This window comes from Miscanthus floridulus, chromosome 2 (assembly GCF_019320115.1).
Source record: "Miscanthus floridulus cultivar M001 chromosome 2, ASM1932011v1, whole genome shotgun sequence".
Lineage (NCBI taxonomy): Eukaryota > Viridiplantae > Streptophyta > Magnoliopsida > Poales > Poaceae > Miscanthus > Miscanthus floridulus.
Window position 1 is genome coordinate 45,957,109 of NC_089581.1, and position 72,089 is coordinate 46,029,197.

At 45.8% G+C, this 72,089-nt stretch overlaps 2 protein-coding genes across 2 annotated transcripts; both read right to left on the reverse strand.

The window, feature by feature from the left end:
* Positions 1 to 25,872: 25,872 nt before the first annotated feature.
* Positions 25,873 to 28,940, reverse strand: LOC136538667 (uncharacterized). Its single transcript, XM_066530630.1, has one exon. The coding sequence runs from the start codon at positions 27,363 to 27,365 to the stop codon at positions 26,133 to 26,135; it is 1,233 nt and encodes a 410-aa protein (XP_066386727.1). The 5' UTR covers positions 27,366 to 28,940; the 3' UTR covers positions 25,873 to 26,132.
* LOC136536467 (dolabradiene monooxygenase-like) lies at positions 28,889 to 31,209 on the reverse strand. Its single transcript, XM_066528751.1, has 2 exons — positions 30,724 to 31,209; positions 28,889 to 29,080 (listed from the first exon to the last, which is right to left on the reverse strand). Exons 1-2 carry the CDS (start codon positions 31,207 to 31,209, stop codon positions 28,889 to 28,891), a joined length of 678 nt encoding a protein of 225 aa, XP_066384848.1.
* Between the last annotated feature and the right edge of the window lie 40,880 nt (positions 31,210 to 72,089).

Sequence of the window (72,089 nt, forward strand, 5' to 3'; positions counted from 1 at the left end):
TAGAAATAATATGTGATTGATCAATTGACCCATGTGATGAACTCTCATTATTTTTAAGTTTCTTGATAAACATTTTAATGAGAGAAGCATGTTGTTTTAATAATTCATCATGAGATGCAAGTAGTGTCTCATGATTCAATTTAAGCTCATCACGTGAAGATTTATAAGCATCAAGTAAGTCTTTATGTTCTTCACAAGAGTTCTTTAGAAATGAGTTTTCATTTTCTAGTTTCAATGTTTTAGCTTTCTCATTTTCTAAAGACATGGTCATGCTAGCAAGTCTACTAACAAGCTCATCATATGAATCAACATGATCAACCACATTATCATTTGATACCTTGGTGTCACCTTGTGACATGAAGCAATGTGGTGATGTAGTTGGAGAGCTTGTAGTAGCATTTTCATCATGGCTTGAGCATGAACCATCATCACCATCAAGTGTGCATGGGGTAGCATCATCACTTGCAACACTTGTGGCATCATCATCAACCTTGTCAAGTGAACTTGTAGTTGATCGATCGTCATCATCATCACTTGACCATGAGGTGGAGCAATCTTCCACAATCACCAAATTGTGGTTATGCTCAACACACTCATGCGCCTCCTTCTTTGGTTCATCCTCCTTCTTGAATTTACCATCATCCCATGTGGAGGAGTCACCGTAAAAGGCTTAGAGTGCTAGCCACATATCATGAGCACTCTCTAAGTCCCACACACGTCTAAAAATATCATCATGTATAGCACACGTTAGATAATAAAGAGCACGATGATCAAGTTGTAAGCAGTCCTCTTGCGCTTGGGTGAGGTTATCCTTATCCAAGGCATCATGAGAAAAACCAACAACAATGATCCACCATGCCTTGGGACCCAATTCACGAAAATGATCAAGCATATGACGTTTCCACCGTGCATAGTGTGTGCCATAAAAAATGTGTGTGTCACAAATAACTTCTAGCCCAAAGTTTGCCATCCTCTTGGGTCGGTGAAGACCACAAATGAGAGACCTTGCTCTGATACCACTTGTAAGGGTCGAGATGGCAGACTAGAGGGGGGGTGAATAGTCTTTTCTAAAATTAATCGCGTCGGCTAACTAAAATAAGTGCGGAATTAAAACGATCGGTCTAGCCAAGACTACACCCCTCTATCTATGTTTACTAGCACCTTCCAAAGATACTAATCAAGCAACAAAGGTGCCAGGCTAGCTAGAGCTCACCTAACCAATTATAGGAGCAAGGTCACACAAACCTATGCCACTAGTACTTTAAGCAACAAGAGAGCTCCTACACATGCTAGTAAGCAAAAGCACAAAGCCACCTAATGCTCACTAGCGATGCTCAATAACAAGGCAACCAATGCCAAATTAGAGAGCGCAAATACTTAGCTACACAAACTAAGCAAAGTGACTAACAAGGTTACACAAACCAAATTAGCCACGCAAGGGAGCTACTTCTATGCTACACAAGCAAGAAGGTAACTAGTAAGCTACACAAGCTAACTAATTACAAAAGCAACTACACAAGCACAATGTATATGAAAGTAATTACAAGCTTGTGTAATGGGGATGCAAACCAACGGAAAGAACAAGGTTGACACGATGATTTTTCTCCCAAGGTTCACGTGTTTGCCAACACGCTAGTCCCCGTTGTGTCGACTGCTCACTTGGTGGTTCAGTGTCTAATTGGCATCACCCGCCAAGCCCGCACATCGGGCACCGCAAGAACCTACCCCGAAAGTGAGGGTAGCTCAATGACACGCTTTACTAAAGTTGCTCTTCGCGGCTCCTGCGGGGCGAGCACAATGCCCCTCACAAGCTCTTCTCTGGAGCGCCGCACAAACTTCTTACGGGCTTCGACGGAGACCACCACCAAGCCATCTAGGAGGTGGCAACCTCCAAGAGTAACAAGCACCACCGGCTTGCAACTCGATCACCTAGTGTCACTCGATGCAACCTCACAATGCAATCGCACTAGAATCGCTCACTCACACAATCGGATGATCACTATCAAGTATGTGTGAGATGGAGGGCTCCTAAGCACTCTCAAGCGTGGACACAAAGTCCCCCAAGGTGCTCAGCTCTAGCCATGGCCGCAGGCCACTTCTATTTATAGCCCCAAGGGCTAAACTAGCTGTTACCCCTTCACTGGGCATTTTTCGGGTCGACCGGACGCAGCATTGGACGCTGCATCGGACGCACCGATCATGAATACCGGACGTGTCCGATCGCTATACCGGACGTGTCCGGTAGCTGTCTGATAGCCACGTGTCCTACCATTGCCTCCAACGGCTCTCTAACAAGATGACTAGATGCTCAGCATGAAACGACTGGACGCTCAGCCGTTGTGTCCGATTGAGTCCAGTAAGCCTCCAGGGCCGACCGGACGCTGAGCCTCAGCGTCCGGTCGAGTACAGTAAGCACCCACTGACGACCAGGCGTGTCTGGTCATACCGGACCAGATGCTGCTAGCGTCCAATCAACAGATCTACCAAACACCATTTTTGCTGATTCACACCAGACACATCCGGTGTGGCGACCGGACGCATCTGGTCACTGAGTATGTTGCCAAATACCGGACATGTCCGGTCACCATACCAGACATGTCCGGTCACTCTGTAACCAGCGCGACTAACTCGTTTTCAACTCTATCTTCTTCACCCTTGCTCAAATGTGCCAACCACTAAGTGTATCACCTTATGCACATGTGTTAGCATATTTTCACAAACATTTTCAAGGGTGTTAGCCACTCAACTTGCCACGCCACTCGATCCTAGCGACGATGCAAAGTTAGATCACTCGAGTGGCACTGGATGACCGATATGCAAACAAGTTTGCCCCTCTTGATAGTACGGCCATCTATCCTAAACCTGGTCATAAACTTCTCTACACACCTATGACCGGTGAAATGAAATGCCCTAGGTGATACCTTTGCCTTGCGCATTCCATTCCATCTCTTCCAATGTCGATGCAACACATGCACCAACACGATCAACAATGATATGTTCCACTTCATATAATCACGTGATCATATTGGTTCATCGATCTTGACTTCACTTGCTTTTCACCATTGCATTTGTCCATCGGCGCCAAGTCTTGCTCAAGCTTCACCGCCATGCGGTCCATTGCTCCAAAGCCTCCGACTTGCCCTTCACGCTTGCAACCGGTCCATCAAGCCAAGTCTTGTCTTGATCTTCTCAACCTTTGATCACATGACTCAATGTCATGTCTCATGTGCAATGAGCTCCTTCATCATCACATGTGTGAGCTTTGCAACATCTCCAAGCCATTTTCACCTTCATGGCATATGTTGCTCACACACATGTACCTGTGGACTAATTACCTATGTATCTTAGATAAACACAATTAGTCCACCTAAGTTGTCACTCAATTACCAAAACCACACAAGGACCTTTCACTGTGTCATGCCATGGCATCAACGAGACAAGCCTCACATGTCCTCCCGTGTCTCCATTGTCGCCATGGCTGACGGACCCGCTCCCTTCAACTCACCATGGTGGAGGCACCGCAATCAAATTAACCACGTCCTTGGCTCTGCTGAGTAGCTAGTCACCCACCCGACCCCACCTTACAACAAGTCTCGCCACACCATGCCCTAATTTGGAGCTGCTGCTCCACCGGGTCAATAAGACCGTGTTGGCATGCACCAACAACAAGCCACTTATCTAGAGCAGCTCGTGGCAATTCCTTGCACCTATAGCCTTGCCTCCATTTGCTAATCACCCTATGCACCTCTGCCGAAGCGCTACCGTCACATGGCCTCCCCTGACGCAGTCGAGCCACCGCCGTGCGCCACTGCACCGTCCATGCGCACGTGGCCAGCTCGGCTCGGGCCGTCTCTGGTCGAACCACTACCGTGATTGGTTCCATGGTTAGGTCCTTCTGCTCACTAGCTACCCCCTTTCGCTTCGGCTTTGCTATCACTCACCGGAACACCACTGCCATGGCTGCAGGATCTCCACCACAGTGGTCCGACCTCGCTGCAACGTCCTGGCTCATGCTTCCTTCGCTCAGGGCTTTGCGTTCACTCCTAGGTAAGTGTCGGTCCCATAGTTAGGGCGGGGAAGGGCTGGGCTCGCCGACGTAGCCGCCCGGTGCCAGCGACGCTGTGCCGGTGCACGCACGGGTGCCGGGGGACTTGGCCATCGTAAAGAAGGAAAAGGGGAGGCTAATATTCATAAGATAACTGTCTATAGAAATAGTACCATGGGCCTCAACGTAGTTCGTCAGTAGGTCAGAGGCGTTCTCATAAAACAGCCATCGCGCGCGGGCCGTCCCGTCATGGGCCGTGTCGCTGCATGGGATTGGTGATAGCTATAGCTATGAAAAGTTTATAGTAGGCCCACTAGAGAGCTTAGTATTATGTAAACTAATATTTGTAGGAATTTTTATGGTAAATTGGTGATAGCTATAGCTATGAAAAGTTTATAGTAGGCCCACTAGATTATTATGTACTTGCTGTAAATTTTGTAGCCCTAGAGTAGGTTGATAAATAGAGTAGCTATTATCCTTGCTTTATCATATATAGAGTAAATCGGTATTAGGAGTAAGAATACCTTTAGTTGCTAAGATAATATATAGCATGCTTCATACTCGTTAGTGGTAGCAGTGGGTAACTTGCTACCTTAGTCGGTAGGACTCACTTAGTAGCTTGATAGATGTGTTTTATTTTAAGAGCTGTCGTTGTCGTATTACTAAGTGTTGCATCATCATTTCATGCATATAGATCACAAGTTGGTAGAGTTCATGCCTATGGATGAATAGGAATACGAAGAGGTCACTGAGGAGTACGAGGAGGAGATCCTCATGTAGGAGGGAGCCTCGGAGCCTTTTGGTGCTGACTTTGCTGACCCACCGCCTACCCAAGGCAAGCCCTAGTGCATAACCCATATTTTTACTAATCACTGAATATATATATGATGTGCATTTATGTTACATGCATTTTATGGAAACTACATGCATAAATATATCTACCTATGAGTCCTACTAGTACAGGTCGAGTAGCTGCTATGCTCAGTATTTTGGTAGCGCGAGTAACCTGCTATTACTCGTAATAGGTGATACTTATGATCACTCATGATAAAATGGTGGAAAGGAAAATGGTGACTGGGTAGGGATATGGTTGGGTACTGGTGGGTGTAAGAGGTTGTGTCCTGTGGCCAACAGGGCATAGCTTGGTTACACTTTTTCCCTGTTTGTGTCGGTTAAGGACCAATCATTACAATGAACGCTAGGCAAGTCACAGATCTATTATCCCAAGCACATACTTGGGTATGGGCGTAGGAAAGACTCATTGCTCTCTTGTCGTGGATCCGGCTCTTTCTGGACCGATTGATTGGAGGCAGGAATGGTGGAGGTCCTTGCACCGCACTGAGTCTGGGACTTAGGAGTGGGGGCTTGGAGTCCAAGTTTGGATGGGGACCTAGACACCTAGGACAGGAGGGTGATGGGTTAGTCCTGCTTGTGCCTGGGGTATAAGTGGGGCATGTGTTTTTTGGGTACCTAGCTGGGGACATTGATTCGCGAATCACCGCCAAGTCGGTATGGCTTGTCTTAACTCTAGCATCATAGTAAGAATCGAAAGTTGAAAGGTGATGAAATGGAACTGATTGCTCAACCTCTGCTTGAAAGTAGAACATGTGCTTACATAGAATGGATAGATAAGAAATTAATTCGGCTATTAATAAGAACATAAATAAGGACTCACTATTAGTATTGCTTTCTACAAAAAGGAACCCAGCAAACCATAAAGCCTTGCATATCCCTTGGAGTCGGGAAGCTATTCCCACTAGTCAGATAAGTCTTGCGAGTACATTGTGTACTCAGGGTTTATTTACTCCTAATGTAGGTAATGTTTAAGGAGTTCTGTTGTGTGAAGGATTCTTCTAGTGGGCACAGACGGATCCTCGTAGCTAGATGTTTATTGTATTCCGCTGTGTAATATTTCGCACTCTGACATTTGGCAATGTAATAATGAATTTCTAAGAACGCTGGATGTATGAAATGTATTAAGTATTGTAACTCGTTCTCATTATTGGATCCTTGGGGGAAAATGTGGATCTTTCGGGTTCTCCCTTGGGGCGTGCCCGACGGATACCGCCCGCTGTAGCTTGCTTTTGGGGTGCTTAGTGTCTGGTGGAAGACAAGCGCCTCCGTTAGTGTGATATTTCGAGCGGTTCTACCACAGTAGGTACCAGAGTCAATAATGGGTTACGAGTTCATCACTCTTTACAAAAACTTAAAAATTTGACCAATAAAATTTTGCAAAAAATAGGATGCGCTAAGTATAAGCCCTATAGTATGGTCTATCTAGGATAGCGGCACTGGTTTATCTAATCAGTTTTATGCAGGTACACTGACTTACATTGTGTAAGAAATCGCTTAGCATACGGAAAGTGAGTGTGCGATGTACCGAAATTTTATGAATGCCACTATTTCTGCTTGAGTGAGCATATAGGCCGATACATGCATCATGATAGTAGAATTTTGCTAAAAACTAAATCCCCCCTACACGTATAATTGGATTAGTAAATTGATAGGACAACTAAAAGAATGCTATAATAGATGTCTCGTCATTCCTCTCATCCCTTGTTCAGATCTAGAAGGTGGTCCTAAGTGGTTGGTTTTGATCTCCTGTAGATGAATCTGAGATCTGTACGTGGGAGCACTAGTGCCGGTGTGGGCCATGGTCTTGGCATGGGCCAAGGTGAAAGTGGTCGGGCCAATGAGCATAATAGGGAGAGCCATCAGGCTCCACTTCTGTCTCCTCCTCCTCCACCACCGCCACCTCCAATGACCCACACAGATATGATGGTGGAACTGATGGCTGCTCATCGCTAGTTAGCCTGTGCCATGGAGCTAATGGCACAAGCTATCGCTGGCTTTGCCCATGGAGGACATGGGGGCAATGGTGGGAACGGGGGTGGTGCCTACGGTCCTAAGGGACCCTCCTCTTACTAGGAGTTCCTCAAGACCCACCCGCCCACTTTCACACCGACAGCTGAGCCCCTAGATGCGGAGCACTGGCTTCGTATTCTAGAGCAGAAGTTTTTGTTGCTCAACATGGCCAATGAGCAGAAGGTGCGCTTTGCAGCGTAGTAGCTATTGGGGTCCATGAGTGCATGGTGGGATACCTTCCATGCCATGTAGTAGCTAGATCATAAGGTGACCTAGCAGGAGTTCACCACAACATTCCGGGAGTTTTATATTCCTGCTGGTGTCCTCAACCGAAAGCTGACTGAGTTCCTGGAACTGCAACAAGTGAGTATGACAGTAATGGACTACATTAATAAGTTCAATCACTTGTGCCAGTATGCTAGAATTCATGTGGACACCGACGAGAAGAAGGACCGCTTCTATCATGGCCTCTCTTACATCCTTTAGGAGAAACTGTACATTGGGAACTATCAGACCTTTAGGGCAATGATGAATGCTGCCATCACCATGGAGGGCTTACAGCAGGATTCCCAGGTATAGGGGAAGAGAAAGCAGGTGGCCATGAGGTCTTCTAGCCACCCTCATACTCAGAAGGTACAGGTTGTCCGACGAGTGCCCTATCAATCATCTGGCAGGCATTTGTTTCAGTAGCCCCAGTATACTTCTTAGACTTCTTCCACACAGTACCATGCACCCACTCAGTAGGTGCAGCCCCAACAGCCTTAGGGATAGCAGGTCCCACCTCGCCAAGGATTTGGAAACAAGCCTGGTGCTTGCTTCAAATGTGGCAAGGATGGCCATTATGCCCGTGAGTGTCCCTAGAACCAGCCTGCCCAGTCTGCTCAACCATTGGTGAATTCTAGGTTAGTCAAGCGGACAGTGATCAAGAGGAAAGTGCTAGCTAGCTGATCTGGACAGGTGAATTTCACGGATGCTGAGCAGATATTGCAGCAGGAACCAATGATGGCTAGTATGTTTACCATTGATTCCCATCCAACTTATGTGTTGTTCGATTCTGGTGCATCGCATTCATTTATGAGAATGGGATTTGTAGACCAGCACAATATACCACTTATGGCTATACCATATGCCTATAGGATCTGTACTGTAGGGTCACAGATGTGCATCAATACCTGAATGGACACAGTAAACTTGGTATTAGCCACACATACTTACCGTCTCTAGTTCATGGTACTACCTGGGCAAGGCATTAATGCTATTATGGGAATGAACTGGTTATGTGTATATGGGGTAGTCCTGGATTTGAAGCAGAGAAGTGTGGAGTTATGGCTTCTATCTTCTAAGGATAGGATGTCTCTTCTTGTACCCTCAGATCCAGTCTTACCTATTGTTGCCCATGCTGAAGCCTCTCCTGATCTTACCTCTATTCTGGTAGTATGTGAGTTCTCGGATGTATTTCCTGAAGATCTACCTAGGTTGCCACTGGACGTAGAGGTGGAGTTCTCTATTGAGCTAGAGCCTGGTACGGCTCCTATCTCCCGACGCTCATATCGCATGGCTCCAAAGGAGTTGGCTGAGATGAAGAAGCAGTTAGAAGAATTGATGGAAAAAGGCTTCATCCATCCTAGCTCTTCACCATGGGGTTGTCTAGTCATTTTTGTGAAGAAGAAGGATGGTACTATGTGGATGTGTTTGGATTACCACCCTCTTAATGCGGTAACAATTAAGAACAAGTATCCTTTGCCCTGCATAGATACTTTGTTCGATCAGCTAGCTGGTGCCAAGGTGTTCTCAAAGATTGACCTCCGTTCAGGCTATCATCAGATCAAGATCAGACCACATGATATAGCAAAGATAACTTTTTCTACTAGGTATGGGTTGTATGAGTACCTAGTGATGTCTTTTGGTCTCACCAACGCTCCTGCATTCTTCATGTACCTGATGAATTCAATCTTTATGCCGGAGCTGAACAAGTTTGTTGTGGTATTCATTGATGATATCCTAACATATTCCAAGAATGATGAAGAGCATGCCCAATATCTTTGGATAGTACTGGCTCGATTGAGGGAACACAAGTTGTATGTTAAATTCAGCAAGTGTGAATTCTGGTTAGATCGAGTGCAGTTTTTGGGGCATGTGTTGACACTTAACAACATTTCTATAGATCCTAGCAAGGTGCAAGATGTAATGAATTGGAAGTCTCCCAAGTCTGTGCACCAGATTCACCAATTCCTTGGTCTAGCTAGGTACTATCGGCATTTCATTCTAGATTTTTCCAAGATAGCCTAGCCAATGACCGCTCTAAAAAGAAGCGAAGTTTGACTAGAGCACAGCCTGTGAAGAAGCCTTCCAAGCACTAAAGATGTTTCTAACCACTGCTCCTATGTTGGTCCAACCAGATATTGATAGACCCTTTGATGTATACTATGATGCCTCAAAGATAGGGTTGGGATGTGTGCTTATGCAAGATAGGCGTGTGATAGCTTATGCTTCGAGCCAACTAAAAAAGCATGAAGTAAATTACCCCACCCATGATTTAGAGCTGGATGTTGTGGTCCACGCTCTAAAGATTTGGAGACACTATCTATTGGGCAACAAAGTGCACATCTTTACATATCACAAGAGTCTCAAGTATATTTTTACTCAGTCTGAGTTGAATATGAGGCAAAGGAGATGGTTAGAATTGATAAAGGATTATAACTTGGAAGTACATTATCACCCAGGAAAGGCCAATGTTGTAGCTAATGCTTTGAGCCAAAAGTCACATCAGGTTGAGGAAACACCTTTGTCTCTCAACCATGCGGAAGTGTTGGCTCACATTGCCTTGACCTCAGAGTTGCTTGAGTAGATTGTTTAGGAGCAAAGATAAGACCCTAAAGAAGTTCCTCACATTAGGAAATTGATTGCCAAAGGATGTGGTCCTCACTTTAGTATTGATGAGCATGGTGTAGTGATGTACAAGGATAGACTAGTGGTTCCATTCAATGAGGAGCTGAGAAGGAAGATTTTGAGTGAAGCCCATCATTCGAAGCTGTCTATTCATCCTGGCAGCAACAAGATGTACCATGATCTATGACATTTGTATTGGTGGTCTAACATGAAGTAGGACATCACTCAGCATGTCGTGGTGTGCAACACTTGTGGGAGAGTTAAAGCATATCATATGCGTACCCTAAGATATCTGTAGCCCTTGCCCATTCCTGTTTGGAAATGGAAGGATATTTCCATGGACTTCATTGTGGGTTTATCCCACACATCAAAGGGCTATAACTCTATCTAGGTCATTGTGGATCATCTTACCAAGTCAGCTCATTTTATCCTAGTGAATTCCACATATTATGCCAGAAAGTATGCTAAGTTGTACTTGGACCGGATTGTGACCCTACACGGAGTTCCCCTTACTATCATCTCTGATAGGGGATCAGTTTTTGTCTCTCGCTTCTAGGAGCAACTCCAGGAGTGTCTTGGAACTAGTCTCCTCTGTAGTTTAGCCTATCACCCCTAGACTGATGGCCAAACAAAAAGGGTGAACCAGGTGCTCGAGGATATGTTAAGAGCGTGTGCCATTTCTTTTCCTGAGAAGTGGGATGAATGCCTGAAGTTAGCTGAATTTTCTTATAATAATAGCTACCAAGCAAGCATCCGCATGGCACCATTTGAAGTTTTATATGGAAGAAAGTGTAGGACACCACTTAATTGGGTTGAAGTAGGAGACCATGGATACTTTGGGCCAGAATTCATCAAGGAGGCTCGAGAGCAAGTCATCATTATTCAGAGTCATTTGAAGGCAGCTCAGTGCCGATAGAAAGCCTATACGGACAAGCGAAGAAGGCCCTTGGAGTTTGAAGTTGGGGATTATGTGTACCTTAAGGTGTCTCCTATGAGAGGGGTACATCGTTTGGTATCCATGGCAAACTAGCTCCCCAATATGTGGGTCCTTACAAAGTTTTGAAGCGGTGTGGCCCCGTTGCTTACCATCTATAGCTTCCCTATATTTTATCGGTAGTACATGATGTGTTTCATGTATCACAATTGAAGAGATGTTTGCAGGTTCCTAATGAAGCTGTGGAAATTGAAGGGCTTCCCCTCCAGCCTAATTTGACTTATGTTGAGCACCCTGTCAAAATTCTGGATGAAAAAGAAAGAGTGACCAGAAATAGTGTGGTAAAGTTCTACAAGGTACAGTGGCAAAACCATTCAGAGGATGAATCCACATGGGAACAAGAGAGCTACATATTGAAACATTACCCCCACCTATCTCCTTTCCCACACTAGGCACATAAAATCTTGGTGTTACACTGTACAACATTTTGCTAAAACACTGCATAAGCACCCTACTTGTGTGTAAATGAGTGAAGTATAGAGTGTAAAGCAACGTACATCACTTGAAACGTTAGTCGGAAACACGAAACAAATGTTACATTTCATGTCGCGTTGTATCGCTTAGGGTTCTAAGTGAATTTTTATTGAACGAAAATGCTATAGAATGCATATGCAAAACTTTGATAAAGTTCGTAGTACAAACTTTGTAGGTGACGGTGAAATACTCACGGTCGAGAATGGGAGTCACTAGCTTGCTTAATTGGTAGCTTGGAAATCGAAGTTGACGCAAAAACTGATCAAATAACTTAGTCGTTTCTTCCGTCGGAAAGTGTGTCGATGAAACAAAGTTTAGGCATTTTTTAGGAAGATCGGGTTAGGTAGTGGCACGGTTTAAGGGTTTGTTCTAGTCGCTTGATATACCATCTCGAGCGTAAAATAGTTGGGTTAGCAACTGGATCGTCGAGTTGGGTTTTTGGGTAGCTTTAAAAAGCGTGCAAGTCACTTTCCCAGCCGATTGCAGCGTCTGGGCGTGATCACCGTGCCGGCACTCATTGTCGCCGCATCTGCTACACATTGTGTGTGCCACACGTGGGCCCCCATGCTGGTTGGTCCTACCTCTAGCCCCACGCTGAAGGCCACACCGTCGTTGCTACGCCTGGCACGCCACACACACACGCACGCGTCTCACGCGCCGCTGCCCGGGCCTACCTCTGGCCACCATCACCCGCACCACTGTGGCCATGCTCTACCAAGCGTCTCACGCCGCATGCACTCGTCATGCCTGGCGGGCCCAGCCCTCAGGCACTGTCATGTTGCGCTGCGGTCCGGTCACACTATGCTCCGGCCACCACGGCCGTGCGGCTACTGCTGTGGTTGACTTTCATAGCTGCACATGTGAGCTTGCCCGTCTACCTCTGCCATCACGTCTGAGCTTGATGTGATGCTACATGGAAGCCTCTCTGGGGCGGCGCTATCCACTGCAGCGCAAAGGACCGAGCGGCCGTCGGCTTGTGTGTTAGGCAGTGTGGCTAGCCGTCTAGAGTACGCTTCGCTGTTCCCACCGCCCTATAGCCCATGTAGGGTTGATCATAGTGTGGATGGCCGTGTCATGCCATGACAGCAATGAGACAAGCCTCACCTATCCTCCCCTATCTCTGCTGTTGCCTTGGCCGACGAACCCGCTCCATTCAATTCGCCGTGGTGGAGGCACCACAATCAAATTAACCACGTCCTTGGCTCCACTAAGTAGACAGTCACCCACCCGACCCCACCTTGCTGCAAGTGTCATCGCACCATGCCCCAATTTTGAGCTGCCGCTCCACCGGGTCAATAAGACCATGTTGGCATGCACCGACGGCAAGCCACTTATCTAGAGTAGCTCGTGGCAATTCCTTGCACCTATAGCCTTACCTCCATCTGCTAATCACCCTACGCACCTCTACCAGAGCACTACCGCTGCCTAGCCTCCCCTGATGCAGCCGAGCCACCGCCGTGCACCACCACAACCATCTATGCGCACGTGGCCAGCTTGGCTTGGGCCATTTTCGGTCGAACCACCGCTTCAATTGGTTCCGTGGTTAGTTCCTTGAGCTCACTAGCTACCCCCTTTTGCTTCGGCTTTGCTGTCACTCACCGGCATGCCACCGCCGTGACTACAGGATCTCCGCCACCGTGGTCCAACCTCGCTGCAGCATCCTGGCTCACGCTTCCTTCGCCCAGCGCTTCGTGTTCACTCCTAGGTAAGTGTCGGCCCTATAGTTAGGGCGGGGAAATGCTAGGCTCACCGGCGTAGCCGATCAGGGCCAGCGCCGCCATGTCGGTGCGCGCGTGGGTGCCAGGGGACTTGGCCATGGTAAAGAAGGAAAGGGGGATATTCGTAAGATAACTATCTGTAGAAATAGTACCATGGGCCTCAGCATAGTTCGTCGATAGGTCAAGGGCGTTCTCGCAAAACGGCCATCGCGCGCCGGCCGTTCCGTCGTGGGCCAGCATCGTTCGGCTAGGTTGCACCGGTGGTGCGCACGTCGCGCGATTGTGGGCCGCGCCACGGTTAGTGGGCCACGGTTTGAAGTTTGGTTTTCTATTTTCTAGTACATTAACAAATGCTTATTCAATTTAGTTTTGAGCTGAACTTTGATAAATTGTAGTAAATCTTGTAGATATCCAAAAATAGTGAAACCAAGTTTGTTAGGTTCACAAAAATGCCATCTATGTGTATGTGATAGTGATAGGTTCATAAATCCAAACTAGAGAGCTTAGTATTATGTAAATTAATATTTGTAGGAATTTTTATGGTAAATTGGTGATAGCTACAGCTATGAAAAGTTTACAGTAGGCCCACTAGATTATTATGTACTTGCTATAAATTTTGTAGCCCTAGAGTAGGTTGATAAATAGAGTATCTATTATCCTTATTTTATCATTTATAGAGTAAATAGGTATTAGGAGTAAGAATACCTTTAGTTGCTAAGATAATATATAGCATGCTTCATACTCATTAGTGGTAGAAGTGGGCAACTTGGTACCTTAGTCGGTAGGACTCACTTAGTAGCTTGATAGATGTGTTTTATTTTAAGAGCTGCCGTTGTCGTATTACTATGTGTTGCATCATCATTTCATGCATATAGATCATGAGTTGGTAGAGTTCATGCCCATGGACGAATAGGAATACAAAGAGGTCATTGAGGAGTATGAGGATGAGATCCTCTTGCAGGAGGGAGCCCCAGAGCCTTTTGGTGCTGACTTTGCTGACCCATCGCCTGCCCAAGGCAAGCCCCGATGCATAACCCATATTTTTACTGATCACTAAATATATATGATGTGCATTTATGTTACAGGCATTTTATGGAAACTATATGCATAAATATATCTACCTATGAGTCCTACTAGTACAGGTCAAGTAGCAGCTATGCTCAGGATTTAGGTAGCGCGAGTAACTTGCCGTTACTCTCAATAGGTGATACTTATGATCACTCATGATAAAATGGTGGAAAGGAAAATGGTGACTGGGTAGGGATATGGTTGGGTATTGGTGGGTGTAAGAGGTTGTGTCCTACGGCCAACAGGGCATAGCTTGGTTACACTTTTTCCCTATCTGTGTCGGTAAAGGACCGATCGTTGCAATGGACGCTAGGCAAGTCACAGATCTATTATCCCAAGCACATACTTGGGTATGGGCGTAGGGAAGGCTCGTTGCTCTCTTGTTGTGGATCCGGCTCTTTTTGGACCGACTAATTGGAGGCGGGGATGGTGGAGGTCCTTGCACCGCACTGAGTCTAGGACTCAGGAGTGGGGGCTTGGAGTCCAAGTTTGGACAGGGACCTAGACACCTAGGACAAGAGGGTGATGGGTTAGTCCGGCTTATACCTAGGGTACAAGCAGGGCATGTGTTTTTGGGGTACCCAGTTGGGGACATTGATTCACGAATCGCCACTGAGTCGGTATGGCTTGTCTTAACTCTAGCATCATAGTAAGAATTGAAAGTTGAAAGGTGATGAAATGGAACTGATTGCTCAACCCCTGCTTGAAAGTAGAATAGGTGCTTACATAGAATGGGTAGATAAGAAATTAATACGGCTATTATTAATACATTAAATAAGGACTCACTATTAGTATTGCTTTCTACAAAAAGGAACCCAGCAAACCATAAAACCTTGCATATCCCTTGGAGTCAGGAAGCTATTCCCACTAGTCGGATAAGTCTTGCGAGTACATTGTGTACTCAGGGTTTATTTACCCCTGTTGCAGGTAATGTTTAAGGAGTTCCATTGTGTGAAGGATTCTTCTGGTGGGCACAGACGGATCCTCATAGCTAGATGTTTATTGTATTCCGCTGTGTAATTTTCCACCCTCTAACATTTCACAATATAATAATGAATTTCTAAGAACGCTGGATGTATGAAATGTATTAAGTACTATAACTCGTTCTCATTATTAGATCCTTAGGGAAAAATGTGGATCTTTTGGGTTCTCCCTTAGGTTGTGCCCGACGGATACTGCCCGCTGTAGCTCGCTTTCGAGGTGCTTAGTGTTTGGTGAAAGATGAGCGCCTCCGTAAGTGTGATATTTCAGGTGGTTCTGCCACACGGATCCTGGCGTTGGGTGCACGCGTTGAGCGCAGCCTAGGTAGTTTAGGGATCGGGCGAGACGGAGCTCATGGATCCTGGCGTCGGGCACAACCGAGGCAGTTTAGGGATCAGGAGAGATGGAGCTCATGGATCCTAGCGTTGGGCGCACACGTCGGGCACAGCCGAGGCAGTTTAGGGATCAGGCGAGATGGAGCTCGCGGACCCTAGCATTGGGCACACACGTCGGGCGCAGCCGAGGTAGTTTTTAGGTGTCTTGAGCCCCTATGCCCTGTTGGGTTTGGTAGAGGTTGGTTGAGTTTTGTGCATTACCCCATCCATGGTTTCTCACAACCAGAGGGGCTGAGCTAACATTGCTTTCCTCGATGGCTTGGGCTCAAGTGACACACTCGATGAGCTCGCTAACGGGTATGATCGAGTGAAATCTAGGTCCGTCGTTCATGACGGGGTCGACATAGCCCTCATGTGAAATTCCACTGCGCCTTAACCTGCAACACGGTAGATGCCTAGGTCGTTCCAGAGACCGACCCGGGTGGCCCGTTGGCCTCCCCTCGATGGAGATTCTATGGGTTTGGTAGAGGTTTAGGATCGAATGAGAAGGTTGAGATGACCTGATCTACTTTGGGGCAGACTAGGCGAGGGCCGCTCGGGGCTCATCTACATTTTCTCCCCTGGCTCTGTTTGACATGAGGTGGCCTCAACCCCTTTATGGGCTGGCCTTTGAACCGTAGTCGGTTGTTGCTTATGTTGAATGAGGCAACTGCCGCTTAGTGATGCAACACGAAGCGTTGCGATGCATTTGACTGCATATGCAATGCTTTGGATATATGGAATGAATGAATGCGGGTATAGATGTATGAATGATTCTATAAAGAAATAGTGGGGGTTTGGTAATGTTATCTTAATGACTCGAGTGATGGGGTTTGAGGAGCTCCAATTGGAAATATCCGACCAGGATCCATGCTCGTCGTTCATGACGGAGTCGGCATGGCTCACATGGGGCATCCCTCTGCTCCTTACCTATCTCTCGGCGTTTGCGTGAGCCATTCGATCTGACTTAGGAAGCCCGAGGGTCTCTCCAGGTGGAGATCCCGTCGCTTGGATCTTTCCAAGTCCCACCTAGAAAGACAGAGGGCCACCTACGCGCAGTGGTGCCTTATTTCTTATGCCTGGCATGTGGTAGTGGTGGGCCATAGCCAGGCCACATCCTGTCTGACCAGGCGCTGTTCCATCGGGTAAGGTGTGTCCCATCGGTCAGGGCGCATCCCATCGTATCCCATCCGCATTGAATGGGGGAAGGGAGAGGGTTTTTCACCCCCATTGTTTCGCCTTTCCTCGATCGTGCGCCTTTCCTAACCGTTGTGCCTCTTTTTTTAAGTAGGGGAAGGGAGAGGCTTTTCGCCCCATTCTTTCACCCATTCCTCATCTGCCATCTCTTCTCTTTCTTCCTTCTCGCTAAGAGTGTCTGAGTGCTGCGGTGGTTCCTAGGAGAGAAAAGGGGAGAGCGAGGGAGAGGAGAAAACTCATAGATCCATTTGTGAACCCGGAGTGAAATGTCAGGCTGGAGGTCATCCATCGTGAGGGAGTCAGTGTTGGATGCCTTCACCAAGAAGGGGCTGGTTCCGCCGAAGGAGGTGGTGCATTGGAGGGTGCCATGCATCGTCGGCTTTGTCACTGTCTATGAGGCTTTTGTCGGGATGGAGCCACACGTGGACTCCTTTCAGCGAGTCTTCTCCAAGCGAGCCTTGTCGAAGAGGAAGATGCTCGGTACTACACCGGTGGGAGGTTTCGCCCTTGAAGCTACTTAGGTTGTCCAGTTCATAAAGTTTGATGAGATATCTTCCAGCCATGGTGGCCATACCTTGGCGGGCAGTGTCCCTACCCAGGAGCTGTCTCAACTGCATGAGAAGGTCAGGAGCTCCATGCTCTTCTGCTGAGCATCTATGGGTGCAATGCCCTTGAGGTACCCATTGTGCTTGTCAAAGTCGAGGGAGCAGAATCAGGCAGGGTCCTTGAGGTACCCGTTGCGCTCACTGAAGTCTAGGGAGCAGAACCGGGCGGGGCCCTTGTGACGGTGGTTATGTCTGGCGGCATGTGCCATGGCCTCTCCTTTAGCATCAGCTGATGCCGTCAAGCAGCCACAGTAGTATTTGGAGTAAAAGTAGTCAGCAAATGTAATCGTTAAGTTCACAGGGGAGCCCTCATGTGAATAGTTTTTGTATCAATGAATACATCAGTTCTGTTTTGTGATAGAATCACTATCTATTCCTAGTTTTTTTATCCTAGCATAGCTTTGTTTTTATCCTTTTTTTTGCACCTACCTGTTTGTTCCGTAGGCTGCAACTTTTAAGAACCTTGGCATGGCCCGCGAGGCTCGGCTGCTCGTAACCGTAGGTCATGGCGGGGTGCGCTTGGTTGGGAGTAAGAACAAAGTCACGTAGAGAAATGGAATGCGCTTTCGTTCGGGAAAAAGTTTTTACCATGTGATAGTAAAAAAGAGAGGTAGTATTTGGTATTGTACCTCATGGAGCCCCCGAGCGACCCGGGCTGAAAGTGTTCTGGCTAGGGTGCTTTACAGGAGCAAGTGTTGAATAAAGAGGTAAGACCAAATTTAGGGAAAAACGACGTAGTTGTTTAATGTTCCAAGTGTTGGTGAGAACGTTGCTGTTGTCGTCCTTCAGTCGGTAGGCACCCGGTCGGATCACCTCGGTCACCGTATAGGGTCCTTCCAATGATGGAGAGAGTTTGTGTTTCTCCTTCGTTGACTGGGTCCTCCGGAGTACGAGATCACCGATTTTAAGGATCCTCCCCCTGATCTTCCTTTCGTGGTACCTGCAGAGAGTTTGCTGGTAGCGAGCAGAGTGGATGATGGTTGTCTTGTAGGCCTCCTTGAGGAGGTCGACTATGTCTTACTGAGCCTCCACAGCTCGGTTGCGGTCGAAAGCCTTCACTCTTGGGGCGCCGTGGTCGAGGTTGGAGGGTAGCACTGCTTTAGCTCCGTAGGCCAGGAAGGAGGGTGTGAACCCTATGGATTGGTTTGGGGTCGTTCTTAGGCTCCATAGGATCATTGGGACCTCTGTGACCCATCGCCCGACATACTTGTTGAGTCGGTCGAAGATGCATGGCTTAAGTCCTTGGAGGACCATGCCATTGGCACGCTCAACCTGACCGTTAGTACGTGGATGTCCGACCAAGGCCTAGTTGATCCTGATGCCATATCCATCACTGAAGTCCAGGAACTTCTTCCCGGTGAAGTTAGTCCTGTGGTCAGTGATGATGTAGTTAGGAACGCTGAATCGGTAGATGATGTCGAGGAAGAATTTGACCGCCTCTTCTGAGCAGATGTTGGTGATGGGCTTGGCCTCTATCCACTTGGTGAACTTGTCAACCGCTATGAGTAGGTGAGTGAAGCCGCCCAGGCCCTTTTTGAGGGGTCCTACCATGTCGAGGCCCCAGACCACAAACGGCCAGGTGATGGGGATGGTTTGAAGCTCTTATGCTGGCAAATGAGTTTGCCGGGCGTAGAATTGACATCCCTCACACCTACAGACAACCTCCTCTGCATCTCGTAGTGCGGTAGGCCAGTAAAAACCTTGGTGAAAGGCTTTTCTGACCAGTGACCTTAGGGCCACATGAGATCCATAGATCCCAGCATGGACCTCAAGGAGGAGCTACTTCCCCTAGTTGGTAGGGATGCACCTCATGAGCACCCCCGATTGTAGAGTTCATCATCGAGCGCGACGAAGGTCTTGGCGCATTGAGCGATTCATCGGGCTTTAGTCCTTTCGGGTGGGAGAACCTCCTCGAGGAGGTAGGCGAGTAGCGGCGCTCGTTAGTCGGTTGATCGAGTGCAAACATGGCGACATCAGCGATTGACATCATCATGGAGGCACTAGGGTCGGAGCCCCCGAGCGCCGGCTTCGCGTTGGGGTCGGAGCCCCGGGTGCCATCTTGGCGTCAGGGTGTGTCTGGATCAGACCTTCCAGGATGCGGGTGGATGGCTCATGGAGATCGTTGATGAAGATCTCGCTCAGAGATGGATCCCGTCTGGCAGCCAATTTTGCGAGGAAATCGGTGGCATAGTTGTCCTTTCAGGGGACGTGATGCAGCCCGATCCCCTAGAATTTGTTCTCGAGCTTGCACACCTCCTTGCAGTATGCTTCCATGAGGGGGATTTTGTAGGAGGACTCCTTCATGACTTGGTCAATGACCAACTCTGAGTCACCACGGACGTAGAGTCACGTAGCGTCGAGCTCGATGGCGATGCACAACCTGTTGATGAGGGCCTCATATTCTGCAGTGTTGTTTGAGGCTAAGAAATGGAGGTGAATGACGTAGCGGAGCCTACTCAAATCCAGGGAGATCAGAACCACTCCAGCCCCCAAGCCGGGTGCCATTACAGACCCGTCAAAGTACATTATTTAGTACTTGTGGGTGACGTCCGGGGTCGGTACCTACACCTCCGTCCATTCGGCGACAAAATCCATGAGAGCCTGAGATTTAATAGCGGTATGGGGGATATACCCGATGTCGTCGCCCATGAGTTTGAGTGCCCACTTGGAGATCTGTCCCACGATGTTGTAGTTGTGGATGATGTCCCCGAGCGGGTATGAAGTGACGACCGTGACTTCGTGGTCGGTGAAGTAGTGCAGGAGCTTCTGGGTTGCCATTAACACAGCATATAGGAGTTTCTGCACCTAGGGGTACTGGACCTTAGGGTTGGTGAGTACCTCCCCGATGAAGTATACGGGCCATTGGACCTTAAGGTGGTGTCCTAGCTCCTCCCTTTTGATGACCAGGGTGGCGCTCACCACATGGTTACTTGCCACGACATAGAGGAGGAGGGGTTCTCCCCGTTCGGGAGCGACGAGGATTGGGGCCAACGTCAATGATGCTTTGAGGCTCCCCAGAGCCTACTGAGCTTCCTCAGTCCAGACGAAGGCATCTGTCTTTTTGAGGAGCTTGTAGAGTGGCATCCCCCATTCGCTGAGCCAGGAGATGAATCAGCTCAGGGCAGCCAGATAGCTGGTGAGCTTTTGTATGCTCTTGACATTGTGTATAGGGCCCATGTTGGAGATGGCCATGATCTTTTTCGGGGTTGGCCTTAATGCCATGCTCGGACATGATGTATCCAAGCAGCTTCCCCTTTGGAACCCCAAAAACACATTTCTTGGGATTCAATCTGATGTTGAACCTTTGAGGTTTGTGAACATTGCGGCCAAGTTTGCGATCAGGTCGCAAGCTTGAGCCATTTTGACCACTATGTCATCAACATAGATGGTGATTGTTGGTTTCAGTCGCTCGACTTGATCAGGCTGATCGAGCGGGTCGATTTGGTCGGTGAAGCACTATTGCATCCACCTTTGGTAGGTGGCGCCAGCGTTCTTGAAGCTGAAAGATATGGTTACATAGCAGTACGAACCATACGGGGTGATGAATGAGGTTGTGAGCTCATTGGACTCTTTCATCGCGATCTGGTGATAGCCCAAGTAGGCATCTAGAAAGGAGAGGATCTCGCAACCCGAGGTGGAGTCGACTATCTGGTCTATACGCGGCAAAGGAGAGTGATCCTTTGGACATGCTTTGTTGAGGCCAGTATAATCAATGCACATTCTCCATTTCCCAATCTTCTTTTTAACAAGAACAGGAATGGCAAGCCAGTCAGAGTGGAATACCTCTCTGATGAATTCGGCTGCCAGGAGTTTGGCGATTTCTTCACCTATGGCCTTGCGCCTCTCGTCATTGAAGCGACGTAGGCGTTGCTTAGCGGGCTTGGAGCCCAGGATGAGGCACAATGCATGCTTGGCAATGTCCCACGGTATGCCCGGCATGTCAGATGGCTTCCATGTGAAGACATCGCGATTGGCACGCAGGAAGTCGACGAGCTCACATTCCTATTTGGCTAGGAGCTAGGTCCCGATCCACATCGTCTTGGTTGGGTCAGTGGGGTCGATCCCCATCACCTTGTTTTCCTCGAGTGGGAGGAAGGCTGTCAAGGAGATTGGTTTGTTGCAGTCTGAGACTGCTGGGGTCGATGACTCCTCGAGCTGTGGGAGCTCGGACGAGTTGATGACCGTGGTGGTGAGCTCAAAATGCTCGCGGTCACACATGGAGGCGTGCGAGAAGGTGCTGCTCACTGTGATGACGCCATTTGGTCCTAGCATCTTTAGCTTGAGGTAGGCATAGTTGGGGATTGCCATGAATTTGGCGTAGCATGGCCGCCCCAAGATGGCATGGTAGGACCCTAGGAAGTCCACTTTGAAGGTGAGGACCTCCAAGCGGAAGTTGGCTCGGTTGCCAAATGTGACGGGCAAGTCGATCTGCCCGAGTGGGTATGCCTGCGCTCCTGGGATCACCCCATGGAAGGGAGAGCCCGCTGGGCGGAGTTCCATCCGGGGGATGCGCATGGCGTCGAGGGTGTCGATGTAGAGGATGTTGAGGCCGCTGCCTCTGTCCATTAGCAACTTGGTGAGGCGCTTCTTGTGGACGATGGGGTCAACGATGAGCGGGTAGCGTCCTGGTCTCACGATGTGGGAGGGATAGTCCCTCTGGTCGAAGGTGATTGAAGATTCCCACCAGCTAAGGAAGGAGGGGACGGTCGTCTCAGCAGCGCATGCCTCCCTGTAGCGCACCTTGTGCTAGCGCTTGGAGCAGATGGCGTCGGATCCACCGAAGATCATGATGCATTCCTTGGGGTCGAGGAAGCCATCCTCGTCCTTGCCCACCATGCCTCCTTTCTTGGCTACCGCCTCTTTGCCATCTCCTTCTTTTGGCCCGTCGGCCTATCGCAGGAAACGTTTGAGGAGCTCGCAGTCCTTGTAGAGGTGTTTGATAGGGTAAGCGTGGTTGATGCATGGGCTATCCATGAGCTTGTTGAAGAGGTCAGGTAGGCCCTGCTAGGGCTGCTTGCCCGCGTGATTAGCTATGGCGACCAACGCGGCGTTGTCCAGTTGGCACCGATCTTTTTTGTTCTTCTTGCCCCTTTGTGTGGAGGGGCCCTTGTCTTGGTCCACGCGCTTGGCCTTGCCTTTGTCCTAGCCTCCGTTGAAGACATGTCCAAACTGCCTCCTCACCGGAGGCGTGGTTAGTGGCAACATCAAGCGGGTCACAGGTGGTACGGGGCTTTAGACAGCCAAGCTTGTGGATCAGGGACTCATAGGTCGTCCTAGGGAGGAATGCACTGATGATGTCTACGTCGACGACATCAGGGAGGGAGTTGCATTGTAGGAAGAACATGCAGATGTAATCCCGCAGGGACTCGCTAGGCTCTTGCTGGCAGCTCTTGAGGTCCCAGGAGTTACCAGGGTAGACATACGTCCCCTGAAAATTTCCAATGAAGACCCTCTTGAGGTCCACCCAGTCACGGATGTTGTTGTATGGGAGGAATTCAAGCCATGCCCGAACATGTTCCCCCACGCAGATGGGGAGATATTGAATGATGAAATGGTCATCATTCGCCCCTCCGGCTCGGTAGGCGAGCCGGAAATCTTTGAGCCAAATACCAGGGTTCGTCTCCCTAGTGTACTTGGTGATGTTGGTGGGCGGTCAAAAGCGCTATGGGAATGGCACTCTCCGAATACGCTGGCCAAAGGCCCATGGTCTCAGGCCATCTAGGCTAGGACTCCGGTCATCTGTCCAGCGACCATGCATGGGGCGCGTTTTACCGCTCCCCTCGATGGTCTAGCCAAGGCCCATGTCACCTGCCCTCATCGCCGCCTGAAGGATGTCATCATCATACCAGGCCTGATGTCGGTTGCTGATGACGCTGCGAGCGTCTTGGTGCAAACTGAGCCGTTCGCATATCGATGGTCGGTGTGGAGCAGGTGCTAGGTCGGACCGTAGCGCAGCCACGGCCTCCCGAGCCACGCTTGGTGACTGTAGCGGTGAGCGGATGGAGTGATCCATTTGGTGCGTCCCCACTCCCCTAGTGGGGAGAGAGGGCATGAGTCGGAGTCGTGATGCAGAGCTTTCCTCCTGTTGAACGGCGGTGGCTTCCACCAGGGCCCAGAGGTTCCGGTAGACCGCCCGCTCCTAGGGGTCGATGGGCTCGGGAACGCCACGTAGAAGCATTGCCGTAGCGATGATGTTTTGGCTACCCCAAGTGAACTATGGGGGGTCATTCCCCTCATTCATGATGTCACGCTGGACCTGGCGGGTGCGACCTTGGGCGCCACTCACCAGGTCACGTGCATGGGGCGCAACATGCTGCACCGAGCGCGCCGGCATAGGCGACGACTGGTTCTGCCACTGTTGTCGTAGCTTCTTGGCATGCTCTTGTGCGAGTGCGAGGGCCCCCGCATGCGGGTCCGGAGGGATGTGAGTTTGCACAGACTTCGCTACCACCGACGGCTATCCTGGAGCATTCCTCATAGCGCACTCCTAGGATGGATGATGGCTAGGCACCATGTCGCCGATGCTAGATCCGTCGCTCTCAACCTCATCATCTAGGAGTTCGTGGAAAGTGGTGGGAGCGTAGCTCGCCATTCCCACAAATTCAGATGTGGGAGGGGGCGGCGCCAGCGTCCTTTAGAGCCCTAGAGCGTACACGTCTATGAGGGATCTGAGGCCGCAGGGGAACTGGTAGTGCAGTGGTTGTGGTGTGGACAATGTGGTCCCTCTGGATAATTGGCGGGAGATAGTAAATAGCGAGTAAATAATAGTGCGTACATTACTCACAGTGGGGTTTGAGTAGAGAGTATGCTCGGATTGAAGCGCATGCGCCTCGTCGTTGAAGTCATTGGGTGTCCCAGAGCTGATAGAGGGCGCCCCTCCGACGGGCATCGGGATGGTTGCCTCCTCGTGGAGGTGTAGTACGCTGAGCCGGTCGGCGACAAAGTCCAGGTTTCTGAAGAGGAAGGCCTGGGATGGCTCAAAGATGGGTGGAATCTATATCCCAATTGGTGGGAGTGCGGGAAACTCCAGTGAGCCAAAGTGAGTCATATCGCTTGAGCCCGCCATGGCGAAGGTGACGGAAAAGTGGGCCATCCGATGACCAAAAAGTGTGAACGTACAACGTCTTCCCCACGGACGGCGCCAACTGTCAGTGCAGAAAGTGACCAACACGTAAATATTTGTAGTTTTGCTGTACATTGTGATCGGAGGTGGCCTAGCACTCAATAACATAGGGTTTATACTGGTTCAGGCGACGTGCCCTACGTCTAGTTTGAGTCGGTCGGTGACTTTATTCCTGAGCCCAGATGCTCAAAGTTTGTTGTGGGGTTACAAACGAAAGGGAGAAAGATGGGCATACAAGAAGTCCGGTCGGACTCTGGTCTGAAGGGCCGAGAGTGCCGGGAGCTCCGCTATGTGCTAAGTGTTTGAGCGTGCGCTCTGTATAACTTTAGAGTGTCTAAAGTTATAGAGGGTGAATCAATGTAAGTGAACTGATCGATCTATCTGTTGGGAGAGAGTGCATCCCCTTTTATAGATGAAGAGGATGGCCTTACAAGAGAGAGATAGTGTACGTATGCTAAGTCTTGTTGCCCACGCTGGCGGGTACCAGATAATGGTAGGCGCCCACAATACTGTTTAATGTCAGATACACGTGGGAAGTTGCGTCGTCTTCTTCTGGTATGGCAGATGTTAGCGCTTGCCATACTGTTGATGCCCAGAGGCATGCAAGGGGTTTTACCGTGCTCGTCCGGTCTGGCAGTTGTTGCGGGCCCCCACAACACTGTAGGTCAAAATGTCGGCACCCACAACACTATTCTGACATGCTTGGAAGGTTGCAGGGCACTCTTCCAACATGTCCTAACGGTACTGTCCTGTAGGTGTACAGGGTAAGGTCCTCGGTCTTGCGGTTGACTTGAGTGCCTTACCTTACTTGCGTCGTACGTTTCCTGGTCCTTACCGAGCGGGCATCCCCGGTCGGTTGGTCCCAGTCAGCTCTGATTGCGCCAGTCGAAGAGGAGCTGTAAGCAGGGGTTCGGCGCATCCCCAGTCGGAGACGCGGGTTGGAGTCGAAAGTGGTGTTTGGGCAGGCTTTCCGGTCGGAGAGGCCGTCCGGAGGCGGGCCAGAGTCGGAAGCGAGCGTTGTTCCTCTTAGTAAGACCTTCCGGTCGGAGAGACGGGTCGGAGTCGGAAGCGGGTGTGGTTCCTCCTCGGCTAGGCCTTCCGGTTGGAGATTTGGATCGCCCTTTCGGTATGTCATTTAGGTATTTGGGCCGGCCCATGAGTTGCGCGTCGTTTGCAACGTTGTCTGCTGGGCCGAGCCTTCGCTGGTGAAGTCGGTCCACGAGGGACCCCAGGTTTATGAACACGACAAAAAGTAAATAAGAAGACAACTACACTTAATAGAGAGTGATGAAATAATATAACAGAAGCATAGGACAAACTCTGCATATCTTTTTTTTAAACAACTCTGCATATCTTTATTGTCCTGTAGTAAAGATTGATAGTACAATTATAATCACACTCTTTCTAGGTATAAATTTAGTAGCAACAGGGACATAGTTCACATCACAAATCACATGATTAGTTTATAATGTTATAAAATTATTGTAAGGTTTGGCCTTAAGCCAGAGCATGGACTTCTTTTATGAGAAAATTCCTTCATTGCCATTGAAAACTATAACCATCCCTTCCTTGCCATTCAAAATTACATGATCCCTTCATTGCCATCAGTTTTAGATTTTCTGTTCCCTCATTGCCACTGCTGTTACAGAGGAGTCACGGCGTGACTTCGCTCCCGTTCCCAACGTCCAAACACCATCCGACGGTTCAAAAAAGTACCTCCCAGCGGCGGCTGGGCTGATGTCACCATGCTGCCACGGCTGTGGTGACGGCGGCGGGAGGTAGGTCAGTCCGTCAGTCAGTTAGGGGCGCCCCCCCACCGACTGTGCGAGCTGCTCGACCTTGACGGCGATCTCCGGCGGCACCCGCACGGCGGGGCGCGGCCGCTCCTTGCAATGGCGGAGGTCCAGCCCTAGTGCGTCCGACACATCCTCGGAGCTCCACCCGGCCCACCGGAGCGAGTCGGAGCACCGGTCGGCCTTGAGCAGGAGCGCGTCGAGCACCATGTCTGAATCCACCGCGGCAGGGGCGGCCTCCTCGCCGTCGAACACACCCCCGGAGGCCGCCACCTCGACCATCTCCATCACCTCCGTGTCCCTCCACCTGCCCTGCCTCAGCACGTGGCCCAGCCGGTCAAGGTAGCTGTCCACCCAGTGCGGGGTCCTAGACCGCCTGGCCGCCAGCGGCGGCGACGCGCACCCGGAGGACCGCGACGACGTGGTGGACGCCTCCGACGAGGACGAGTCACGGTGGCGGCGGTCGGACGCCGCGTCGCTCCAGAACTCGATCCAGCGCGGCACCTTGCCGCCGCACGCCTCGTCGAGGCTGCGACGCGTGCACGGCATTGTCGCGGCGGCCTCGCCGGCGTGCTGCTGCTGCGGCGCCACCGGTGTCGGCACCGCCCGCGGGTCCAGCGGCTGGAAGCAGGCGTCGAGGGTGAAGAAGTGGAGGATGTCGAGGCCGACGCAGAGGACGCGGTCGTCGGTGACGAAGAACACCGGGTTGCCCGCGAGGCAGGGGCGGCAGGACAGGAAGCAGCGGTTGAAGAGCGGCACGAGCAGCGGCGCGCGTCGGATGGCGGAGCGCGCGGTGCTCCGAGACCTCATCTCGCGGACACCCATGCTGTGGTACCTCGGCGAGAGGACGGGAACAATCTTTTGGCCGTGCGCCCGGCGTGAGCCCGTGGAGGCGCTGCACGCGGTGCGCGCTGTGGCCATAGGCCCGTTCCACCGCGCCGACCGCGACCTCCCCTTCCCCGACGATGCCAAGCTCCCGTTCATGCGGTACCTACAGGACCAGTGCGGCCTCGATGTGGATGGGTACGTCGCGGTGGTCTCCCTGGAGCGCGACCGCATCCGCGATGAGTTTGGCGCCGACGACGACTCGGACGGGGCCGCCGTGGAGATTCTGGAGAACGAGGAGAAGCTGTTGGAGATGCTGCTGCTGGACAGCTGCTTCGTCCTGGTGGTGAGCTTGATGCTCAGCAAGAACGGCACAGGCAACGCCGCCGACAGCATGACGCGGGTGGCGTCCATCAGCAAGGATTACTTCATACTGCACATGGCCGTGGCGCAGCACGCCGACGACATCAAGCTTGACATGCTCGTGCTCAAGAACTAGGTCCCCTTCGGAGCCGTAAAGCTTCTCGCCGCGTCGTGCCCCGGGCTCAAGCTCCGGAACTCCGTCGAGGAGCTCGTGCTCGGATGCTTCGACGACATGTGCCCCAAGCGCGCGCGCCGCGCCGGCGACAGCGTGGCCGGCGGCGGCGAGTTCCATCACTTCCTGCACCTCTTCCACTGGTCCCGCGTGCCCAAGGACAAGTACTTCATCCTCTCGACGCCATGGACGCTCCTCAAGATCAAGAAGGAATCGGAGCGGCTGTTCCCCTGCTCCATGGAGCTTCGGAGGTCAGCGGTGCTGCGGCGACCTAGACATGTGGTTCTGGCGACACCCGGCGAGCCCCGTGGCTGTGATGAGCGTCCCGTGCTTCCACGTCCACGAGTACAGCGCGGCGGTGCTCCACAACCTCCTGGCCTTCGAGAAACACTTCTACTGGGAGCACGGCGCGTGCGTGACGGCGCATGTAGCGTGGATGGAGGGCCTGGTCCGTTGCCCGCAAGACGTGGGCATGCTCCGCAAGCTAGGGGTCCTTGCCATCATGCGGGGAGGCAGCCGACGCCGAGGAGGAAAGACGCGCCGCGGCGCGCGTGGACAGGCGGCGCAGCCCCGCCACGTGCGCCGCCGGGGTGAGGCTGAGGCCGGCCATCCGTCGGTCCACGTCCACCATTGCAGCAGCCGCCGCTGCTCAACGCCGCCGCCGCCAAGCTTCCTCCTGCCTTGGACAGAGGAGGCGCGGAGATGAGCCGAGGTGGTCTGCTTGGGTAACGACGACAGCCGGAGGAGGAGCGAGTGAATGCGCTGTTGTAGTAAGAGGCCGGTTGGGAAACGGGGAGACGAGTGAATGCGCTGCCGAGAACATCTGCCGAGAACATAGAAGTACTTTTTGAACCGTCGGATGATGTCTGGACGTCGGGTAAGTCACGCCGTGACTGCTCTGTCACATCAGTGGCAACGAGGGAACGAAAAATCTAAAACTGATGGCAGTAAAGGAAACATGTAATTTTGAATGGCAAGGAAGGGATTGTTATAGTTTTCAATGGCAATGAAGGAATTTTCTCTTCTTTTATAATGTTACACCAAAGGCCTCTGGCATATCAAGTTCTTCCAACTTGGCGCCATTGGGCAAATCCCAATGAAAATGGTAAAGAAGGCTAGCAAGCGCCAGCTCTAGGCTGGCCAGTCCGAGTGTGATACCAGGGCATATTCTCCTGCCTGCTCCAAACGGTGTGAACTCGAAGTCATTACCCCTGAAATCGATACTGCTATTTTCAAATCTTTCTGGCCTCAATTCCTCTCCATCACGCCATAATCTCATGTCCCTTGCTATTGCCCAAGCATTCACAAACACCTTGGTTCCCTTTGGCACATCGTAACCAATAACCTGACATGACTCGCGACATTCTCGAGGGAGCAAGAGTGGTACTGGAGCATGTAGCCGTCAAGTCTCCTTGATCACCAGCTGCAGATATCTTAACTTGACCGGATCATCTTCAGTTATCTTGTCTTGTCCTTTGAAGGTCTCCCTCACCTCTGACTGGGCCTTATACATGACTTGCGGATTCTTAACAAGCTCCGACATTGCCCATACCAGAACGGTTGATGACGTTTCACTCCCAGCAGAAAAAATATCCTGCAGTACAATCTTACAATTACAAATTGGAAAACAGGACATTTACATTGATTCTCATGGGGCACGCTAAAAAATCTTAATATTCTAACAAAAACTGAATTTAACAATCAATTTGGTAGACTCTAATCAATGTTGATAATTATTCGATCTATTGTATTTTCTAAACAATATCCACTTATATCATTATGAAAAAACCACATAAGTTACCCCTAACTGTGCATATAATATAAATTAATTACCCACCTATGCTATCAGGCACCAATGCAACATCATCCAAAGTAATCCCAAATTTTGCATCTAAATTACATACCATGTCATTATGATGGATAATCTAAGAAACCCCTTATATTACCATCTAATAAGTTCCTATTTCTGTCATTAATTAAAATAACTAAAATATCTTCTTAAATTTACATCTAACTTATCAATATATGCTAATATGGAACATTTAAATCACCAATAAATTACATCTATATGTATGTTTCTAAGTGACCCATTTCTATTAGTCTTAATATATAAAACACTAACTTAAAATAAACATACATGTTGTGCATACACTTTCACTAAAGCACAATGGCATAACTCAATTAACAGTATAATTGTAATTAAGCATCATAATTTTCTTTAAAAATAATTACTAATATAATTTGTTAATAAAAAAATTAATATCTTTGAGGAACGAAGGAGGTTGGATACACCAAAGTTGTCTTGTGGATATGACACCTCCGGTATTCAAGATCCTTTTATAGTAAACAATGATTACTGTATATCCTCTTGAGTCTTGAGGTTAGCATCGTTACTTCCTTAGCCCCTCCTAGATCTTACCTCAAACTCTATCGTCGATTTAATTTTGTGTGCCGTGGTGCAGGCTTAAACTACAACTTTTATCATACTAGTAAATAACTCCATATGTTCTAAATTGTAAGTTGTTACATCTTTTATAGGTATTATTTTTTATATGCACCTAGATATAGACTATATCTAGATATATAATAAAAGTTATGTACTTAGAAGAGCCAGAATGATAACTTAGAATGAAGGGAGTACGAATGGATTTTATTATGACCTAAATTCTTTTTTATAAAACTAAAAAAAGTTCTAACGAAAAGATAAGCACAAGATATTTGACTTAACTTGATCGAGGATTAAAAAATATAGCAACTAACAAAATCAAAATTTAAAGTCAACACGTAGATTTACGATGTCTCGTCATATGGTTTGCAATAAGAGACACCGAGATTTAAGCTGTAGTTTTAACTAAATGTTTGAAGCCAGATGGATGTGCTCCGCACAGGGAATGAATACGGATAGAAAAAAAATATGTATTCACAACCGTATATAGATAAAGACATAAAGTATATCTATATTGTGGTAGAAAATAAATTAAAATAATAGAACAAGGATGCTTAATAATTTTGTTAGTTGTAGGTGTCAAACATGACCTACTAATGTTTAGTGTAAAATTTCATTTGTCTGCTGACGCTAAATTAGAACAAATAGAACATTAAAGAACAAAGTATCATATGCAATGGAGTTTTAAGCAGATCTTACGAAAATGACGGTGCTGACTACTATCTCGTTGGTGAGAGCAAACTGCAGGCCACCGCTGCTCTCGTCGGAGATGGAGCGGAGGAGGCGCGCACCTCGGCTTCCCGGACGGGCCGGAACGAGAGCACGCGCCGCTGGCTGAAGATCTCGAGCATGCACAGCTTGCGGAGCTCACGCCAGTGGGCGTTGTAGGGGGAGCAGATGATGTCCTTGCCGCCGCAGCTGATGGTCTCGAGGGTGACGCCCAGGTGGCGGTTGCAGAAAGCGAGGTCGTGGGTCCTCATCACCTCCCTGGCAGCCTCGGCGGAGGAGACCACCAGCGTGGGCACGGAGCCGAAGCGGAGCATCATGAGGGGCCCGTAGGTTCCGGACATCTCGCGCAGCGCCCAGTGAGGCAGGTCGCTGAAGCGCGACAGGAGGAGGTGGTGCAGGCTGCCGATGAGCGGCAGCTGCCATGGCCCTGGTGGCAGCCGAAGCGCTGGTGATGGCTTCGTGCGCGATGATGTGATGTAGCTCCGGATGAGCCTGAGGAGGAGCGCGAGGAAGACGAAGGCTATAAGAAACGGGATCTCGATGTCCATTTTTGTTTTTGCCAGGGGTTGGGACAAGTTTGCAGCCAACCACGTGACAATGAGAATATCGAGGAGCTAGCTGACACATAAAACGGAGAAGTATCAATCATGTTATTCCTACACCACCGGTGTATATACTCCCTCTGTCCCTTTACTTCTGTCGTTGTAGCTCCTAGGTTCATCAAAGACTCTGTGAATATAGACAGCAGGGGCGTCCAGGTGCAGGGCAAACGCAGTGAATGCAGACGTTCAAATCCTATCTCCAAACGACAGTCAATACGGGACGGAGGGAGTATTCCTTTGACCTTATTAGTGTTTCAAGGAGATATTATTCTGCGCATGCCGCGCGCGAGCCTTCAAGATAATAATTATTATGAATGCGAACCATTCAAATTATATCAATTCACATGCATCCACTATCGGAAACAGTGAGTTTGCCGTGAGTTTGTCGTGTGCCATAGGCACTCGGCAAAGAAAAAAAAAACACTCGATAAAAGATTTACCGAGCGTAACACTTGGTAAACAGCACACGACATCTACAGTATCGATAAACGTCTCTTTGCCGAGTGTTTTCTATCGGACACTCGACAAACACTTTGGCGAGAGCTGAAACCGACGCTCGACGAAAAAAAGTAACGCGACGGCGCGAAGACGGTCACGGCGTGTTTGCCGAGTGTCAACTCCCAGACACTCAGCAAACCTGCATCCTTTGCCGAGTGCCAACTCACAGACACTCGGCAAAGCTTCCTCATTTTATCGTGTGTCAAATTCCAGGTACTCGTGTCAACTCCCAGACACTCGACAAAGATTTCTCCTTTTGCCGTGTGTCAAACTCCTAGGCACTCGGCAAAGTTGCCTTCTTTGCCGAGTGTTAACTCTGAGGCACTCGCCAAAGACTGACCCAAAATGTACTAATGTTGGCTTCTTTGTCGAGTGTCACAGCGCAGGCACTCGGTAAAGAAGCCATTTTAGTCCTAAAAAGCATAGATTTTTTTCACGTGTCTCTCTTTGTCGAGTGTATTTTCATGACACTCGGCAAATAGGGCTTTTGCCGAGTGTGACACTCGGCAAAGCTACCACAAATAATCAGTTTATTTGTTTCGGTCATAGCCACGTACCACATTTAAATAAACATCACATCCATCAAAGATAGTTCACAATAGGTATCATAGGTAGTTTATATAGATATATCGACAACACATTAATGCAAATAAACTTCAGAATCACTAGTAGGTTCATTCACAACCACAAATAATCACAGGTAATCCACACATGCAAATACAAATAAAATCACAAGTAGTCACTTAGGCCACGAGTTCCACTGTGACCACGCTGTGCCATGAGGCTCATTCGATGTCGTCGATTGATGCTGCACAAAGGAGAAGAAATTGCATGTGTGAGTCAAGATTGCACAAAGGAGAAGAGATTGCTGCACAACTAGTTGGTAACAAACATATAGCATTAGTCACTAAGTTTCTAGTGTCTGGACATCTTTGTAAGATTGATTCTGCATAAACTAGAAACGATGATTATAAGATTGTAAAGCGACTCACGGTGCCTGAAACAGTGTTTGGAGCAGGGTGAGAAGGAGGGACTGGCATCAGTGGCGGAGGCTGACCGATTGCAGCATAAACACTCCACATATATTCAAATATCTGCAGCTCCATCCTCTGTCGCTCTACCTCCATCCTCTGCCACTCTGCCTCCATCTTCGCCTCTAGCTCCTCCCGGCACCTCGTTTCTTGTTTCAGCTAAGCCTACAATATTTCATCCCAATGTTACAATGCAATGCAAAAGTATGTCAAAATCAATGAATAATGAATAAAATAGAAATAACCTAGAGTGCGTTCATCTAAAACCGTGGAGTCCGGCCATGGGCGTATCGCCGGACTGGAACCCGTGCTCCGTGCTCGAATCTAGGAGAGAGTGGGAGTACTGGCCGTGTCAATTATGCCATCGCCAATCCAGAACCAACCATGCTTCTTGCCTCCTCCCGCCCTCATGACCACTTCTCCATCAAGGTCATGGGCGCTCGGATCATACTCTGTGCCATGGACCACTCTTGCTATCGAGGCGACTGTGGATGGACTCGTTGCTGTACGTCGAGGGTGGGTCCTCCGGGTTGCAGGCGACGTCGGACGTCGCCTTCCCCTTGTGGGCCAAAGCATATGCCATGAACTGGGAGCAAGGCTCACCACCTTGTGCCGCCGACTGTAAAAAAAACAATATGATTAGAAATTATGCAGAGTTGAGCATTAGAATAAAGAAATGAATTCGCATTATAATATACCAAATCTTAACATGGAGTACCACATGTTGTATGTAGAGAGTAGAAAAAGTTTTAAGGGCAGAAGTGAAAAAAAACTTATTATTTCATGCAGTTTGTCGCTCAAATTCAATGTATATCAATTAAAATTCTATATTGCACTTAATAAATTAAAAATATCAAACGGATCCAAAAAATTACCAAAATTACACATGAATCAATCTATGTTCTCTATTGCCTATACAAAAATATTAAAGTCAAACCCCAATTTGACCGTCACTTTGACTCCAAATCTTACCGAATCCTTCTCAACGCTACGATTCTTCTTTTGAGATGCTTCGGTTTGTAAACATCGTGCATGACAGATTGTGCGAAACCTTCTCAATTTTTTACCACAGCATCCACGTATGATATCATGAGATCTTGACAAATCTCATGATTTTCAGACTTCGTTTGCTTTTTTAGAATTTAAAAACCTTTCGGCCACACGTTTCTGGTCGTGTTTCTTGAACAAGATGTTCGAAATTTCTTTTCATGTCCCGAGTAAGGCCTCACACCGAACTCAATAACATGAATATCATTTTTTACTCATTTTATTCTATTATTTGAATCACTTGCAGTTCAAATCTGACTTATACCAAAAATTCCTTAAAAAGCAATAAATTAATTAAATATAGCAAACAGATCTAGAAATATACCAAATCTTAACATGGAGTACAACATGTTGTATGTAGAGGGTATAAAAAGTTTCCAAGGTAGAAGTGAAAAAAACTTATTATTTCATGCAGTTTGTCACTCAAATTCAATGTATATCAATTAAAATTCTATAATTGCACTTAATAAATTAAAATTATCAAACGGATCTAAAAATTTACCAAAATTACAAATGAATCAATCTATGTTCTCTATTGCCTATACAAAAAGGTTTGAAGTCAAACCCTAATTCGACCGTCATTTTGACTCCAAATCTTACCAAATCCTTCTCAACGTTACGATTCTTTTTCTGAGATACTTCGGTTTGTAAACATCGTACGTCACAGATTATGCGAAATCTTCTAAATTTTTTACCACGGCATCCACGTATGATATCACGAGATCTTGACAAATCTCATGATTTTCAGACTTCGTTTGTTTTTTTAAGAATTTAAAAACCATTCAGCCACACGTTCGTGGTTGGGTTTCATGAACAAGATGTTCAAAATTTTCTTTCATTTCCTGGATAAGGCCTCACACGGGACTTAATAACATGAATATCATTTTCTACTCATTTTATTATATTATTTGAATCACTTACCGTTCAAATTTGACTTATACCAAAAAATTACTTTAAAGGCAATAAATTTATTAAATATAGCAAACGGATCTAGAAATATACCAAATCTTAACATGAAGTACCACATGTTGTATGTGGAGAGTAGAAAAGGTTTCAAGGTCAGGGAAGGAAAAAACTTTTTAATTTGCTGAGTGCTAAAATAAAACACTCGGCAAACGAACCTATTTGCTGAGTGCCAGATAAAAACACTCGACAAAGATTCTAACGGCCGGCACCCTAGTTGACGTCCATCACACGTAGCGGTCTTTTGCCGAGTGTCTATTCTTTACCGAGTGTCTTATTATTGTTTGCCGAGTGTTTCATTTCCTGCACTCGGCAAATAAGTTTTTTGCCGAGTGTATTTATTTTGCCGAGTTTTTAACTGTAGTGTCACACACAATTTTAAGGATAAAATGGGGTGCAAAACCTTATGTGCGTCCAGAGATTAGTAACACACATAAGCCGACAAATTATAAATAGTATCATCACCAATGTTTATTACATCACGAATAAGTCAAAGCTATTACATAAATATAGCGTAGGTAATAAAAAGATCTCTCGCGGAAGCTCCATTTCACAGGGACGTCGACTGGTTGACCACAAGTCTAGTAGTCCTCTGGGAAATCATCATTCCCAAAGTCATCTGTTACCCATCCGGGATTTTTGTCTAAGTAACGAAAATAAACAAGCGTAAGTACATGTCGTACTCAACAAGTATAACACGGGGTTCATGAGGCTCAAAAAGGCTAGACACAGGTTTTACAGCATTCAGCTTTTAGTTGTCACAATTTTAGCTTATGAGTAGCAACAAGTTGTTTCAATTCCCATTGCAAAACACATGATCAAATATAAACATGAATAATGAATAGCATAAACAAGTAATACTTAGTGATCATCTATTCCATAAGGGTTCCAAGGTCGCTCGTGACCGTGAGCATGGCTGATATACTAGTTTTATGCTCTGCAGAGGTTATACACTTTCACTATGAGTCGTGATACCCATATGCCCGGGTTTATAACTCCTAAAACACTTCCAAGGTGAGCAGGCAGGGTCACTATGAAGCCTTTCAAAGGTTCGTCTAACAAGTTAGGGCCATTAGATTCACTCGGCAAACAGATGTAGAGCCCCCCTTCCCGATGGCATATTGACACGCAGCCTATACACATAGAGATAGAGGCCGCTCTATACCCGATTCGTCAAGCCATTCTTACGCCAATGAAGGTAACCACTAACAAGCTAGAAAAGGTCATCATACTAAGCTAAAGCCAGAGCCATGTAACCCTCACAGCTGTACTATAAGTCCTGGATGATCACTTACAGATAAGTCCTTAGGGAGAGGAATCTGAAGCATTTAGAAAGTAGCTAAACACTCCAGCCCCCTATTTCCATGTTGCTAAAAAAATCATGTTTTAATGTTTATTGCATATACCATTAGTCAAGTTACACGATCATGGTTTAATTGAGCTCTAGCTAAGCTATCCAAATGCATAACCCATAGGTGACAAGGTAGTAGTTCAATTCTAGGAAATCCCTATCAAGATGACACATGCAACATGAATTTAATGAATTAAAGTGAATAGGAAACAAGCATGATCCCATGCTATACTTGCCTTGAGCAATGTACTCCTGCTGGTCCTGCTCATCAAAGTCGTACCCTTGATCTCCCACGAACTGCTCATTGTCTATACTCAATAACCACAGCAACATACAAGCATCCAGGAGCAATCATGCAAAGCAAACAAGGCTACAGATTAGAACAGTACACCAATAGCAAAGAGTCAAGATGAAAAGTTTGGAAAACGAATCTACATCTTGCTACGAACACACAGACGCGAAGATCACAAAAATCGGATCTAAAACGGAAAAGTTATGGATTAAACAAGTTTCCTTATAGCATAATAATAAACTAAATCTAAGCTCGAATTTTAGAAGTTGGAAATCTACTTTATAGTAGCATGAATATGTAGATCACCTAATTATGAACCTAACACAACTTGAACGGATCAAATCGGAGTTAAAACGAAGATTTTACGGCTAAAACAAGTTGAATGGCAAATCTGTAAATAACTGAAAACGTATTTCAACATAACCGAACCAAAGTACGCTTTTAAAAAGAGAAAACGAAATATGTAAACGCGCTTTGGACTGCGGGTTGAATCAGCAATAATTGTAAGGGCGTATCTGCAAAGTCGGCAACGAAAGGGTATCTTTCAATCTGAGCCCTTGGATTAGAAATCGACGGCTGAAAACTGATCTGGCGGAAACAAAGAAAAAGAAAAAAGAAGAACCGGCCAGAACAGTGCCTCGGCGGCTTGAACAACGGTGGCGCCATGGCCGGCCAAACAGAGCTCATAGTTCACGGCTTCCAGCACACTATTCGATGAAAGAAAAGTACAGGGGGAGAGAGGAGGGGATGGGGATCTCACCCAAACCGGAAAACACGAGCGGGAAGCAGCGACGACGGCTCGGCGCTCGGTGGCAGTGGAGGTCGGCGGCGGCGCTCGAGCGAGATGCGGCTGTGGCTGCTTAAGCAAAAAACCGGGCACTAGATGGGATAGGAGATAGAGGAAAGGCGCGGGTGCTATTTATGGGGCCGAACACTTGGGCGTCATGGCATCGAAGATCGTAGCAGCTCCGGACTTCGGCACCGGTGCGGAACGGAGTCTGGCTTTGCTACGGCGAGAGGAAGAAGGAGCCTGACCAGCGGGCCCAGCTGGTCAGCGGCGGAGGGAGACTTGCGCGGGCCAGCGGGAGCGGCTGGAGGCGTGGCTAGGCCGGCGCCTGGCTGGGCCGAGCGACTTGCAAGGGAAAAGCTAAGTTGGGCTAGCGCTGATCTTCGGCCCAAGCAGAGAGGAAGGGAGAGCTGCGGCCCGGGAAAAGGAAACGGGCCACGCGGGTAGGAAATGGGGCAGGCCAGAATCAGAGGAAGAATTTACTCTTTTCTTTTTCTAATTTTTTTTTCAAAGCAAGTTCAAAATGAAATCTCTACTCAATTCGAAATCCGAATTCAAACCAAGCAATACAAAAAAAAGATTATGCAATAGCATGAATGCACACTCATTGTTGTTAACCTATATTTGATTTTATTCCTCATAAAATTATTATTTCCTAAATTCAAATGCCCATAAAATGCTTAAGAAATCAATTTCCCCTACTTTGAAATGTTGTAAAATTTAGGGTGTTACAATTCTACCCCCCTTAAAATGATTCTCGTCCTCGAGATTCGGACGATGCTTACTCAAATAACTGTGGGTATGTTTTCCTTAGATCATCTTCTCTTTCCCAAGTAGCCTCATTCTCTATATACCGATTCCACTGAACCTTACACATCTTTATAACTCGGCTCCTTGTAACTCTTTCTGCCATCTCCAAAATTCTTACAAGAAACTCCTCATATGTGAGATCTTCCTTAACTGTAAGCTCCTCTAACGGTATCTGTTCCTCAGGTACTCACAAACACTTCTTTAACTGAGACACATGGAACACATCATGTACTCTTGACAAACTCTCAGGCAATTCCAACTGATAAGCTACTTCACCACATCTCTCCAAAATTTTGAAAGGTCCAATATACCTTGGTGCCAACTTTCCCTTCATGTTAAACCTTTTCACACTTCTCATAGGTGACACCTTCAAGTAGACATAATCACCTACTTCAAGAACTAATTCTCTTCTTCTAGTGTCAGCATAGCTCTTTTGTCGAGACTGAGCCACTCTCAAGTTATCTCTGATCATCCTTACTTACTCTTCTACGTCCCTCAAAACATCTGATCCGAACACCTGAGTTTCTCCCATTTGATTCCAAAACAACGGGGTTCTACACTTTCGTCCATACAAAGCTTCGAAAGGTGCCATATTGAGACTTTTCTGATAACTGTTGTTGTATGAGAACTCTGCATAAGGCAAACTCTTGTCCCAACTTGTACCATACTGCAACGCACAAGCTCTTAACATATCCTCTAATATCTGATTAATTCTCTCAGTTTGCCCATATGTCTGGGGATGATATGCTGTACTAAAATTCAACTTGGTTCCCAATGAACTATGTACTTGCTGCCAAAAATGAGATGTAAATTGGGTAGCTTGATCAGACACAATTTTCTTGGCAACTCCATGTAGACATACTATTCTCTCCATATATAACTGAGCTAACCTTGGCCCATTATAAGTAGTCTTGACCGGTATAAAGTGAGCAACTTTAGTTAATCGATCCACTATTACCCAAATTGAATCATAACCTCTCTGAGTATATGGTAACCCAACTATAAAATCCATACCAACTTCTTCCCACTTCCACTCAGGTATCTTCATTGGTTGTAGCAATCCTGTAGGCCTTTGATGTTTAGCTTTGACTCTCTGACATGTATCACACAAAGCAACATATTCAGCAACATCTCTTTTGAGTCCGTACCACCAATACTTCTCTTTTAAATCCAAATACATCTTGGTACTTCCAGGATGAATAGAATAAGCAGACTCATGGGCCTCATGAAGAATTGCCTCTCGTATAGCCTTATCCTCAGGCACACATAGTCTTTTCCCAAACCATAGAGTTCCATTGTCATCCATACGGAATCCTAGTGCCTTACCAATTACTATGTTTTCCGCTATCTCTTTCAACTTCGCATCCTGTAACTGACCCTTACATATTTCTTGCTCTAATTTAGGCTCCAACACCAACTCCACTGCATTAGTGACAAAGCCTAAATTCAGTCGCTCAAACTCTGCACACAACTCACTTAACATCGATGTCACTTGCACCTCATTGGCATAACTCTTCCTACTAAGAGCATCGGCAACAACGTTCGCCTTCCCAGGATGATAGTGTACCTCCAAATCATAATCTTTGATCAACTCTAACCATCGACGATGTCTCATATTCAGATCTATCTGAGTGAAAATATACTTCAGACTTTTGTGATCAGTATAGATGTCACTCTTGTGTCCAATGAGATAATGCCTCCATATCTTCAAAGCATGAACCACTGCTGCTAACTCCAAGTCATGAGTAGGATAATTTAACTCATGCTTTCTCAACTACCGAGATGCATAAGCCACTACTCTGCCTTCTTGCTTAAGAACACATCCAAGTCCTTGACGAGATGCATCACAATAGATCAAAAAACTTTTATTCAGATCTGGCAAAGTCAATACTGGGGCTGTAGTCAACCTCTTCTTCAACTCTTCAAAGTTAGCCTGACACTTTTCGGACCACACAAACTTAGCATTTTTCTCCAACAAAGCTGTCATTGGCTTAGCAAGCTTAGAGAAACCTTCAATGAACCTTCTGTAGTATCCAGCTAATCCCAAGAAACTACGAATCTGTCCCACATCTGTTGGTGGCTTCCAATTCAATACATCTTTCACCTTACCGGGATCTACTGCAATTCCACCGTTAGAGACAACATGGCCAAGAAAAGAAACTTCCTTGAACCAGAATTCACACTTGCTTCGCTTAGCATACAACTTGTGTTCTCTAAGCTTCTGCAAGACCAACCTCAGATGTTCAGAATGCTGTTCTTCTATTTTGGAGAATATCAATATATCATCGATGAATACCACCACAAACTTATCCAAAAACTCCATGAACACCTTGTTCATCATGTAATAAAGTAGGCAGGTGCATTGGTCAAACCAAATGACATAACAGTGTACTCATACAAACCATACCTCGTAGTAAAAGCTGTCTTGGGTATGTCTGTTGCACGAATCCTCAATTGATGGTAGCCAGAACGAAGATCAATCTTAGAGAAAACACAAGCACCTCTCAACTAATCAAACAAGTCATCAATTCTAGGCAACGGATACTTGTTCTTGATAGTAACCTCATTGAGTGACCGATAATCAACACACATCCTCTGAGTACCATCCTTCTTATCAACAAATATAACCAGTGCTCCCCAAGGTGACGAACTAGGACGAATACAACCTTTCTCCTATAACTCCGTAATTTGTTTCTTAAGTTCTTCTAATTCTTTAACCCCCATTCTATATGGGCGTTTAGCTATAGGTGCAGTTCCAGGTAATAATTCAATAATAAACTCAATATCACGGTCAGGTGGCATACTTGGCAAATCATCGGGGAACACATCTAGAAATTCATCCACCACTAGGTCCTCCTTGTTGCCGCTATCATCGAGCTGGTTCACTGTGGCTGTCGGCTGTGCTTGTATTACAACATCAACCCTGATTCTTTCTCCATTCGGTGCGGTCACCACAACTACCTTCTCCTTACACTGAATCACTGCTTGTTGTTGCATCATCCAGTCCATACCCAAAATCACATCTATACCAGATGCTCTCAACACAATGGGGCTCACTTTGAACTCTACCCCCCTTAAGGATAGACTAGTCGGAAGACAACGATATGAAGCTTGCATACTTCCACCCGGTGAGTTTACTAATATGGGATTTTGCATGGCACATAATGGTATGCTATGATTTCTAACAAATGCTTGTGATATGATTGAATGCGAAGCTCTAGAATCAAAAAGAACAGTAGCGGGGGTTGAGTTGACATTGAACATACCGAGCATGACTTCTGGTTCTGCAAGCGCCGTCTCTGTAGACACATGGTTCACCTTTCCCGTGTTGGGTGCTGGCTTCTGATAACTATTCTGCCTTTGAGGGGTTTGCGGATTGGGCTTCTCAGGGCAATTATAAGACATGCGACCTTCTTTGCCACAATGGAAGCACTTGCTGGGGGTGCTAGGGGCACTAGTCTTCATAGGAGTGTTATTGGGCGCTCCCTGTCATGGTGTCTGCTGACCACTCTGTTGCTGAGGACGTTGATTACCAATCTATTGCTGGTTTGGGTTGCGCTGAGGATACTGACCACGATTCCACTAACTGGGTGGTCCCTGAAACCTCTGCTGAAAGCCTTGCTGAGGATTGGTACGTGGGCGAGTATTGCTCCTAGAGGCCGGTCCCTGAAGCCTCCTCTTCTTGGCCTCCATCTCCTTGCGCTTGTTGTCAATAACAATAGCGCGATTCACCAGTGTCTGAAAATTGGGGTAAGTATTGGATATAAGCTGGAGCTGTAGACCATCATACAGACCTTTGAGAAAGCGGCGTTGCTTGTCAGCATCATTAGCCACTTCATTTGGAGCATAGCGTGACAACTGAGCAAACTTGTCACGGTACTTAGCGACGAACATGGATCCCTGCTTCAAAGCTCTGAATTCCTCTTGCTTGAGCTCTATCAGTCCCTCTGGTATGTGATAAGATCTGAAATTCTCTTTAAACTCCTGCCAGGTGATAGGAGGAGCGTTGGCGGGACGTCCATACTCGAATGACTCCCACCAGTCCTGAGCTTCTCCCTGAAGCTGTCCTGAAGCGTACAACACTTTCTGCTGATTATCACATTGAGCTATGTTGAGCTACCTCTCCACTACACGAAGCCAATCATCTGCTTCCAGTGGATCAGTGGCACGAGAGAACACCGGGGGACGGCCCTTCAAGAATTCAGCACGCTTTATCGCGTGGTGCTCCACCACCCTGTTGGTTCTGCTGATTCTGCACCAACGTTTGCATGAGCTGCGTCCGTATTGCCAAGAGTTGTTCAATAGTCGGTGGTGGATGTGGGGGAACACCTCCATGACCTCAGCCTCTTCCTCTTCCAGACATCTGTTATCAAATATTCAAAATTTATAAACTTCTAAGTTAGAATACATTCTGAAAATTTTTTTGGACGAATCTCAACATCAGCAGCTCTGTAAAACAGTCATATCTCGAGTTACTGAATTCCAAATAAGGCATACTTTATATGGTTGGAAAGATTAAGAAATTATCTACAACTTGTATTCAGACCACATTCCCAGATTCTGTCGTTAGGTTACTCAAAACAGGATACAACCGAAACTGTTCCCAGATTCCAGACTGTGCAGAAACTTTAACTTGAAACAGAGATATCTCACGAACCAGATCAGATATGGGGGTGATTCCAGAGGCATTGGAAATATGCTTAAGTCTAGTTGTTCCCATAAAAATTTCATAATCTTTGGTCATGTGGATCTTAATTGGCATTAAGATAAAGGCAGACTGCTCCGAAAAACAGATTCCGAGAGAACAAGATGTGACATACCCAACTTTTCATTTATTGACCCAACCTTTAATATTCTTAACTATGGAACTTGTGGACACACCCACAAAGTTCCAGCACACATTACAAAGATCCAACTCACACATAAACATAATAACAAATCAACTAAACACACAATGTTCACACCGCACCAATAAACCCGACTAGACTCAACTCAACTCGTTCTACTATCGTGTTATTACATAAAGAGGGACTCCAACATCTAGGGGCGATACTTATGGGGAAGCTCCTCATACATCTTTGGCAAATTGAGGCACACCCTTTGTTCGTCTATCACCTGCTGGTGCCTCTTGATTGCTTCCTGCTGCGCCTTCAATTGATTCTCCAATCGGCGAATATTTGACACAGACTCATAACCAAAGTGTACCATCGCTTCAGTGGTTGGATCCGTGCCCTGCGGGTCCATCATCGTCCATCCCAATTCTGGGTGTTGATGAGGAAGGAATTGATATTGATCATCCTTCATGTCCTCGAATCGGCGACCACGGAGGCCTATGCAAGCTTCAACGGCTGCATCTTCTATGCCGTCCTCCATGATAGCACGGAGACCATGGTGTGCATAGTTTGAATCCAGCTGATACGTGCCATTCTGCTCATCCTTGATGGTGATGCACACCCTAACCTTCCAGTAGGTGTCTTCAAGAGGGTGCGTATGCTCTTCGTAGGCGTATTCTACAGCTGCATCCCAGTCGTTGTAGTAGGTCTGAAGCAGGCTCATGAGTTGGTGATGTGAAACGGAGGATTCACACCCCGGCTTATACCACACCTTTATTGTCCACCCCAATGGCGGGATCGGCTCATCCTCTTCAACAATGTCTTCCTCTTCATTTTCGGACAAGTCGACGACCTCGACTTCTTGAGGTTCCTCCTGGACTGGCTCAGGTGTGGACTCAGGCATTGGCGGTGTTGGTGAATCCAATTCCTATTCCTGAGGTTCTTCCTCCTCAGGCTCCATGGACAAACCTTGTGGCAGGTAGTACCCCCCAGTGCTAATGCGGGCAGTCTTGTGGGCACGAGGCATCTACAGAATTAGACTTAGTTAGATTAGGTTAGAAGCAAAAATTTTCATAATAGAATAAGACAAAAAAGCATAAAACTTTAGCAAATACCAAGGGTGAGATAGAAAGCATGAAATGAGTGAAGCAAAAGAAGCTAAAACGACCATTGCTAGCTAGGCTTGCGTCCTACATTCAACACGGCTTTGATACCAATCTGTCACACCCAATTTTAAGGATAAAATGAGGTGCAAAACCTTATGTGCACCCAGAGATCAGTCACATACATAAGCCGACAAATTATGAATAGTATCATCACCAATGTTTATTACATCACGAATAAGTCAGAGTTATTACATAAATATAGCGTAGGTAATAAAAAGATCTCTCGCGGAAGCTCCATTTCATAGGGACGTCGACTGGTTGACCACAAGTCTAGTAGTCCTCAGGGAAATCATCATTCCCAAAGTCATCTGTTACCAATCCGGGATTTTTGTCCAAGTAACGAAAATAAACAAGCGTAAGTACATGTCGTACTCAACAAGCGTAACACGGGGTTCATGAGGCTCAAAAAGGCTAGACACAGGTTTTACAGCGTTCAGCTTTTAGTTGTCACAATTTTAGCTTATGAGTAGCAACAAGTTGTTTCAATTCCCATTGCAAAACACATGATCAAATGTAAACATGAATAATGAATAGCATAAACAAGTAATACTTAGTGATCATCTATTCCATAAGGGTTCCAAGGCCGCTCGTGACCGTGAGCACGGCTGATATACTAGTTTTACACTCTGCAGAGATTGTACACTTTCACTGTGAGTCGTGATACCCATATGCCCGGGTTTATAACTCCCAAAATACTTCTAAGGTGAGCAGGTAGGGTCACTATGAAGCCTTTCAAAGGTTCGTCTAACAAGTTAGGGCCATTAGATTCACTCGGCAAACAGATGTAGAGCCCCCCTTCCCGATGGCACATTGATACGTAGCCTATACACATAGAGATAGAGGCCGCTCTATACCCAATTCATCAAGCCATTCTTACGCCAATGAAGGTAACCACTAACAAGCTAGAAAAGGTCCTCATACTGAGCTAAAGCTAGAGCCATGTAGCCCTCACAGCTGTACTGTAAGTCCCGGATGATCACTTACAGATAAGTCCTTAGGGAGAGGAATCTGAAGCATTTAGAAAGTAGCTAAACACTCCAGCCCCCTGTTTCCATGTTGCTAAAAAAATCATGTTTTAATGTTTATTGCATATACCATTAGTCAAGTTACACGATCATGGTTTAATTGAGCTCTAGCTAAGCTACCCAAATGCATAACCCATAGGTGACAAGGTAGTAGTTCAATTCTAGGAAATCCCTATCAAGATGACACATGCAACATGAATTTAATGAATTAAAGTGAATAGGAAACAAGGATGATCCCATGCTATACTTGCCTTGAGCAACGTACTCCTGCTGGTCCTGCTCGTTAAAGTCGTACCCTTGATCTCCCACGAACTGCTCACCGTCTATACTCAATAACCACAGCCACATACAAGCATCCAGGAGCAATCATGCAAAGCAAACAAGGCTACAGATTAGAACAGTACACCAACAGCAAAGAGTCAAGATGAAAAGTTTGGAAAACGAATCTACGTCTTGCTACGAACACACAGACGCGAAGATCACAAAAATTGGATCTAAAACGGAAAAGTTATGGATTAAACAAGTTTCCTTATAGCATAATAATAAACTAAATCTAAGCTCAAATTTTAGAAGTTGGAAATCTACTTTACAGTAGCATGAATATGTAGATCACCTAATTATGAACCTAACGCAACTTGAACGGATCAAATCGGAGTTAAAACGAAGATTTTACGGCTAAAACAAGTTGAATGGCAAATATGTAAATAACTGAAAACGTATTTCAACATAACCGAACCCAAGTACGCTTTTAAAAAGAGAAAATGAAATCTGTAAACGCGCTTTGGACTGCGGGTTGAATCAGCAATAATTGTAAGGGCGTATCTGCAAAGTCGGCAACGAAAGGGTATCTTTCAATCTGAGCCCTTGGATTAGAAATCGACGGCTAAAAACTGATCTGGCGGAAACAAAGAAAAAGAAAAAAGAAGAACCGGCCGGAACAGTGCCTCGGTGGCTTGAACAACGGCGGCGCCATGGCCGGCCAAACGGAGCTCGCGGTTCATGGCTTCCAGCGCACTATTCGACGAAAGAAAAGTACAGGGGGAGAGAGGAGGGGATGGGGATCTCACCCGAACCGGAAAACACGAGCGGGAAGCAGCGACGACGGCTCGGCGCTTGGTGGCAGCGGAGGTCGGCGGCGGCGCTCGAGCGAGATGCGGCTGCTTAAGCGAAAAACCGGGCACTAGATGGGATAGGAGATAGAGGAAAGGCGCGGGCGCTATTTATGGGGCCGAACACTTGGGCGTCACGGCACCGAAGATCGTAGCAGCTCCGGACTTCGGCACCGGTGCGGAACGGAGTCCGGCTTTGCTATGGCGAGAGGAAGAAGGAGCCTGACCAGCGGGCTCGGCTGGTCAGCGGCGGAGGGAGACTTGCGCGGGCCAGCGGGAGCGGCTGGACGCGCGGCTGGGCCGGCGCCTGGCTGGGCCGAGCGGCTTGCAAGGGAAAAGTTGAGTTGGGCTGGCGCTGACCTTCGGCCCAAGCGGAGAGGAAGGGAGAGCAGCGGCCCGGGAAAAGGAAACGGGCCGCGCGGGTAGGAAATGGGGCAGGCCAGAATCAGAGGAAGAATTTACTCTTTTCTTTTTCTAATTTGTCTTATTGTTGTTTGCCGAGTGTTTCATTTCCTGCACTCGGCAAATAAGTTTTTTGCCGAGTGTATTTATTTTGTTGAGTTTTTAACTGTAGGCACTCGGTAAAGATACTGTTTGGGCACTCGATATATATACTGTTTCCGGTAGTGACCCGCCATTGTTCTTCAAATTTCTAACTGATAGGAATTAGATAATTCCGGTAGTCCATCGAACGTTGAGTGTCGGATCTCGAATCATCGACTTTTTACAACTCAACCATTGTTCATGCATACAGAATCTAACACGGGACGTCCCAGCTCACGCACTACGAAAATTTGCATAAATAATTATACATTAGAACAGAAGTGCGGCACAAACTTATACAAACCAATGAAACCATTGTTCAAGTACTTCCAAACTCAAATTTGAACTTTCATTCTCGCGAGTAGGGATAGCACAACTGCAATTAATTAAACAAGTATTGAAGAAAGAACTACTGCACCGAATGAGCTTGAGGAGGGTGAGGAGAGGACGACAAAGGCTAGAAATGGATCCGGATGTCCATTGTTGGCTTGTTGCTAGGGACAGGATGGAGTCGAGACAAATGTGCAGCCAACTACATGACAACGAGATTTCGAGGAGCTCAATAATGTAGGGAGTAGTAAAAAATCGATCCACTAGGGATATGACCTCCACCCATTACTATTAAGGTAGAAGGTAGGAGCTCAATAGTGTAGGGAGTAGTAAAAAAAAGTCCAACCGCTAGAGATATGACCTTTACAAAGTTGTCGAGGGGGGGGGGGGGGGGGGGGGGGGGGGGACACAAACAGGGTACCCCAAGACACGGGTGAGAAGTCCCTCGGGACGGTCCAGCTAACCACGGCCTGCCTCAACCTCTATTCTCCCGAGTCGTTCGAGGCCTGCCTCGACCTCTGCCGTCTCCTCGACCACGCACCGTGCCGGCCACCTCGACCACACTAGTACAGAAACAAGCTGTACTCCCGGTTGAGAAACCCCTTCAGTCCCGGTTTCCCAACCGGGAGCACGAATCCAGGACTAAAGGGCCCCTCCTTTAGTCCCGGTTTCTCGCCCGGGACTAAATGTGTCCACCTTTAGTCCCGGTTGGTAATACCAACCGGGGCTAAAGAGGCCTCCCGGCCTGGCCACGTGGGCCGACCCTTTAGTCCCGGTTGGTATTACCAACCGGGACTAAAGGTTTTCCTTTTTTTCTTTTTTTGTTTCTATTTTCAATTGATGATTCGTTTTGGTTTTCGAATAGGTTTTCGAATACGCATTCTACGCTGCTAATAATATATGTATTCTACACGCTTATAATGTTCGAACATTTTATACAAACTAAAGTATGAAACTAACGTATATATTACATGCATATACATATATTGTATGTTATTTTATGTACATATAATATGTATATATATATAACAAATAAAGCTTGCATTGTATATTCTATCATATTCTTGGGATAACAAATTCACTCCATCTGGTTTGACTTCCATGTTTCGTTCATGTCATTGTAGAACTCGCCGGCGGGTTTAAGACCTGGTCATTAAGAAATCCTGCTATGGTCTCTTGAATTGCTTTCAGTTGGTCATGTCATATGACTTTTTCCTTCAACCATAGAGTCATCGATAAAAGTTAAAGGAAAAGTATTAATATATATATGTGTATTGGTCATGTGATTACTTATATATATGAGCAATAAAAGAAATTGTGAATATATAAATATATTTATATAACGTACTTTGAGGATCTCTTCAGGAGTTCTTTTTTAGTACGCCATGATGAACTCGCAAACATAGTATCCGTAGTAGTTGGTCCCCTGTTCTTGTCTCAGAACCCACTTTTACGAGAAAAAGATCCGGTGAATTGAAAGCATGCATGGTGTTAATTGAATTATATATATATATATATATATATATAAATGTAGCTAGTACTTACTTTGTGTGCGATTACATCCAGTGGCGCTTTGCAATATTTCATGAGGTGTTCCTCGATGAAACTTTTCCAAACACTGCGCCCAATAAAATAAAAAATTAATTTGACCTTTAATAATTGTTGCAGTTAAGAGATCGGGGTATATATAGTTGCTAGAGAGACCAAATTACTCTTGGATAATATCTATCATGTCTTGGTACTCTATTTGCTCTTTTCTTAACGAGTCTAAGATGCTCAACCGACTATTGGCCATATCGATGACCATCAATATCCAGTGATTGTTGCATATGTTTTTATACACAAATATGATCGATATTAACTAGAGTCAATATATATATATATATATATATATATATATATGGGAGATAGCTTAGCTAGTAAGCAAATAATTGAACAAATGTCCATATGATCGACATTAATTATTTAACACTCACTTGAAGTTGTAGGGGAAGAGTATGTCCTTATTTTGTTGGTTCACTAAGAACCTCATGAGATTTTTCTCGAGTTCAGCTTTCCAGGCGGGGGATTAGGGTGCTTGAATAAGACATTTGGATCAACAAAACCAACATCATTATCCTTTCTCTTTCTGAGTTCTGTCATCTCATATCTGCATATATAAAAATATAGTGTGAGGATATATAATTTATATATATACATGTAGCTTTATATATATACACTTTAATAATAGAAAATAATCACACTTACAGACAGTAGCAGCTAATGAGACTTTTATCGAGAGAGTCTAGGTGGCATAGTTGGTGTAATTCTAAAAACTCGACATATATAACGTCATCGCCACAGAAGTAATATTGGTTTCTAACTCCAACAAAAACAAAGGTCTCTCCCCGTTCACACGCCGCCATGTACCACTTGTTTAGCAGATACATTTACGTACTCAGTTCACCTAAGGCCTCAGGGTTGTATAGATTCTTTCCATGTTCAAATTTCTTCCAAGGATGCACTTTCGGAGCAGAAGGTCCTTCAGCGAGCACTTGGGCAAGGTCCAAACCAGTATCCTCGTAAAATCGAACCAGGTCCTCAAAATCGACGTCAAGTAAGTCTAAGTTTGAACCATATTAATTACGAATAACAAGAGGGAGGACTGATTGTTTCGATTGTTATCCGAGTTGTGCAACACCTTTCCCTGCTCTAGTCTTTTTCTGCGCCGCCTCAAATGACTTGGTGAGAGAGCGGTCATAGTCCGATTTTGGAGGGTCTTTTGAGATTCCTGCTTTTCTAGTCCACCTTCTTTCTTAGAAGATCTGGAGGTAGGTAGAAGTACGGTTTCTCCGGGTTCTCCGTCGCTTCTCGTTGCTTTCTTACTTTTTCTAAGAAACTGTTCACATCTTTTTGTACTGCAGCATTTAATTCCTTTTCACTTTTCTCGTAAGATAGTTTTTGGGGAATAACTGGATTAGAGGAGGCTTTCTTCTTTGCTGGTTGGTGGGCCAACGGCTTCATTTGCGGGGCGGACCTAATAGGAGCTAGCTGCTTCTTGGTCATCAAGGGAGGCGGGGCAGCCGTTGGAGACCTCCTTGGAGGTGGCGGCGTTGCATAATCATTGCCCGGAGCATTATGATGATCTAGAGATTGAATAATTGGACTTAGGTTGGCGGAGGCCTTGCTGTGTGAGTATAAAAAGAATAATTAGGTATAAGAAATTGTTATTATTAATCATGCATGTTAATAGAAAATTAGTGAAAATTGTTTCATTCACTTTTGTCCGCACCTATTGTCTGGCAGTTGAGGAAGCGGCGTTGGACTAGAGACCTCAGGAATAATGATGTAGCGCTTGCGCCATAGTATGAATGTCTTCTCTGCTTCTCCTAGAGTCTTCTCCACATCACCTCCTAGAATGTCAAGAGCAAGATCACTATAACCTTTGTTAACTCTATCCACTAAGACGCTAACATATCCAGGTGGTATTATTGTCCCATAGATTCTTGGTGTCTTGGTAGGATCTAGAGGAGAAAAAACACCGAGAGCCACCATGATTGTGGCATTCCCTTTTGGAATATGTAGCTCACATGATGTAAACAGTGCAGTGATGTCATCCACGGGGAAACGTAGCATCGCGTCATCTTGATTTAGCAACTCCGTGGAAGTGCAGCTGCTTTGGGCACTCATTGCTATTTGCACTTGCTTTATGATTTCCTCCTATATTCTAGCTTGCATGTCTTTTTCGCGCTCCTATGCTTGAAGCAACGCCTCCCGTGACTCACGAACATATTCCTCCAACCTGCTGATCCGCGCTACTTCCTCATCCTTCCTTCTCTGATGGATTCTATAGATATCTCTGTCGTTAGGGAAACCATGCTCCCAAGAAATGTTCCGTCCTAAACCTCTCGTTCGGCCACTGTGTTCAGCAGTCCCGATGGCATACGTTAGTTCATCCTTCTCTCTATTGGGCATGAATGCACCAATAGCTTTAGCTTGTAGAGCATAAGAAAATCTTTGTGTTGCTCTTTCGAGTTTTGGGCCATGAACCAGCTTCCCGGTCTCTAGGTCCAGTCTTCCCCCTTGAGCGAAAAACTAATTCTTTGCGCGTTTAGGCCAATTGAGTGATTCTGGTGTGATACCCATGGCAAGAATGTCCGCTTCCATTTTTTCCCACTTGGGAATGGCAGTCGCGTAGCCACCTGATCCCATGCCATGGTGGTATACCTTCTGTCGGGCATTCTCTTGGTTCCTTCTCATCCATTCCTTACCCTCTTCTGATGTCTTATACTATACAAAATCATTCTAGTAGGGCGTCAACTTCGCGAGCGGGCCCATAGTATTGAAATTGGGTGTTAGGTTCTTCTTGACGTATTTCGTGTATAGGGATTTCTTCTAAGTCTAGAATTATGTGGCCATCTTCTTCATAGCCCACTTTCGAACTAGCTCCTTTAATTCATCATCGTTGATATCATCATAATCATCCACTTGCAACGTGAAATGTTGAAGGATATCATCGCAAATTAAATTCTTATCAAGATCAGAGACAAAACTAACATGAGACTCGTTGATCTTTTGCTTCCATTCATGGGCACTGATTGGAAGTCTGTCCCTTATAAGGTACCCACAGTGTTGCATGAATTTCCTTGCATGTGGACCAAGTGGTTCGCCTGTCTCGATATTGAATTCTGATATTATGTAGCGCCCCTCCAATGGCTTTTTCGGGCCTCAAATATTTTTGCTTTTCGCCGTTGTGGTCGTCGATCCAGAGGACTACGTATAAAAAAAGAATAAATAAATATCATGTGTACACATAATAGATGATAGATATTCAAATATATATATATATATATAATATTCATATATATATATAAATATATAATATTCATATATATATATAAATATATATACCTCGCTAGTATTTTCTTGCACAATATTTTCTTGCTTATTTTCAAGAGCCAGGTATTAACTCCCATCATCTACGTCCTGCTGGTCACCATCGGCAAATTGAGTGCCGGTGTTGATAATATTCATCATTTCTTCTTCCATGTTGTCTCTCGGGGTAGCCATCTAGCTTTTACACCACTAGATATATCTATAAAAAATAAAAACCATATATCTATAAAATGGACCGAGTCATGTGCTTAAAATTAATTAAATAACTACACTTGAAATTCAAGTCTTCAAAGCATAACTTTGATTTCTTATTTTCTAGAAATATTTATTGGCAAGTGATATATATAACAAATTTATATATATAACAATATAGATTTAAAACTCTCTAATATGTATAACATATATATATATAACAATACAAATTTATAACTCTCTAATATGTATGTATAACAAATTTATATATATAACAATATAAATTTATAACTCTAATATATATGTATAACAAATTTAGCTATATAACAATATAAATTTATAACTCTCTAATATAGATGTATAACAAATTTATATATATAAAAATACAAATTTATAACTCTCTAATATATATATAACAAATTTATATATATAACAATACAAATTTATAACTCTCTAATATATATATATATATATAACATTTATATATATCAATACACAGTACGTTGGGGCCGGCGGCGTTGGTGGCGCGCGGGGCGGCAGGCGTTGGGGTTCCAGTCGAGGCCGTGCACCTCCCGCGCGTGCTCGCGGAGGAGGTGCATGGGGTTCTGCGGCGGCGGGAGCCGCGCGGCGTCGAAGAGGTGCACGGAGCCGTCCTCGGAGGCGGCGGCGCAGAGGGAGTCATGGGACTCGGACCACGCACAGTCGAAGAGCGTGTCGGAGGTCGGGAAGGAGAAGATCGGCGTCGGGTCTGGCGGCGGTGAGGTCAAGGACGATGAGGTGGCCACGGGCGATGGTGACGAGGGCGGCGGCGGCGGCAGTGGCGATGGGCGACGAAGACGAAGAGTGAGGAGGAAGAAGAAACGACTACCTTATATAGGGGAGGGACCTTTAGTCCCGGCTCCTATAAACGTCTGGGACGAAAAGACCTTTAGTCCCTGCTGGTAATACCAGCCAAGACTAAAGGTTATTTTTAGTCCCGGCTGGTATTATGAGCCAGGACTAAACGTGTATTTTGGCGGGCCACAAAAAATGCAGCCCACCTTTAGTCCCAAGTGGTAGATCTACCCAGGACTAAAGTTGGGCTGTAGTTTCACTTCCCGCCCGTTTCAAACTCCATTTGTTTTTTTATATATTTCTTTCTATAAACTGTTAAAGTCTTGTTAATTGCACAGTAAATTAAATACAAGGCATACAATTGTTTTAAAAGAATATGGATTTACTTTTGCTTTATTGCACACAGGAAAATTGTGTGACCTAAAGTTTTTTGTTTTTTCTTATAAATATTGAAACATAATATCATTAATAATTACTATTTTGTTAACGCAAAAATATAGTGTTTAATTTAAATCATTAAAACTTTTGTTTTCGATTGAAAATTTGTTTTCACGTCATTTTAATGTAAATCTTTTCATTTTTTCATCACTCATTGTCCAAAAGCGACATGGAAATCCCACCATCAAACATAAATTTAATCTGAACATAGAAAAAAGGAAACACCTAATAAACATCTCTGAATTCATAATTATTACATAATACCTCTAATACACACTATTAAACATCACTATATATATATATCAAGTGGGCACAGTAGTAAACTTCTTCTTAACATATATCCCTTGGTTATGATCGCGCCGTAACCATGGAGTGTCCTCATCATTTAGCTGGATGCTTGGGTCTTTGTTCACTGTGAAGGGTGGAATTCAGTCATCTTTTTCATAATCTTCTGATATGTCTGACTTGTCTTCAATTCCGACGATGTTTCTTTTCCCTAAAAGAACTATGTGGCGCTCCTGTTTGTGCTCATCCCACACACATATACCTGGTCTGTTCCACAAAAGTAGAAGTTCTTCAACTAGTGGCCTTAGGTCATCATCGATATCGTTGCTAGGTTGCCTTAGGCCTTGGATGAGCATTGGCATCATAATAAACTTACGCTTCATGCCAGGGAGGAAGGTTGTAGATACATAGAGTAACAGGCTAAGTGCTATGACTACTGCTCTGCTCCTCGAAAGGATTCATACCATCCGTACTTAAAGCAAACCTTAAGTTTCTTGTGTCATTTGCAAACTTCGGGAATTCTCTATCGATTGCTCTCCACTGGGACCCATCAGCAGGGTGTCTCAACATATTGTCTACCTTACGGTCTTCTTTGTGCCATCGCAACAACTTTGCATGGTCTTTGTTTCTGAACAGACGTTTCAAGCGTGGTATTATAGGAGCATACCACATAATCTTGGTAGGGATTTTCTTTGTTGGATGTTCGCCCTCAACATCACCAGGGTCATCTCGCCTGATCTTATACCGCGATGCATGACATACCGGGCATGCATCTAACTTCTCGTACTCCTCGCCACGGTAGAGGATGCAGTCATTAGGACATGCATGTATCTTCTAGATTTCTAATCCCAAAGGGCAGACTACTTGTTTTGCTTCGCACGTAGTGGCGAGCAATTTGTTATCCTTTGGAAGCATCTTCTTTTGGATTTTCAGTAACTCCCTAAATCTTTTGTCAGATACATCATTCTTTGCCTTTCATTGCAGCAATTCCAGTGTGGTACCCAACTTTTTCTGCCCCGCATCACAAGTTGGGTATATAAATTTCTTGTGATCCTCTAGCATGTGCTCGAACTTGATCTTCTTATTTTCACTTTCACATTCTCTTTGTGCGTTACGAATGGCCTGACCAAGATCATCAGCGGGCTCATCTTCTACCCCTACCTCTTCTTCAGCTTCCCCCATTGCAGTATCATTGAAGGCACCATATTCAGCAATAATATCATCATCGTCCCATTGTTCTTCTTCACCTTCTTCTATTACAACCCTAGTTTCTCCATGCTTCGTCTAACAAATATAGTTTGGCATGAAACCTGACTTCAACAAGTGTGAATGAAGACTCTTTGAGCTAGCATATTCCTTCCAATTCTTACATATGGCACATGGGCATCACATGAAACCATCATGTTTGTTTGCCTCAGCCACATGTAAGAAAGAATGCACGCCCTCAATGAACTCTTGGGAGCGGCGATCAGCATTGTACATCCAATGCCGGCTCATCTGCATTACATGACATACATACCATATTAAAACCTAGAACATAATTAGTTAATTATACGATATGCATGCCACCACACAAGGTATTAATTTATGAAAGTCTCGCTACAATATAGACAATCCCAACTACCACTAAAAAAACTAAAGCTAAAATGCACTTCAGCAGCATAAGGATTTCGCGACCAATCCCAACTAAAACAGACAGGTCATGCGTTTGTTCAACATCTATGGGCTTCTTCCGTAGGATCACTGCCTCATCAGCCGCCGTAGCCACCTATGCAAGAGAGCTTTGCACGTGTTCAACATACTCTTCCTCCCAGTACCAGCCTGAACCTCCAGTGCCATCCCACTAAAATTAAAACAAAAAATTAGAACTTTAATCACAATCATCATGAAAATAAGTATAAATTAACCATAATCATCAAATGTGACAAAATAACTCACATTGCGATCCGGACACTTGTAGAAGATACGGCCCTTGTTGAGACACTCCTTCCTCACCCGGTACTCCATCACAATCTTCTCCTCACACTTGCCGCATGCAATGAGAGGGAGGTCCGACCTCAGTCGCTTTGGAACCCGATGAGAGGCCGAGGACCCAGAAGCAGTTGCCATCTACTCTCTATACTCATTTTTAATATAATATAAATTTCTCATTTTATAAACAAATAAAATTAAAAAACTTTAAAATTCTCTATATCTCTAAACCACGAAGTGTGCTATGCATGCTAGAAATAAAAGCTGAATACTAGTTTTGAATAACTACTTTAACCTTCCTTCATCCAAATATGCAAACTTTAAAGTGATTTTGAGCTTAAATGGCTTACAAATAAAAAAATCCACCATAAAAACCACATATATCTAGTCCACAAAATGAGATATGCTACTGATGAAACATGAGAGTATAAAGTTGCACTACGTAAAAAACGGTTTTTAGCAACGGTTCAATTTTTTTATAGGGGCAGCTGGTGATGGAGCCGCCCCTACAGTGGCTTGCTCGGGTGCCCAGACACCAGCCGCCCCTACAAATGGAACAGCAGGGGCGGCTGGTGATACGAGCCGCCCCTACAAATGGAGTATGATTTTTAGGGGTGGCTCAATCACCAGCCGCCTCTAGAAATGGTATTTGTAGAGGTGGCTGGTGATTGAGCCGCCCCTAAAAATGGCCCGTATTTTTAGCTTCTATTTGTAGGGGCGGCTCAATCACCAGCCGCCCCTACAAATGACCCCCATATAAAACTGAAGCAGCACCTTCTTCCTCCTCGGGTCATTCACTCCAACCCGTGAAAGAAAGTTGGGGAGGGCTTAGGCACCTCCCAAAAATTACTCTACTAAGGGGGGAAGGTTTTGGTCTCAAATCCTTTGGTGGAGAGGTTGTAGAAGGTAAGAAAATTCTATTCCACACTTTTTTTGAAGTTTTAATGGTTGATTAGTGAATAATTAGAGTTTTGTTTTTCTCTCTCGTCTATGGTGCTTGAGCTATTTATGAGCAAATTAGACCCAACTTTTAAATGTACTAGGGTAAATTAGGGAGGGGAACAAGATCATACCCTTATTTGGTCCATGTTTCTTGATTTTAGTGAACCATTAGTTAGTTTTATGAATGTTTCATGTGCATGTGATCTAGATCTAGGGTTTGGTTTTTTTATTAATTTTGTTTTTGTAAATTTATGTTTGATAAAATTGGACTAGGGTTTGTACGAAAGATATTGTGTAAAGTATAATTATTGCTAATTGTTGTCTTTGAAATTGTTTATTGTAATCAATAAATATGTATTTTAATTATTTATGGATAAATGGGCCATTAATTAATTTTCCTCTACCATGGTGTGTTTGTATGCTTCATGTAATTATATTAGATTTATATTCATATATATCTGAGGTATATACAATTATTCTCAAATAATTATTACTTTGATTAATTTTTATATATATCTGAATAAGTAGTCCTTTAATGTTTATTTTGTTGTTGTTGTAAAAGATGGAGTACAGGAACTCTTGGATGTATGGTTCATTAAGGTTCAAGGCAGGTTTCCGTGAAGAGGTGGATAAACTTATTGAAGCCGCAACGAAGCATGCAACGACTTTGAAAGAGAATAAGGATACAATTATTTGCCCCTATAAAGATTGCAAGAACCGTATGGCATGGATAGATGTGACTATCATCAGATCACATTTGATTATACGAGGATTTGTTGAGGACTACACAGTGTGGATTCATCATGGTGAAACGGTTATTGTTAACGACGAGGATGAGGAGGAATACGACGATGAAACCATAGAATCCCTGTCCCAATATTTAGCCGAGCTTGATGCACAAATGGATTTCGAGTTTGGCAATGAACAAGGTGGTGATGCTGGTGGTTGGGATGGTAACGACGAAGGTGGTGCCAATAATGATGGTGAAGCACGTGTTGGAGTTGAAGATGATTTAGATGACATGATTCGAACCCTTGGACCAGAGATTTTACTAAATAACCCAAAAGGTCTAGAAAATTTGGAAAGAGTGACAAAAGCATCGAAGGAGACTGTGTATGGTGTTGAAAAGGGTTGTCCGACACATTGGACATTGCTACGTTTCATGCTTGAGCTGCTCATCCTGAAGGCTAAGTACGGCTGGTCAGACTATAGTTTCAATGATCTATTGCATCTCCTGTCATGGGTGCTGCCACAACCAAACTCAGTTCCCGCCAACACATACCAAGCGAAGAAGATCATAAGTCCATTGACAATGGGGGTTGAAAAAATACATGCATGCCCCAACCACTGCAAAGGATAGTAAATATGTGAACCAAAACAGCGGCGTTCGAATAGAGGCTCTCGATGGATTAGGGCGAAAGATCCAATACTTTGGCATCATTGAAGAGATATGGGAACTTGACTATGGAAGGGATATAACGGTGGCCCTGTTTCGATACCACTGGATCAAACAACACCAACTGAACGAGATCGGATTGAGAGTCCTGGACCTCGAGAATCTAGGCTACCAAGATGACCCTTGGGTGCTCGCTTCACGTGTCGCACAAGTTTTCTATATGTCTGACCCACAAAGTAACCTCCCCCCGAAGAAGAAGACAAAGCACGTGGTTGCCTCCGAGAAACAACACATTATTGGAGTTGATGGCGTGGATGATGTTGAAGCTTACAATAACTATGATGAGATGCCGCTATTCACAGACTTTCCTAAGAAGATCAGTGTTGTGGAAAAGAACCTCCCCAAAGATATAATGCCATGGGAACGAAAAGGTGTCAAGGGGAAAGTCGTTACAGCGGGCTAGCTAGTTGTTGAACTTGGAGTGTTTGTGTAAGTGTGTGTTTGTAAGGCTTCATTTATGCATGCGTGTGAGACTATATATTTTATGCATGCGTGTGAGTCAAAGTGTTGTTTTTTCATTTGACCAAATTTGACTTGGTCAAACTTGCTCAAATGAGACACTACATGACCTCAGATGAAAAAACTCTGAATACCAAGTTTGATCATCTTAGCAAGATCTATAATTGTTACATAGCTCATTTTCCCATTTGAAAAAGTTTTATCAAACACTAGTCACAAATTCTTGAATCTCATATAGACTTTCTGAAACTATGTCACACACTTGTGAAATTTGAACTACATTTTATTCAAACTTTCTCAAAAGAAAAAATGGAATATATAAGTATTGTAGATCTTGATGAGCTGAACAAACTTGGTATTCAAAACTTTTCAATTTGAGATAACCTAAGGTTCCGAAAACTAGTTTGTAGGCGTTGAAATTTAAAAATCACAAATCTGAACCGTCCAAACTTTCTCAAATGGAAAGTTGACCAAAACAACAATTGTAGATATTGATTCTTTTAACAAACTTGGTATTCAAAACTTTTCAATTTGAAGTCATTTAGAGTTCATAATACTAGAGTCAAAGTGTTGTTTTTTCATTTGACCAAATTTGACTTGGTCAAACTTGCTCAAATGAGACACTACATGACCTCAGATGAAAAAACTCTGAATACCAAGTTTGATCATCATAGCAAGATCTACAATTGTTACATAGCTCATTTTCCCATTTGAAAAAGTTTTATCAAACACTAGTCACAAATTCTTGAATCTCATATAGACTTTCTGAAACTATGTCACACACTTGTGAAATTTGAACTACATTTTGTTCAAACTTTCTCAAAAGAAAAAATAGAATATATAAGTATTGTAGATCTTGATGAGCTGAACAAACTTGGTATTCAAAACTTTTCAATTTGAGATAACTTAAGGTTCCGAAAACTAGTTTGTAGGCGTTGAAATTTAAAAATCACAAATCTGAACCGTCCAAACTTTCTCAAATGGAAAGTTGACCAAAACAACAACTGTAGATATTGATTCTTTTAACAAACTTGGTATTCAAAACTTTTCAATTTGAAGTCATTTAGAGTTCATAATACTAGAGTCAAAGTGTTGTTTTTTCATTTGACCAAATTTGACTTGGTCAAACTTGATCAAATAAGACACTACATGACCTCAGATGAAAAAACTCTAAATACCAAGTTTGATCATCTTAGCAAGATCTACAATTGTTACATAGCTTATTTTCCCATTTGAAAAAGTTTTATCAAACACTAGTCACAAATTCTTGAATCTCATATAGACTTTCTGAAACTATGTCACACATTTGTGAAATTTGAACTACATTTTGTTCAAACTTTCTCAAAAGAAAAAATGGAATATATAAGTATTGTAGATCTTGATGAGCTCAACAAACTTGGTATTCAAAACTTTTCAATTTGAGATAACCTAAGGTTCCGAAAACTAGTTTGTAGGCGTTGAAATTTAAAAATCACAAATCTGAACCATCCAAACTTTCTCAAATGGAAAGTTAACCAAAACAACAATTGTAGATATTGATTCTTTTAACAAACTTGGTATTCAAAACTTTTCAATTTGAAGTCATTTAGAGTTCATAATACTAGAGTCAAAGTGTTGTTTTTTTATTTGACCAAATTTGACTTGGTCAAACTTGCTCAAATGAGACACTACATGACCTCAGATGAAAAAACTCTGAATACCAAGTTTGATCATCTTAGCAAGATCTACAATTGTTACATAGCTCATTTTCCCATTTGAAAAAGTTTTATCAAACACTAGTCACAAATTCTTGAATCTCATATAGACTTTCTGAAACTATGTCACACACTTGTGAAATTTGAACTACATTTTGTTCAAACTTTCTCAAAAGAAAAAATGGAATATATAAGTATTGTAGATCTTGATGAGCTGAACAAACTTGGTATTCAAACTTTTATTGTTGAAATCATTTAAGGTTTCAAAATCTTGTTTGAAGTTGCCATTTAGTGAAATTCAAAATTTGAACTGTCCAAATTTTGTCAAATGAAAATATGATCAAAATAAAAGTTGTACATATTGATGAGTTCTACAACTTTGGTATTCATAAGTTTTTCATGTGAAATCAATTACTCTTTCAAAATATTGTTTCAAGTTAAAATTATTTGAATTTCAAAATTTGAATATTTCAAACAAAGTCACATGATAAGATGACCAAAATAAAAGTTATACATGTTGATGAGTTATACAACTTTTATGTTTACAACATTTTCATTTTATTTCATTTAACGTCATAAAATTGTATTCGAAGTTTTAAAATTCAAATTTTTAAATTTTGTTTTTTTGTTTTCTATATTGTTTTGACTACAATTGTTTATATATATATTTCTTCATATATAGAATAATAAAAAATATTATATTTGTGTATATACACAAATTTTTTATATTACTTTGTGTTTTTATGATATAAAAAATATAGAATTTATAATTTTTAAAAAAAATATTTGTAGGGGCGGTGGGATCAGAAACCGCCCCTAAAAATTAATTTGTAGGGGCGGCTGTATCAGGAACCGCCCCTACAAATGCATTTGTAGGGGCGGCTGGATCAGGAACCGCCCCTACAAATGGTACCTAGTATAAATAGGAGGGAAGCGCACGGGAGTCATCGTCTGGGCGCTGTCTTCTTCCTCCGACGCCGTCAGGCTGCCTAGGGTTTCCGCCGCCGGTCCCGTGCCCGCCGACACCCGCACCCGGTCCCCGACGCCCGCCCCCGCGCGCCGACCCCCGGCGTCCCGCGCCCGGCCCCCGGCGCCCTCCCCCGCGTGCCAACCCCCGGCATCCCGCGCCCGGCCCCCGGCGCCCTCCCCGGCGCGCCGACCCCCGGCGTCCCGCGCCCGGCCCCCGGCGCCCTCCCCCGCGCGCCGACCCTCGGCGTCCCGCTCCCGGCCCCCGGTGCCCTCCCCGCGCGCCGACCCCCGGCGTCCCATGCCCGGCCCCCGGCGCCCGCCCCCACACGCCGACACCTGCACCCGGTCCCCGGCGCCCGCCCCCGCGCGCCGACCCCCGGCGTCCCGCGCCCGGCCCCCGGCGTCCTCCCCCGTGTGCCGACCCCCGGCGACCCGCGCCCGGCCCTCGGCGCCCGCCCCCTCACGCCGACGACCCGTGCCCGGCCCTCGGCTCAGGTTTGTTCCGTCCCTTAACCTTCTTCTTGTCTTCAGTTCCTATCGGTACATTGTTACCGTGCACATCGAGGATGCTGCACACACGCCCTATCGGTACATTGTTTTCTCGCAATTTCCAGATGAATTTTTTGTCATTGGATCTATTTCACTGTGTGATGGCCATTGCTTGTTCTCCCCCATATGTTTGCGAGCACGGATGGTTCGCATTAACTAGCAGAGTATCAGGTCAGGACAAACATGATAGAATAGAGATTTGTGTTTAGTACTCTATTGTCATGCTGACCTATCAGCTAATGACCTTCCTTCCAGCATGTAAGCATTTCTACCTAGCCAAGCTATTGGTCTATCAGAAGAACCTAGCCAAGCTTGAACTTCTATGTTCTTCGGTTAAATTAATCCTACGTGTCCTCTAAATATGCAGTACCTTTTGAGCTCAAGTTATCCTAGTTAAAACTGAACTTTATATCTGTGTGCTTCACTACTTGTCTGCTTGTATCATGTCCAGGAAACTGAATTTCACGGTATGTTCAGGCAATATGGTTAGTAGACCTGTGACAATGTGTTTTAAATTCAAGGTTTGCACCAACAATGGATCCTTATCTCATTCATACGTTGGTTACAGTGCTGATATTTATATTTGCTTAGAACTCTGCACCAATACTAAGTTACTCTAACAGCATTACTTCTTGGCTGTTGACTTTGTAATGATTATTGGATAATATGCATAGATCGAGTTTGTTGTGCAGGTAGGACAACTGTTGTGTAGCTAGTTTCGTGATTGGTGATTTTTTTTGTCTTGAATAGTTCTGTGAGGCAATCTCTTGTGTTGTGCATGCGTGTATGGAGAGGTGGTTTTCTGAAATCGTATTTATTAATTAATTAGTACAATAGTAACAGTGATATCATCATTCTAGTTGATGTGTCCCCTTTCAATTGTTTATTGTTTCCTCCATTGGATGATCTATACGTATATGATAAGCTATGTGAGTAATGGTGTTTGTCAGGACGTTTAACCGAAGAACATAGAATTTCTACCTCCGTTTTCACTTGCTGCAGCAGTCGGCGATAGGCACCCGTAGCTGGCCGGAGCCAGACAGAAATATGGAAGTGCATGTAAGCACCACTTGAGACCTCAAACTCTGACAGACCAAGACTGCCTTGTTTATTGTCAGTGATGACAAATTAAACCATGTTCCATGTTAATGGCTCACATAGTCACATGCATTACGATAGGTAAATAAATTGAGAAATGAGTTGATTCGTGCGCGCTGCTACCCTCGCCTCTTCACCCCATTGCATTTCCTGGCTTCCAAGGTGGCCGACAGTCGCTGAACTTCGTTCCATTGCTTGATGGATTGGCTCTAAATCTTCTGGATTCCTCGTTGCTGGCAAACTTTGCAAGCTACCAACCGGCAAGAAAGTTGTAGTGCATTTGTTTCATGTCCCTTTTGTGTCTTCTTTTTTTTTTTTGAAAATAGAAATAATTAGCCTATCTAACTAAGTGCTAAGTGTCTGTAGTGTTGTGTCAGTACTATTAAATTTCTAAAAACTGGATAGTGGTCATTTCAGCTAAGTGTCGGTGCTCATTTCAGTTAAGTTTCAGTGCTCATTTTAGTTAATTTTCGGTGCTCATCTCAGTTCATTTTTAGTGCTCATTTCAGTTCAGTTTTAGTGCTCATTTCAGTTCAGTTTTAGTGCTCATTTTAGTTTCAATTCAGTGCTATTTTCTGAATGTGAACTACTTGATGCTGTGATCTACCTAATGTTGTGATCTACCTGGTACCCGAATGCTGCTGGCTGGCTGTAATCGGGCTTGCTGGCTGCTGGCTCCTACTACTACTCTACTTATTAGGTAGTATCAGGCTTGCTGGCTGCTGGCTGCTGGCTGGTACCAGTGGCTGCTGGCTGCTGGTTGGTCTCCTACAACTCCTATTACTACTACTTGCTAGTCCTACTACTCTACTACTATACTCTCCTCTACTCCACTCTACTCCTCTCCTCTCCTAAGCAGCTTTTGCTACTTCTACTACTTCCCTAATACTACTGTTTACTACTTCTACTTCTGTCTTCTATCAACTACTGGCTGCTGGCTGCTGGCTGGTCTCCTACAACTCCTATTACTACTACTTGCTACTCCTACTACTACTCTACTACTATACTCTCCTCTACTCCACTCTACTCCTCTCCTCTCCTAAGCAGCTTTTGCTACTTCTACTACTACTCTTCAATGTTTGGGAAGCAACAGCTGCTTTTTTTTACCGCCTTTCCTATCCTCTATGTTTGGGAAGCAACAGCTGCTTTTTTTACACCTTTTCCTCTCTATGTTTGTTAAGCAGTTGTTGCTTTTTTTGCCAAATCTCCCCTCTCCTCTCCTCTCCTTTGTTTTGCCGATGATGAAATTGTCCAAGTCCATACATTATATGGAATATGAGCTGATGATCAAGAACTTGTGAGGAACTTGGCATCATTAGCAGCCGCCCCTACATTACCTTCTCTCTTCTCTGTTATGATGCCTTGATGCTCCAAGTTCAAGATCAGATGATGATTGACATGTTTCTGAGGCCTCTACCACTGCTACTTCTCGTTTTTTTATATTGTTGTTTTATAGGACTACTTTGGTTTATAGACCTTTTTGATTTCTTATACCTTCTCGCGTACCTAAAGCACACTTTCTTGCATCTTTTAGAACAAAGCGCGAAATAATATCGTGGACAACAGACCGTGCAGCTCGATGCCCCGAGCATGATGAGCAGCCAACCCTTGAGGAGCAAGCACTAGAGGACCAGCTTACTCAGGAACAGTTCGATAACGAGGTAGAAAAAGATCTAGAAGTGATGCTTACTCAGGAGGAGTGTGACGAGGAGGAAGGCCCTGAAGGAGAGGCTGCTGAAGGCGAAGAAGAAGAGGATGATGAGTTAGAAGAGGGATATGAAAGTCCCGAGGATCCTTTCCCACCTGAAGCAAGAAGGAGGCCAACGGAGGAAGATTTGGATAAGGATTTTGACCCGAACGAGGAGGTAGGGAAGAAGCCTTAGCTTGTAAATTTTGCTAAAGCTTTGGCTGTGTTACCTCTGCTAACACTTTGACCTGTCCTATATATAGGTCCCTCCTAAAACTTAGAAAAGATGACGTCGACGTCCGCGACATCTCGCTGGACAAGACGGAGTAGAGGAAAGGAGAGCAGAGGCAACAACCACAGAGACAGATCACGATGCCTCTGCTCCACAAACTCAAGACATAACCACGACTACCAAGCCTAAGAGGAAACGAGGGGATAGAAAAGGAAATCTATATCCAGATAAGGCTTGCTATGTGATAACGGAGGTTGGGCCAGCAGGGGAGATCCTTGAGCCGAAGGAATTAAGAGGACGATTCCGTAATGCGATCGGGGCCCTAGTAAGAGATAAATTGAACCCAGCAATCCCTAACTGGAAAGAGGTACCAGAGAACATAAAGAATGCACTATGGGATAGGCAGCTGAAGGTCAATTTTAGATTTCCGGAGGGTAAGCACGAATTGGTAAAAAATGCTATCAGGATGATGGGAGAGTCATTGCGACGTTGGAGGTCGGAGCTTAACACGAAGTATATCCAAAAGGGGTTAACTCCCTTCAACGAGTTCGGCAAAATAACTCCTAGTCAATGGGAGGAGCTCGTGGCTCAGAAGACTTCAGCGGAGGCATTGGAGCTCAGTGCTCGTAACACCGAGCTAGCGAAGAGGAGCAAACACCACCATCATCTAGGCCCCGGTGGCTACTATGCCAAGGAAGAGCAGTTTAGAAAGATGGATGAAGAGGCCGTAGCTGCTGGGAATATCGATGTGACGAAGTTGAAGGTACGCTCAAGGAACTGGATATATGCGAGGAGTACAGAACCATCCGGCAGTAATCTTAAGTTTGATAAGCCGGAGACCCAAGAGGCGGTATCAAGGATACTGAAATATGCTGAAGACAAAGAGAAGGGCTCATTCAATCCTTCTAGAGAGAGGGACGAGCTTAGCCTTGGCTTGGGAAACAAGGAGCACACAGGCCGCACCAGGGGGCTAGGGAAAAGGATGACTTGGAAGCAAGGATTCGAAGAGGACAGGCACATGTACAAGAAACATGGCCGAGACCGGGAGACTAGTCTTGAGCTCCAAGTGAAGGCTCTAGCTGCGAAGGCGCTGGAGGAGCAAGGAATGTCTATGGAGCCACGTATATTAGTGACGCCACCGGGAGAACTAGCATTAGTTGGCAGCCCTCCGAAAGTTCCTAGCAGCCAAGGTTCCACTGCAGCCACAACCTCAGTCGATCTCATACGGGAACCTACTAGTTGCACCTTGGTGTTTCTCAGCGGCCGGCAGAACACTATGATGGAGGTGGCAACGGGTGTTGCACATCCTCCTGGTGGCTTACACCACAATAATAACATACCGCCGGACTACACTAGGGTCGAGGTACATACAGTGAAGCCCGAGTTCATGCAGTGGAGGATAGACTACGCAACTCCCGAGGGGCTGGTCTTACTCGGAGACGTTATGGGGCAGTTCATCCTCTGGCACAAATGGGACATTATATTGACTGCTTCTTCGCCGCCTCCCCCTCTCCCAAATTTGGAGCGAGTTGTTGAGGCCGGGGAGATATTTTCACCGTCTCGTGACCCCCACATTCCTGAGATGCCACATTCTTCCCCGCCTCCTATCGAGCATGTGCCTGATGAGATGCCACAACCTTCTCCAGCTCGTACCGGGCAAGTGCATCATGAGATGCCACCGTCTTCTCAACAAGCACAACCGATACATGAACAACGAGTGCCTCCTGAAGAAGGTGATGCACAAGAAGATGAGGACGTGCCTGAATGGGAACTCCGAAAGAAGATTCCAATCCACATAAGGCCAGTTTATGTTTCGATCAAAGATGTCTCGTCGGTGTCCAAGTGGTATTCCCATGATCAGTTCAAGCCTGAAAACCAAGTTAAAAAAGTCCCATCACAGGGTTCTGAGGAGGCCGTCAGTAGCAAACTTCACCAAATTGCAAAGCAGTATCCAAATGTTGATGCCATCGAATGGTCAAAGGATTGCCCGAAAAAATATGAAAGAGGCAAGCCCTTCCTACCAAACTGGGACATCCAGCGCCTACCACTTGGAATGAGAAGGTTCCATGATTGGTACTTGCGTGTTCTCCCAACGAGCATAGATATCATACAAGCATGCTTTCCCACCGGCACATTTGGAAGCCCAGCCGGGAAAATTGTCTTTGACTTCAATGACATGCACACATGCTTTCACCTGGGAGAAATGGAGATGAATCTAATTCGCACATGGTGCCTGTAAGTCCTTGTCCTCCCGATATGATATGAATGTAATCTTTGAGTTTTGTTGTAACTAACCCACGCCGTGATTTGTAGAATACAAGTGCACATTGTCAAACAAATGCCAAGTGTGAAAGCTGGGTATGTAGACCCTCAAGCTATAGCCCAAACAAATTTTAATTACCCTAAACGGTGGACACTGGATGCCAAAGAGCTAGCAGTTGCAAAGACTCTTCGGGAGAAAGAGCGCATCCGTAGTGCGAAGCTAAGGGAAGAGTCCCTTAAGGTTGTGGCATACATTGCTCTGGCTTTCAAAAATCTCCAACAACACTCTACTATATGGCTACCATACAACTTCGAGTAAGTTCAACTATAACTTAAAGCTATGTTCGATATATTTTATTCGATGTAAAAGAGCTTATCTAGTTCTATGATTAAATCCATGCAGCAACCACTGGATTTGTATAGCCGTCGATGTCGGGAAGAGCATGGCATGGGTCTTTGATTCAATAGATAAGGACCCGGCGACATACAAAGACTTCATATCGATTCTCAAGACGTATACATATCGACAATCCTCATTAGCTTATATGTCTGTATACATACTTGTAACGTTCACTTATGCATACTAACAAGTTGTATTTGCTAAAATAATTCGAACAGGGCATTTAGGTTCTATGTCTCTCATCATCACGGAAGGCATGATCCAGCGAGGAAGGAAAAGCTGGCTATAAAAACACTATGTGCGGTAAGTGTAACTTACTTCTTCAGTACTCCGTTACATGGCTGTCAAAAGCATTACCTAATATTTTCATATGCAAAACACACAGTGCCCCAAGCAGAGGCCTGGGAGTGTACATTGTGGATACTATATATGTTCTATGATGAGTAACACCGGTGCCTACAGGAGACACCCCTTAAGGGTAAGTTTGAACCTCTTCACCCGTAGTATAAAAACTTCATAAATGGTATGAAATACTAAACTGAAACTTGTTTTCTTGTAGTGGAGAGAAGAGAAAGGAATGAAAAGAGACCCATACAAGGATGACCAACTCTTAGAGCTCGTCGGCGACCTTTGCAACTTCATATTGGACCAGATTGTACACGTCAAAGGCGCCTACCATGATCGAGAGTCTGACTTAGGTACAAATCCTCAGTACCAACACCTTCGTGAGACTGAAAGGCTAGCTCTAGGACGTTGATAACAATGTGTATGAAATTTGTATATTTAATGATGGATTGTATATATATATATCATTACGAATTGGACTTGTAATTGTACTTTATATAATACTATTGTGCTTGTAGTCGCGTTCGGAACGTTGGTCGCGTGGCGTTCGGCAACGCGAACGCGGTTCGGAACGTTGGTCGCGTGGCGTTCAGCAACGCGAACGCGGATGCTGGATGGAATACGCAGAAACAAACAGTTCTGGTCGAATTTGAATTGTAAATTTGAATTTTTTTTACGGGAAAATGTACTGTAGGGGCGGTTCTAGATTGAACCGCCCCTACAAATAGGTATTATAGAGGCGGCTGGCACTACAGCCGCCCCTACAAATAGATTTGTAGGGGCGGTTCGTAATACCAGCCGCCCCTACAAATCTATTTGTAGGGGCGGCTCAATCACCAACCGCCCCTATAAATCGATTTGTAGGGGCGGCCTGGGAACCGCCCCTACAAATGCATGATTTGTAGAGACGGTTCGGTAGGGGCGGCTGGCCAAACCGCCCCTACAAAGGGTTACCAGCCGTCCCTAAAAATGCTTTTTGTAGTAGTGTTGGTAACCTTTAGAACCGAAGAATCGATGGAGGAATCGAAGAAATCTTGTGATTACCGGCGATGAGGAATAAGAGAGGCCGGCGATGAAGCAAGAACACTGAGCTCGAAGTGGCTCGGGCTTGGGGAGGAAGAAGGGGTATGTAGGAGGGGATCTTTAGTCCCGGTTGGAGACAACAACCGGGACTAAAGGTCCCTTTCTAGTCCCGGACGGAGCCTCCAGCCGGGAGTAGACTTTTACTTCCGGTTGGAGGGACCAACCGGGAGTAAAAGTTAACCTTTAGTCCTGGTTGGTAGCTCCAACCAGGACTAAAGGTCCCCTACAGCAAAAGCCTGCCGCAGTAGCCATTGGGCAGGGACCTTTAGTCCCGGTTGGAACTATCAACCGGGACTAAAGGTTTCTCTAGTCCCGGGCACGAAAAATACTGGGACTAAAGCTAAATTTCGAAGTGGATCAAATGTCGTTTCTCTACTAGTGTCACCACCGGCCTTAGCCACAGGGGAAGGACAGGAGGTGGGTGTATGCATTAAATGCACCTGTCCGGACGGGACATGCACGCACACTCACACTCCTCTAGGTACAAAGAAGGACGACCACCCCGTAGTCCGCCAGGCCCTGGGGTAGAGCGTCACCCCTCAGGCCATGCCCTTCTAATGGACAAGACGGAACCGGGGCTCAGCTACGTCATCATGTGTGGCTCCTCACCGTCCAAACCCTGCCTAACTCGATAAGATTGGCGTACGATCATACCCACTACGGGTACGGACCTACAACCGGGAGCCAGCTCCCATCGAACCAGCCTAATCCAATGCCCCCGACCCAACCATGAGAGGTCGGGGTAACATAGCCGTGAGCGGGAGAGCAGTCCACCCGCAAGGGACAGCTGCCCTCTCCGTACAACGACGCCACCCTAGAATAACGGGTGCTAGGACAGACACCACGACGTCCACTACGTGCCCATGTCACACAAGGAAGTAGGTGAATAGCCACCATTCCCACAGTGTCGCCATGACCAGCACACTGATGCCATGACACGTCATGCCTTGGCGTCGGGAGAAAGAACTCGACGACCATACCCGGGCATGCGTACAGAAGCCAGGACAAGACCAGACCAGGAGGGACCGCAAACAGAGCTCGCCAGCTTCTCCCTCCCCTTGGGCTCTCGACCACTTGAGTCGGGAGAACCCTTCACCTCTACATGTACCCCGGCCCCCACGACTATATAAGGGGAGCCGGGCCTTCTTTCTAGACAATCGAATTCTCCTACCTCGAAACCCTTTCTATCTGTAGACCCCTAGCTTGTATACCTCCCATTGTAAGTCTTTTGGAGCACTTGAACCGAGGAACACGAACTCACTGACTCCGGCTCTAGACGTAGGGCTTCGTCTCGAACCAGTATAAATTCCTTGTGTCTTAAGTGCCACCATCGTCTCCCTTGAGCAGCGCGACGCTAAATTTACTCGCATTGGAGGTATTGAGGGAGTGTGGTGTTAGATAACTAGAAGATACGTGTTTTTGTGGGGATTACGGAGAACCTGGAATAAATTAAGTGAAGATGATGCGGATAACTTTTAATTAAGAGGTTAAAAGTTAGTGGAATGAATATATGGCTATTAATGGAAGATGATATGGATAGTTAGTGGTAGATGATGTGAATGATTTCCACCTTTAGAAAGGGCGTTAGAGCAACTTCAGGAGACTCATTATATCCTACATAATTTATATGAATAGATAGATATTTTGGTAGAAAAAACCCTCCAACAGTCTATTTAATTCAATCTCTAAATATAGACACTATATTCTGAATTTCTAGCTAGCCAGTAAAGAGAAGGATACCTCTCTGTAGTACACACAAGATATAAAAAAACTATTGATAATGATTTAGAGAGTAAATTTTAAGAAAGACTTTACGTGCTCGATCTTGGCTTTATAGGAGCGGATCTTACACAATTGACGGTGCTGACCATCTCGTTGGTGAGAGCAAACTGCAGGCCCCTTCCCTCTGCAGCCTCCGGAGAACACCCAGAAGGTCCGCGTCTCCCTCTGCCGTCGGCGCCATGGCTTCACGTTCCTGCATGATGCTCTGGATGATACGGTACATGTTCCTCTGGCACCTCCTCGGGTCCCTCACGGCGGCGCTGAACCGGCATACAGGTCCACCAGGTTGAACCCACCGACAAGCCGCACCACTTCGTCCAGCTCGTGCATGTATTCGTCTCGGTATCCGCACCAGTTGCTGACGACCGTGCGCGCGCGCGGCGACGTTGTTTATCAAGCGGCAGATCCCGTCGCTGAGGTTGACTGGCCGGCCGTCGCTACACTCCCCGGAGATGGAGCGGAGGAGCTTCGACATCGTCCTCCCGGACAGGCCGGAACGAGAGCACGCGTCGCTGGCTGAAGATCTCGAGCATGCACAGCTTGCGGAGCTCACGCCACTGGGCGTTGTAGGGGGACTGGGGGAGCCGAAGATGTCGTTGCCGCCGCAGGTGATGGTCTCGAGGGTGATGCCCAGGTAGCGGTTGCAGAAGGCGAGGTCGTGTGTCCTCATCACCTCCCTGGCAGCCTCGGCGGAGGAGACCACCAGCGTGGGCACGGAGCCGAAGCGGAGCATAATGAGGGGCCCGTAGGTGCCGGACATCTCGCGCAGCGCCCGGTGAGGCAAGATCGCTGAAGTGCGACAGGAGGAGGTGGTGCAGGCTACCGATGAGCGGCGGCTGCCATGGCCCTGGTGGCAGGCGAAGCGCTGGTGGCTTTGTGCGTGAGGATGTGCTGTAGCCCCTGATGAGCTTGAGGAGGAGGGCGAAGAAGACCAAGGCTACAATAAACGGAATCTTGATGTCCATTTTTTGCGAGGCATGGTTAGAAATTTAGACAATTTCAGTATTAATTTAATTAAAAAATAGCAATAAACAAAAAGTTTGTGATATCATGTATGTGTTTCTGTGATCTAATTGTGATAAGTATGTGGATGATACTAAGGAACAATCCTGTAACAAAAAACCTTACGAGAAAGGTTGAATTAACAGTAGCATACCCAGCCGTAGAGCTAGATGCACTCGAAGACATAGTGCTTGTTGGAGTAGTCGTCCCGCTCGATGCAGTGAAGACGAGTAGCAGTGCCGATCACCGGAGACGGAGTTCTCCAATAGCGAATAGTCATGCTGCCAGCGACACTCCCCAAAAATGTGATTGCCGCCCTTCACCCGAGCAGGCGAACTCGAAGACGGCAGGCGTTCCGGAGGCGCCTACTCTCCCAGGACTCGTGCGCGCAAGCACTAGGACGGACAAACTTTAAGGCAGCGGATGAGTGGTTGTTGCCGGCAAAGGAAGATGACAGATGACCAGAAAGACAGTATAAGCCATCCGC

Bases quoted from the DNA above. Each gene is read 5' to 3' on its own strand.
- LOC136538667 (XM_066530630.1), bottom strand. From the start codon at position 27,365: ATGGACGCCACCCGCGTCATGCTGTCGGCGGCGTTGCCTGTGCCGTTC.
- LOC136536467 (XM_066528751.1), bottom strand. From the start codon at position 31,209: ATGGACATCGAGATCCCGTTTCTTATAGCCTTCGTCTTCCTCGCGCTC. The intron at 29,081-30,723 runs GTGCGCGCCTCC...ATTGTACTGCAG, and splicing joins GGCCCGTCCGGGAAGCCGAG to GATATTTTTTCTGCTGGGAG.